This window comes from Prionailurus bengalensis, chromosome B1 (genome assembly GCF_016509475.1).
Source record: "Prionailurus bengalensis isolate Pbe53 chromosome B1, Fcat_Pben_1.1_paternal_pri, whole genome shotgun sequence".
In the NCBI taxonomy this organism is placed as follows: Eukaryota; Metazoa; Chordata; class Mammalia; order Carnivora; family Felidae; genus Prionailurus; species Prionailurus bengalensis.
The window spans coordinates 171,150,739-171,212,277 of record NC_057344.1 but is presented as its reverse complement, the minus strand read 5'-3'; the positions used below and the strand labels follow the sequence as shown (position 1 = coordinate 171,212,277).

The following is a 61,539-nucleotide window of genomic DNA, read 5'->3' as shown; positions in this document are numbered from 1 at the left end:
GGAATTTGGTTATGTGTAGTGTCGGCTCACCCTAGGGGTGTGATTATGCTATCGTAGCCACACCCACCCGTCATGCTTTATTTCTTAACTAATAAATCACTACAAATGATGTGATCTGTGCAGCCATATATCTCAGACCTCTCCTTGCACTTACAAACAGCCCCCTCCAGTGAAACCAGTGGAGAAAAGTGATGTTCTTCCAATCGATATTTCCCATCTTGCCCTTCGTGATAAAAATTCTAAAAACAAGAGTGTGTTTTAGACATGCCTACTTTTCCTTTCTTCTAGGAAGGCATTCAAAAGAGGCATTGACTCCCTCTTGCCATTTGAGATCCTATCAGATAAGGAAATCCCTGTGATCACCCCAGAAGAGTACCCAATCTGGTATTCGGTGGCCTTCTACTGGATTTAAACAACAGTATTTCCTCAGAATTCTGGGGGTGGTTTTGCGTGTGTGTGTGTGTGTGTGTGTGTGTGTGTGATCTTAGGGTGAGCAGGGGCAAGCCTGTGTCCCTGCTCTCCAGCAGGGCTTTGCTGAGACTGTGCCCTCACTTTTAAAGGCCTTGCAGTGGAATCAGTGTTTCCCCCATTGTGCTGTGTTCCTCCAGCCTCGGTTCCCTCCCTCGCCGTGTTCCATCTTCCTGAGTAAAAGCATTCACTTTCTTTAGCTTCACCTAGTCTAACTGACAGGATCCATTGTTGTCTGCCAAAAACTTTTGTTCTTTTTGTCTTTATCCCCCAAAATGGGAATGCAATGCCCATCTTTTTTTTTTTTTTTTCTTTAAGATTTCTTGGGCTGATTCCATACAAGGCAGCATTCTACGTTAAAGGCAATGGTTCACCCAGGACAGAGAAGCTTTCAGATCCCAGAAGCCAAGCTGGGGCTACACACCAACCAGAAAAAAGGACCGATGCATCTGAGGTCTGGCAAAGCTCAAGAAAATGTATCCAGGAGTTTACAGAGTGGAATTTTCTTGGGGTTTTGCAAGGGGATGAAAAATAACTTGTACTTTAGCCCTTGCAACAAATCTGAGAACTTGTTACCAAATCTGGGAGAGGAAGTCTGTTGAGGAGGGAGATTCTATCTCCAATGTCAGCCCTGAGAAGAAGCAGTAATGGCTCCAGCATTGGTGGCCAGAACATCTGGAGGATTTACCTCTCGCTATCCAGACTTGCCTTGTCAGTTCTGACCTGGGTTTCCAATCCCACTCTCTAGGCGGTGGTTCGGATCCCACTGCCCATAGGTGAGGTGACCGTTGCATTTGGGCACGAGGGAGAAGGAAGGGGCTTGGGAAATTGTTGCTGGAAGATCATGAAAAGGGACCTCCATATTTTATGATCACCTAGAGAAGCCGATCTTCACTTCTCAGGATTACTTGACATTAGTGACATGTCATTTTCCCGTAGGTGAATTTAGAGCTAAGGGGATATCCATTAGCTTGACTAGTAAAATGTTTTAGTTAATGGATTCTACAAGACATTCTAATTTAGATTTATTCCTCATTCCATATTACACCCTTATTAAGTACAAAAAAATTTTTTACAAAACCATTCTCGGCCTCAGAGGCACATATCTCTGTCCAATGGTAATTATCATCAAGGAAATTTTATCTGAGAGCTGCCTGCCATGCTGATTGATTTTGTTCTTCGGGGACACAATGTAACCAGGCAGTGCTCTGTGGGTCCGGTCTTTCTTGGCATTCCCTCAAAGGGGTGCTTCGTGCTGGAATAGTGCCCCCGTGTCTGGAAAAGTGAGCCAGCATGTGCATGCATATTGGTTCTCTGCAGTTTGACCCCTCCCCAGGTAACTTGCTTCCTACACTCTTCACACTTTCCTAACCATCCACCTCTTTGACCATCTTCCACCTTTTAATTTAAAGTCTTTACTTGTGCAGTCAGTGCCCAGTTGTAACCGTGGCCTCACCTCTTGAGACAGAGTTTCCGCATGTGGGAGCATCAACGGTTGGAGGAGTTGGCTTTGAGTTCCAGCTTCACACATTCTCACCATGGATAGAGAAGAGGAAGAAATCTCTTATGTGACACCCTGATTTAATTTGACTGGTTTCCAATCTGTGCTTCAGTACTTTTTACAACTCACCAGGCATTCTGGCGTGCAGCAAAGGTTAAAAATATCTGCTCATCGGGGTGCCTGGCTGGCTCAGTCCTTGGAGCTGGCATGTGATTCTTGATCTTGGGGTGGTGAGTTCAAGCCCCACGTTGGGTGTGGAGCCTACTTAAAAAAAATAGAATAAAAACCTCTGCTCGCACCTTAAACTTACACAGTGTTATATGTCAATTATATCTCAATAAAGCTGGAAGAAGAAGAAAAAGAACCTCTGCTCTATGCTGATGCATTGACAGAGTACTTGGGGTATATGAAGCCACAAGGCCAGGACCAGGAGGGTGGGAAGGCCAGTGGTGAATCATCTGACTTGGGCTCTCACTTTGTCATATTCTTAAAAAAAAAAAAAAAAAAAACCAAACCCTCTTTATGGTACCATTCATGTTTATTGTGAATAGTGTCTAGGAGCATGCACTAAAAGAGGAGAAAAGATGTGTGAGCTCAAATCCAGGCTCTGACATTTCAGTTTTGTGACCTTGGAGAAATCACTTTATCTCTCCTGGACCTCAGATTTTCGAAATCCAGCAATGGGAAGATGGTGACCTCTACTGCACAAGATTGTTGGAGAATCAAGTTATAATAATAACAGCTGCCATTCATTGTCTCTGTCCCTGGAGCTCAACAACCTCCGAGTACTTTGTGTGAAGTATCTCATTTATGTCTTCCAAGATCCCATCTGAAGAAAGTCTTATGGGGAGACAGTGCATTGTAAAGTGCTTTGTAATTGGAAAAGCTTTATGAATATATGGTATGATTATGTTGCACATGGTAGAAATACATATACGTCTGATTTGACTTTATTTCTTCCTTATGCCCTAAATTATTAGCCATTCACAGTTTTCCAAAACTCTCTTACATACATATTTCCCAAGGCTACATAACTGGAAAGTAGAGATACTAGAATTTGCATTTGACTCTTTTTTAACACTGAGATCATTGATCTTTCTGTTGTTATACCTGACTAGCTCCTGGTAAATTGCAAAGCATCACATGCTTGAACCCAACTGTCCCTTAATTGCTTGTTACACAAAGTGTGATTCCTGGACTTGCAGCTAGGATCTAAAATCCAGAGAAGTTTCAAAGTTTACAATGTTTTATTTCATTCTGTCACTAAATATGGTTTCTATATTCTGGCAGTGGTGCACATCTATTCTTTTTTTTTTTTTAATTTTTTTTTTCAACGTTTTTATTTATTTTTGGGACAGAGAGAGACAGAGCATGAACGGGGGAGGGGCAGAGAGAGAGGGAGACACAGAATCGGAAACAGGCTCCAGGCTCTGAGCCATCAGCCCAGAGCCCGACGCGGGGCTCGAACTCACGGACCGCGAGATCGTGACCTGGCTGAAGTCGGACGCTTAACCGACTGCGCCACCCAGGCGCCCCTATTCTAAGTGTAAATATCAATTTGGGGCATATGAAGCAGGACCATTTATCTGAATGTGAAGTCCTTCAGACTCGCCAAATTGTGTAGCAGTAATTCTGAATTTAGAGACGTATTTCTTCACCAAGAAGCTGAGAGTTGTTCTGTTTTCACAGCTACTCTTTCTCTCACATTTTATTTTTTATTTTATTTTTTTAATTTTTTTTAATGTTTATTTATCTTTGACAGAGACGGAGACAGGGGCAGAATGCGAGTGGGTTAGGGGGAGAGAGAGAGGGAGACACAGAAGCAGAAGCAGGCTCCAGGCTCTGAGCTGTCAGCACAGAGCCCGACGCAGGGCTCGAACTCACGAGCAGTGAGATCATGACCTGAGCCGAAGTTGGACGCTCAACCGACTGAGCCACCCAGGCGCCCCTCTCTCACCACATTTTAGAGGAGGCAGGAGATGGCACCTAGATGGCTCAGTTGGTTAAGTATCTGTCTTTGACTCAGGTCATGATCTCACAGTTTGTGGGTTTGAGCCCTGTATCAGGCCCTCTGCTGTCAGGGCAGAGCCTGCTTGGGATTTTCTGTCTTCCTCGCTCTCTGCCCCTCCCGACTCGTGTGTGTGTGTGTGTGTGTGTGTGTGTGTGTGTGTGCACATTCTCTCTCTCAAAAATAAACATTTAAAAAAAAAAACCACTCTTGGTTATTATGTATGTACTGTGTACTTAAAGCCTTAGTTGTCCCACTAATTATCACTAGCTTTCTTGCACTTAAATCCTGTTCTGTACAGTGAATTCCACCTTCGTCCATTTCACTTCCTGGGGTACACTGGCCCCACATGTATCTGCCTGGTTTTAAGGCTGGATTATGACTGATACTTCCTCTTGCTTTCTCCTGTCTCTTGATCCATCTATCAAAGACAAGGAACAAGAACCAGGATTGCTATGTGGTTGTAGCCCTGGTAAAAGATTTATTGAAACTGAAACTAATTTAAAAGGAGATTTCTTTTTAAATTACGAACTGTATTTGTTCTTATTTCTGTCCTTGGTTTTAATGAACGGACTGCCCCCTGGTGGACAAGAACAGTTAGCTCACTTGAAAACTAGTGCTTTTGCTATTTCAGATGTCTGAATTATTTTCCTTCAGTTAATATGAATTATGTTCACATAAACAGTGGGAATTGAATTAATAATATGTCAAATGCAATAAAATACAGAATTCTAAGATTCTTCTAGGTAGTCTTGGAACATCCTCGAGTACAAGGATGGGCTCTTAATCTTTCTATGGTAAATTTCCATTTTTCTGGAGTGACTGGGGAGTTGTGAATTCTAATTAGCAGGTTATCTCACAGCCCCTGTTATAGCTTTCATAGATTAACCATTTGCAAAACCTTGGTGCATAGTATGTTGTGGAATACATAGACTGCTAAATGACAATTTCAGTAGTGTTGCATGATGATACTTTGATAACTTAAACCAAGGGCTTTAGGTAAGCTCCTTTCCGATGGGACAGGTATGTGTGTTATCTCTTCCGTGCAAGTGAAGAAATGGAGCTGCCACATGGCTAGGAAGTGACAGAGCTGGGGTTTAAACCCTGGTAATCGGGCTCCAGAGAACATGCTCTTAAACCTGTGCCGAACGGCCTTGCTAACGAGTCACGGCACACTGCAAGGTGCCACGGGATCTCTCTTCTGAGCATTGTCGCTCATCAGACTGTGCTGTCACTGCAGACATTGTAGGAGATTAAAATCAGCCTGTGGCAGACCCATCCCTTTTCCCTTCCTGCACTTTCTACCACCTTCACCCCTGTGACACCTCTCAAAGCATCGTACACACTAAGGGGTCCAATAAATATCTCTTATCAGTGAGCTTAGATGATTCAAAGTCTTCTTTCAAAAATCTCAGCTCTTGGTTTGTCACTCGTTTCTCTTTCCCACAATCCTGGTGGATCCGACATAAACAAAACCTGGTCATTTGGCTGTCCAGTTCAGGATAACATATTAGATCCTTCACACATACTCGCAACACATACAGCACGCCCAGACCAAAACAGGCCTCATCTTAATTTGGCCAGGAAGTTTCATCCTTTCAAGGCAATTTCTCTTGTTCAAGTCAGTTGAACAGATCTACATTTTTATACGTAATACCTCAAAAGGGATCTTTGATGCATTTATTTATTGAAAATTACTGAACTCCCGTATGAGATCCGTACAACCAACTTTAGTATCCTGTGGGCTAAGCACCCTCCCAAGTGTTTCAGGCCTGAAGCACTCCTTTTCCGTGTGAGCCATGTTATTCCTGTTGAAATACTTGCTTCTGGCTTTGGGCTCTTACGGGCTTGCGTACCCACCTAGAGCATGGCGGCTGGGGCTACAGCTCTTTATCTCTTCCACGGACGGTTTCATGGCCTTGATCTTCCAAGAAGTCTGATGCCCCTTTTGTTGGTAGCAAGTGCCACTTCCTATTCAGAGAACTGAAAACATGTCCCCTTGCCCAGAAATGTGGACTTTTCCAATGCCACGCTGTTTAATCACTGTCATGTCTGTCATACTGACACCACTCGGTACGCAACAGGCATTGCTAAAGGATGTTGGCTGTTGCACATACCTGGGAGTACTCCACAAACCAATTGTGTTTCTACACAACCATTCTCCCTGGAATCAATGAGGCTCTTGGAAACTGCTTTAGGACCCTGTATATAATCATATTACTTGAAAGATACTTTCAAAGAAAGGAGGAGAAGAAGGCTACCTCAGTGGCTTAAGAAGAATAGATGGTTTCAAAACACGGTCTATTGTATCTACTAACACAGGCATGTTACTTTGTCTTTAAACTAAGTATTAAAGGAGCCAGAAAACTTCCTGCTTATCTCTGCTCCTGATAAAGCTTATTCTACATGGTATTTGGTTGGTTCGTAGTAAATCTAGAGAGAGAAAACACTCCACTAGGCAGTACAACTTTTAAACATTACATTTTATGCACATACAAAAAAAAAAAAGAAATTCTAATAACTGCCAAGCTTGAAGTATTGATATAATTAATATAGACTTTAATTAAGTTTCTTTTTTTCCCCCCTAAAGAAAATAAAACTTATCATCTGCATTCACCCAGAAGCACATTAGTGGTTGAAATCAGACTGTCTGGGTGTTTTGGACACAAAAGAAACCTTTGAAAACTCTGATTGGGGCATATGAGTGTTAAGAGCCTCCACAACAGAGCCAATCCAAAACGTGCCACAGTCTTTCCATTCAGAGGGCATCAATGTGCCTCTTTAATGGTGTTTCAGAATCCCAGGAAATTGTGATTACATGGCATTAGCTTTTCATTTTCTAAAGAATAGATGAAAAGCATGAAAGTCCTCTTAACAATGTGAAGAAAAGTATTTTTGGTTCTGGTAAACTTCTGCTGTTCTCCGATAAAAACTACACAGAAAATGCCTTTAAGATACCACACAATTATACGTACAATTGTAGCCCAGTGGTGTGGGTGCTGGAGAGACTACAACCGTATTCAGCCTGAAAAAGACCCCCAAATGGCTATTGTTCTCCCTCCACAGTTGCTTAGTCAAGGATGGTATTCATCCCGGCGGTATCATGCATTTATTTTCCCTTCTCTGTTAGATGCTCTTATTTTTCCATGGATTTGGGGGAGGAAATAGTGCCAAGTAAATCATAGGTTTTGGTGGAAATTGACTTCATCTAGCTGACTCTGTATTTGCTATAAAGAGCAGGAAATTACACGGTACTCCATTATGTGTACAGATTGTGGAAATAACATTGACCTGGCTATATTTTATATGTACTAGTAGTACTTACTGAATATCAAGAAAAAATACTTGGAATAGGACCAGATTGTCACTGGAGTCCAATGACATTTCCAGAAACTCCAATATTCCTTCAAGACCTGGGTAAGGAAACCAATGTCAAAATCACAGACTATTTTAGGGCAAGACAAGGACTGGGGCTACCATCACTCACATCGTTATCAGTTCATTGTATTGTGAGATCATCAGATGATACAAAGTCTTTTCAATGACCTCAAAGGTTCTACACTTGTGCTCCTTGAATTTTAATGTGAGTAACAATTTCCTGGGTGACATTCAGATGCTCAGGCCCCCCACAAAGATCATGACTCATTGTATCTGGGGTGGACCCCAGGAGCCAGCATTTGAGCCAACATCCCAGATGATTCCTCAGGTAGACTTAAAGAATTAGTATTTAACCCTTTTTTAGTCCACTTTTAATAGTCACGTAACCGGAACCTGCAGATTGTCCCCACCTGTTGAAGTGCTTTTACTCATCTTGTTATTAATTTGTCTCAAGGTTTAGATAAATATTTTTTTAATTTTCTTCCCACATAGTAATATAGTCATAAATGGCCACTCCACTGTCATCTGGTGGGGGAGGCTAAGAGGATACACCGAAATTCAACCACAGCCACATGTGCCTCAAAGCAATTCAAGTCAGAGTGGGTTTTCCTAGGCCTAGATGCCTGTTTAGATCAAGGAAAAAGATATATGCATTCCCCCCACCCCCCTTCATCCATGTTGTATATCCTTGCTACTGAAAGTGTGGTCCACGGATGTGCAGCATTGATTGGCGTCCCCTGGGAGTTAGGATCTTGTGTCCCATCCAGACCTGTGGAATTAAATTCTGCATTTGATCAAGATCCTCGGTGACCCCCGTGCACATGACAAGTGCCTATGATGAACACCCAGTTTTGGAAATGAATACATGGGCGGGTATGGATTTCATGGCAGCAAAATTAAGCATGCTCCAGAAAATGCCTTATCAGGATGACTAAGTAAGTTCTATGCACTAGGTGGACATTTTGCTTCTTCTTCCAGGATCACTTACTTGACATTATCGCAAACGGTCAACCTGACCTCCACCTCCCAACAGATTTTTATCACTGTGGCGGGATTTTACCACCCTGAGCTACTCTGCCTCGCTAGCCTCCCCGCAAAGCCCTCCAGAGCCTAGAAAGCACTTCAACGGACTCCACCAGCCTCTCCTATAAGCAAAGCCCTGGGAAAAGCAAAGCAAAGGGGCTGGGCAGAGGCGAATGCAAAGGAGAACCCGGAAAGCCTCTGCCTCTAGAAGACTTGCAAGTATTAACACAGTCTCCACACCACCCCGAGGAGTGTGTGGGAAGTCACTCGCCAAGTGCTGCACAACTAGGAAGACCACGCAGCTGGGAGGGGACTGAGGGCTGACTATGCAGACTGCTCCCTGAACTTCCACGCAAAGGAAAAGGCAACAGAGCTGAGAGGTGATTGCTGAGGAAATGAGGGGACACTGAGCTCCAGCAACACCCCCATCTTGGTAATGAAGTTGACAAAGTCTCCGTCTCATGTGAAGTGTAACGCAGATACTGCTCCAGCCTCCAAGCCCCCACCCCTGCTCTGACTTCTGCACTAACTCCTCCCGGAAGGAGGTTCCGGGGTTTCCACGGACCACGGGGTGCATTCACAAGCCAAAAAGTGCGAGGCGGGCAAGTGCCACAGAAGGTACAAGCAGAGCACTTGTGGGGGCCTTGGGAGCCAAGAGAGTAGCAGTGCCTGTGAGGCAGTTAGGGACAAACGAATCTCTTTTGCGAAGTAATTTCCAGGCTTCTTGGAGGAAGCAGCCCTTGAGGCAGGCCGTGTGGGTCCTGCCGATCGCTGAGGGGCAGAAGGCCTTCCGGGCAGTGGGCACAGCACGAGGAGGCAAGGGACTGGCCACTCTACGTCTCAGCTGAGGTGATGGCTTGTGCTTAGCTGCTTGGAGGGTCAAGGGCAGGGACCAGTTACCTTCTCAGGCTCCTTTTGCTGTGCCATGTAATAAAGAGAGCAAACGTCTCCAGCCCATTCCTAGCTCAGGTGCTTGTTTCCCTAGGGCGGTAAGTCAGTTTTCAGTTTAGCCAGGGAGGGAGATATTTACCACCACCCAGAAACCCCCTTGCTTGGTTGGAGGCCTCTCCTACATTTTGAGGAGGCAGCTACCCTGGAATCTGAAAATGTCAGTTACTCACTTTTGCAGCCTCTCTCACAGCTAGGCCGGGCATGCGATGGCCTGTCACTCCAGAAGCTGGTACCGAAAGCAGCAGAACCTGGGGAGAATCCTACAGAAGGTGTCACAGCACAGATGACAGATACCCGGGGCAGGGGGAGAAGAGCTGTGGTGTCTGCTTTTAGCACAAGTGTTCCGTGTTCTGTGTGGGAGGTGGGGGTGGTTCAAGGTTGTGGTATCTGGGCCCAGTATGGCAGCAGTGGTGGCTTCATGGGACCAGCTCCAGGACATGATCTGGGGCATTGTTCTAGCCGTGTGACCTCCAAGGCTTGTTCTTCAGGTGAACTGTTCAGTATCCTTTAATCAATTTCTTTTCTCCTTAAAAGAGCCACATTTGATTTCTCTTTCTCGCAGCTAAGAATCCTGACACTTTTGGTATGTTGGATGAAGAAGGGCATGACTCAAGAATTTCAGAACCGATGGGGCCCCTGGCTGGCTCAGAGGAGCATGTGACTCTTGATCTCAGAGTCATGAGGTCAAGCCCCACACTGGGGGTAGAGATTACTAAAAAAATAAATAGATTTGCAAAAAAAAAAAAGAATTTCAGAACTGAGTCTTTCCCTTTACGTAAAGACCAAGTTATCTTGCGTAGACTGAAAATTCAGTTATTACGTTGATTTCCCAAGTCATTTGATGACAATGTTTGGAGATTGAAGGGAGGGCATAGGGACCAAAGTTTGGGAACCTATGATAACAGCGGTAAGAAGAAATATACAGAAAATGAAGGGATCCCTATATGAAATGACTCAAATCCAACGTGTTTTCTCCCACGGCCTTTGATGGAACTGTACAAGGTAGACAAAGGGCCCAGACCCTTTTGTTCAGTTAAGGGAAAATTGATTGTTGAATTTTTGTATACATTTAGTACTTTTTTAAGCTCAAAATTTCTTTACATCAGCAGAATGGTATGGACTGGTGGGAACGAAAGAGGCACAAAACAAAAAGTTTGTGTTTACATTTGCTGGAGGTGGGAAGAACTTCAGTGTGACAACAAAGAATTCTCAAGAACATCCATGACTGTTTCTTTTAAGTTAAGCTGCCAATTGAACCACACCGGCAGGAAATACCACCCTGTTACTGCCATCATGATTCCAGAAGGGACAGACTCCAAAATATGGCTATAGATTTACAAACTGGATGAAACCATCGAATTCGCTTCCTCATGTGATGCAATTCATAACTTCAGTTGCAAAGGTGAAGTCTTCAAGCAACTTGACAGAACATATCTTAGAGCAACATATATTTACTTGTGTCCCCTCTACTGTAACGCAAGCTCCATGAAAGTAAGGTCTTTGAATTGTTTCAAAGCACATGTGTTCCCAGCACATGGTAGGCACTAGATCAAATTGTCCAGCAAGAAGAAAAGATCATACCCCGTTAGAATTTGTGAAGAAGAGGGGCACCTGGGTGGCTCAGTCGGTTAAGTGTCCGACTTCAGCTCAGGTCATGATCGCACAGTTTGTGAGGTCGAGCCCTGCATCGGGCTGTGTGCTGACAGCTCAGAGCCTAGAGCCTGCTTCGGATTCTGGTTCTCCCTTTCTCTCTGCCTTCCCCTGTCTCTCTCTGTCTCAAAAATAAATAAAAACATTTACAAAATTAAAAAAAAAATTTCTGAAGAAGAGAGACCATATGTGTATATTACATATCATTTATTATATTAACCATATCTTTGCAACATATTCTTGTTAATGAATATTTTTAGGGGATGAGGCGCTTTTTAAAAATTTTTTTTTTTAATATTTATTTATTTTTGAGACAGATAGAGACAGAGCATGAGCAGGGGAGGGTCAGAGAGAGAGGGAGACACAGAATCCGAAACAGGCTCCAGGCTCTGAGCTGTCAGCCCAGAGCCCGATGCGGGGCTTGAACTCACGGACAGCGAGATCATGACCTGAGCCGAAGTTGGATGCCCAACCGACTGAGCCCCCCGGCGCCCCGAGGCTTTTTTTTTAAGTTTATTTATTTTGAGAGAGAGAGAGAGAGAGAGAGAGCACATGCAAGTGGAGGAGGGGCAGAGAAAGAGGGAGAGAGAGAGATTCTGAAGTAGGCTCCGCACTGTTAGCTCAGAGCCCGATGTGGGGCTCAAACCAATGAACCATAAGATCATGACCTGAGTCAAAGTCAAGAGCCAGAGGTCCAAACAGCTGAGCACAGAAGTGCCCTGAGGATGAAGCATGTTACATTATAGTCTCTGTTCCCTTCCATTTCCTGGTAAATGAGTGCTAACCAATAAGTCATACCTCAGTTAGGTATTCCCTACTCTGTACATCACTTCTCCTTTTAGGACTTCCTGTTTTCGGTATTTTGTAATTTTTTTTTTTTTTTTTTTTTAAGTAATCTCTACACCCAACGCGGAGCTCAAATTTCCAACCCTGAGATCAAGAGTTGCCTGCTCCACCGACTGAGCCAGCCAGGTGCCCCCTGCCTGTTTTCAGTATTGAACAGAGAGGTTATTTGTACACAAAAGAACTTGACTTGGGCATTCTTGGATTTTCATAAACATCAGTAGAGGGCATATTCTATTTTATGACGTGACAGGATGTGAAGAAATGTTTTAACTTCAAAAATGATTCTGGTAAAGTATAAGGCCTTAGAAACCTCTATGAGTCTCCAATGTTCTCCCAGCGTTTGAAGCACGTGGTACTTCAAAGAAATCTCTTGGACTTTTCAGAGTGAGTGGTTTCCATCTAAACTGGCAACTCATTTGTGAGTCTGCAACCCTCCCTCTACTCTGCATAATTAATATTGTAAACAATGTTCATAACCTTCTTTGACATTGGAGTTGGGAATTAAATTTCATTTTAAATGTCTTAAATGAAAACAAAAATTTCATTTTAAATGTTTTCTGCGAATAATTTGATAGTTGATTCTGTAAATGTCATTTTTAATGTATGGATAGCTGTTTCCCCAACAACTGCTCTGGCAATAAGCCACTCCATGCAGCAAATATTCTCTTCATTTTCTTGGATTAAATAAAACAACGTATTTACTTTCTTCTTGGTTTGGTTTTTGCTCTCTGTGATGCACTTTGCTAGCTCTGAATTTTAAAAAGAAAGCATAAATTCTGATCACCTCCTGTTTTCTCACCGTATCTGGAAAAGAAAAAAAAAAGGATAAATACAAACTTAAAATAAGAAAATAAACGGCCTCTAACTAGTCTGTTAACAATTTCAGAAGACAGACCATTGTATTCATATTGCAGGGCTTTCGTAACAAAGTATTTCAAACTAGGTGGCTTAAAATGGCAGGCATTTACTGCCTCATACTTCTGGAAGCCAGTCTGAAATCCAGGCCAGACCATGCTTCCTCTAAATAGGAGAATACTTCTTCACCTCTTCCTAGCTTCTAGCAGTTTGGCAGATCTTTGGTGTCCCTTGGCTTACAGATGCATTTTTCCAATCTTCTGTCTTTACATGGCATTCTCCCTATGTTTGTGTTTTTTGCATTGTCATTTTCTTATAAGACCAGTCATGTTGGATTAGGGGTCCTCCCATTCAGTATGACCTTACCTAACTAATTACATCTGCACCAACCCTATTTCTAAATAAGGTCACATTCTGAAATACTGGGAGGTTAGGACTTCCATGTCTCTTTTTTGGGGTGGGGAACATAATCCAATCTATAATACTAAGTACTTTGCTATTAAAAATTCATGGATATTTGTATAGCTTCGTTAATGCCAATTTATTATTAAAAATATTTCTTAGAAGAAAATTTTGGTCTAGCAATTTGAGAGGAAAGCTTGCATACGGTTAAGCAAAATCCCAAGAAAAGTCAGTATCATGTTAGTCAAAATATATCAAGAAGAGTGAGGTTTAGGGAACAGGTGGATATAGTTCTCTCTTCTCTGTTCATGACCATGCCATCAGATACAAATATTTGGAAGAAAGAAAAATCTGGTACATGTGACTTTCCTGATTGCTACAGGCTGAATTTTGTCCTGCCCCAAAATTCATTAAGTTGAACCCTACCCACCCTGTGATAGTATTTTGAGATGGGGCCTTTGGGAGGTACTTAGGTTTAGATGAGATCCTGAGACCTCTTAATCACTCTGCTATGTTACCATATAGAAAAGTTGCATATTCAAGAATCAAACCACTAATCTCTAAGCAAAAATTCTTTTCCTCAGTAACATGGTTCTTTTTGGTAATGGTATAAACACACTCAATGTTGTAGCTAATAAATAAAAATAAAAATAAAAATAAAAAGAATGTGTCCACCTTACAGAGTCAGGGAGCACCGATGGCTTGGAAGGACTTTCTGGACAATGAGCTGTAAGATTACTGTCACATCACATTGTGAGACTGAAAGCTTGCCTCACCTTACTTCTCTTGTCCATAGTTGTCCCAGTTGTAAAAGGAAAGAGATTATGCTAGATGATGTTTGAGGACTCTTTTGTCTCTAGCATCCTGTGAATTTAAAAACTTTTAAAAATTTTATTTATTCTTGAGAGATAGAGACAGAGCACAAGCAGGGGAGGGGGAGAGAGAGGGAGACACAGAATCCCAAGCAGGCTCCAGGCTCCGAGCTGTCAGCACAGAGCCCAACGCAGGGCTCAAACTCACGAACCATGAGATCATGACCTGAGCCAAAGTCGGACACTCAACCGACTGAGCCACCCAGGCGCCCTATCTAGCATCCTGTGAATTTTAAACATTATTAACCATTGATGCTTTTCATGAGAGCAAGTGGTTGAATCCTAGCTCATTTTCTTTTTTTCTGTGTTGGGTTGTTTCAACCCTCTGAGATTTTGTAGTAGACCAGAAATATATTGGACTGTTTTTCCTGACATGGAGGAATGCAGCTGGTGGGGTAGTTTGTGTCCCTGCCAGAGATGTATATCAAGTATTTCACATTGTTGGGCTGCTTCTGAAGACATTAGGCATCTGAAAGAGATAGTACTAAAATCACTGCTAGGTCAAGACCAGACCGAGAGAAATTTCTTTTGAATCTGCACATAAAACACATAACGTTTTAACACTTAAGATTTTTTTTATTTTAAAGAGAGAGAGCACAAGGAAGGGAGAGGCGCAGAGGGAAAGGAGAGAATCCCAAGCACCCCAAGTGTGGAGCCCGATGTGGGGCTTGACCCCATGATCCTGGGATCAGGACCCGAGCTGAAATCAAGCTCGACTGAGTGACCCCTGAGCCCCTTCTGAAAGGTACTGAACCTACACTTCACAAAGAAGGATCTCTAGTTCTAAGGATCTGTCTAGCTACTAATCGGTCTGTTTCTATGAGAATAAATAGGTTAGGGGTTCCTGGGTGGCTCAGTCAGTAGGTGTCTGACTTCGGTTCAGGTCATGATCATATGGTTCGTGGGTTTGAACTCTGCATCAGGCTCTGTGCTGACAGCTCAGAGCCTGGAGCCTGCTTCGGATTCTGTGTCTCCCTCTCTCTCTCCCCTCCTCCACTCGTGCTCTGTCTCTCAAAAATAAACAAACAAAAAAAATTTTTTAAAAAACAAAAAACAGGTTGGATAGTATAGACATGTGCTATCTCATTTAGTAGTCACTATTATATGCATCTGGTGAACAATTAAAATGTGACTAGTACAAACTAAGCTGTGCTCTAGTATACATTGGAGTTTGAAGGTTTATATGAAAAAAATAACGTAAAATATCTGATTAAAATTTTGTAATATTGATTACACAATGAAATGATAGTGTTTTGGATATATTGGTTAGATAAATATGTTAAAATTAACTTCATGTGTTACATTTTACTTTGGTAGAAAATTTTAAATTCCATATACAGCTTGCATGTCTGTTGGACAACTCTGATTTATAACCTACTGTAAGGCACTTCAGTAAAAACAATACATTAAACAATAAAACTCTAACAATACATTAAACAATAAAAACTCTACATTATGTGCTTGTTTTTTTTGTTTTTGTTTTTGTTACATTATGTGCTTGTTTGTTTTCTAAAGATTTCATTTTTAAGTAATCCCCACATGGGGCTTGAACTTACAATCCCGAGATGAAGAGTCGCATGCTCTCTTGATTGGGGCAGCCAGGCGCCCCACATTATGTGTTCGTTAGGTTTTTTTAAAGTTTTTAATGTTTATTTATTTTTGAGAAAGAGAGAGAACATGAGCTGGGAAGGGGCAGAGAGCGAAGGGGACAGAAGATCTGAAGCAGGCTCTGCACTGACACCCTGATATGGGGCTTGAACTCACAAACTGTGAGACCTTGACCTGAGCCAAAGTCATATGCTTAACCCACTGTGCCACCCAGGCACCCTGTGTTTGTTAGCTTTAGTTTCACCCTACAAATGGATATTTGAAAGCCAATATTCTGCAGATGTATCTTACAAATATCCAAATATCTTTCCCTCTAATCAACCTGAGAGGGCTTATGAGTTAGACGGTATTATTATTCCAAATATGTACAGACATACTGTTTAATGGATGCAGAGTTTCATTTTGGGAAGGTGAAAAATTCCTAGAGATAGATGGTTACAGGACGATGTAAACGTACTTAATGTCACTGAACCATACACTTAGAAATGGTTAAAATGGTAAATTTTAGGTTACGTGTTTTTTGCCACAATACAAAAAAGTTTGACTAGACAGAATGGTGGAGATGTAGGGCCTTGGATCTAACCTCTCTGATTCACACCCCTCACCTTCAGGCAGAGTATAATGAAAATTATACTTTTAATTGAAGTGTAATTAACATACAACAGTTTAGTAGTTTCAGGGGTACATCATAGTGATTTACTATTTTTTTACATAAGAAAATGCTAAGTCTAGTTACCACCTCAGGTAGAGTACATCTGAGCAATTCTTAAAAACAAGGATTGGGGCGCCTGGGTAGCGCAGTCGGTTAAGCGTCCGACTTCAGCCAGGTCACTATCTCGCGGTCCATGAGTTCGAGCCCCGCGTCAGGCTCTGGGCTGATGGCTCAGAGCCTGGAGCCTATTTCCGATTCTGTCTCCCTCTCTCTCTGCCCCTCCCCCATTCATGCTCTGTCTCTCTCTGTCCCAAAAATAAATAAAACGTTGAAAAAAAAAATTTTTTTTTAAAAACAAAAAAAACCCCAAGGATTTATCAGGTTCATGAAAATTTGCTAGAAGTACCTCTGTTGACGTTGCTAACCCAAGACATTCTTTCACAGAGCTAACTTACATTCTTTCTAAATAGTTTTCTCTTCACTTTTCCTTTTCCTTCCTTTGCAAAAAGTATTTCCTGAGGAACTCTACTGTGTGTGGCACTATTTGGGAGATATCATGGAGAAAAAATGGCAGTATATACAGTAATTAAACATAAACGCTTGATGTAAATGCCAATTTTGTCCCCCTATTGTCTATGGGCGCATTAATTAACCTCTCTGTACCCTCAGTTTCCACACCTGCAACATGGGCACAGCAATACTACTCATTTTATACTATTCATGCTGAAGATTTTGTTTGTTCCTCCAGATCCACTGCTCTGCTCTGCTCTGTTCCCGGCTCTGGGAATCTGACCTTTACGGACTGTATCGATAAACTTCCTTGCTCTTCGGCTTCCATTTGGATTTTGCCAGTGGGGATCCCTGGAGGTTAGATCAGGGAGAAGATCCGAGGTAGGTAGGAAAAGAGAGTTTGGTTGTTTTGTTTTTGTTTTTGTTTTAATCCCCAGCTTCCTCCTCCTGTGGGTGCTGCAGAATGGCTGCTTCCCACAGCAAGCTGCCCTCTCCACAGGACTTCCTTTTTCTGAGAGACCACAAATATCCCTCCCTTTATAACAACAAGCCTAGGTGTTGTCACAGTCACATTAACCAGCTACCACTGAAGACATAGCACCAAGAGAGGGGCAGTGCCTTTTGAATAACCCAGCACACGGTTCTGATTCTTCAACATTAGCAGACAGAGCCCAGGGAACATTTTATAGCGTGCAAAAGAATTTGAAGATGATTGGGGCGCCTGGGTGACTCAGTCGGTTAAGTGTCCGACTTCGGCTTAGGTCATGATCTCACGGCCTGTGAGTTCAAGCCCTACATCGGGCTCTGTGCTGACAGCTCGGAGCTTGGAGCCTGCTTCAGATTCTGTGTCTCCCTTTCTCTCTGCCCTTCCTCTGCTTGCTTTCATTCTCTCTCTTTCTCTCTCCCTATCCCCCCGCCTCTTTCAAATATAAATAAACATTAAAAGAAAAAAAAGAATTTGAAGATGATCCCGTCAGCCCCAGAATGAATGCTATAAAATATTTCTTATTAACTATCCTCTCTCCAATGTCTAGTATCTAGTTAGTGCTCCTCCAATATTTAATGAATAAATGAACAAATACTGAAAAAACAGCTCTGAATAAAACCAAAGAGAATAGTGCTTAACACTGACTTCCATTTTATTTTGTATTATATGCTCGCTGTCTACTTTTACAAGTTGTTCTTACTAAGCTTGTGGTTAGTGATCAAAATGTTTATTGCTATATACTATGGATAACAATGATTTTGATGGAAAGGAAAATTTCTGATTGCCTTTAAAACTAGCTGGCCTTCTTGTGATCTGTATTGAGTTTTATGGGGTTTTTTTTAAGCTTCTACTGGAGAAATTTAAAGAACTGAATTCTGTATTTTGATGTTGTTAATATAACTATTGACTTTTGTTCTTACTAAACTTATATAAATTGCTTAATTAACAAGAAGCAGTAATAAAAAATTGAATAAATAAATTTGAAGCTACCATAAAAGACAAACCTTATCATAGACATAAAGATAACAAATATGCAAATGTCACTTAAACTACGGAATATCAAGCTGGTGAAAAATTACGTAGCCAAAAAATTATGTAACAATGACATAGGAATTGCTGATCATATTGAGTGAAAAGACAATATAAACATTTTATGTATGAAAGATTATTACAATGTAAGAAAAAAATCCAACAAAAACTTAGGCAGTAATAAAAGCCAATAGTAATCTGGATGGTTGTGTTGTAAATAACTTTTTTTCTTATTTTTAAAGTGTTTTTCCAGGGGCGCCTGTGTGGCTTGGTCAATTGAATGTCCGACTCTTTGTTTCAGCTTATGTAATGATCTCACAGCTTCATGAGTTTGAGCCCCAAGTGAGGCTCTGTGCTGTCTGCATGGAGCCTGATTGGGATTTCACTCTCTCTGCCCCTCCCCTGCTCATGCACACAGGATCTCTCTTGCTTTCTCTTTCTCTCAAAAAATAAATAAACATTAAAAAAATAAAATAATAAAATGTTTTTCCAAATTTTCTAATATAAGCATATATTATTTTTATAATGAAGAACATTAAAGTGTAGGAAATCTACCCTTTAAAATACAAATAATTTTGAAAGCTTATGAAAAAATTGAAGACACAAAAATATGGAAAAAGATTCCATGTTCCTGGGTGGGAAGAACAAATATTGTTAAAATGTCAATACTACCCAAAGCACTCTACATATTCAATGCAATCCCTATCAAAATAACACCAGCATTCTTCACAGAGCTAGAACACATAATCCTAAAATTTGTATGGAACCAGAAAAGACCCTGAACAGCCAAAGCAATCTTGAAAAAGAAAACCAAAGCAGGAGGCATCACAATCCCAGACTTCAAGCTATACTACAAAGCTGTAATCATCAAGACAGTATGGTACTGGCACAAAAACAGACACTCGGATCAATGGAACAGAATAGAGAACCCAGAAATGGACCTACAAACGTATGGCCAACTAATCTTTGACAAAGCAGGAAAGAATATCCAATGGATAAAAGACAGTCTCTTCAGCAAGTGGTGCTGGGAAAACTGGACAGCAACGTGCAGAAGAATGAACCTGGGCCACTTTCTTACACCATACACAAAAATAAATTCAAAATGGATGAAAGACCTCAATGTAAGACAGGAAACCATCAAAATCCTCGAGGAGATAGCAGGCAAAAACCTCTTTGATCTTGGCCGCAGCAACTTCTTACTCAACACATCTCCAGAGGCAAGGGAAACAAAAGTGAAAATGAACTACTGGGACCTCACCAAAATAAAAAGCTTCTTCACAGCTAAGGAAACAATCAGCAAAACTAAAAGGCAACTGACAGAATGGAAGAAGATATTTGCAAATGACATATCAGATAAAGGGTTAGTATACAAAATCTATAAAGAATTTATCAAACTCAACACCCAAAAAACAAATAATCCAGTGAAGAAATGGGCAAAAGACATGAATAGACACTTCTCCAAAGAAGACATCCAGATGGCCAATCGGCACATGAAAAAATGCTCAACATCACTCATCATCAGGGAAACACAAATCAAAACCACAATGAGATACCACCTTACACCTGTCAGAATTGCTAACATTAACAATTCAGGCAACAACAGATGTTGGCAAGGATGCGGAGAAAGAGGATCTCTTTTTCATTGTTGGTGGGAATGCAAGCTGGTGCAGCCACTCTGGAAAATAGTATGGAGGTTCCTCAAGAAACTAAAAATAGAACTTCCCTACGACCCAGCAATTTCACTACTAGGCATTTATCCACGGGATACAGGTGTGCTGTTTTGAAGGGACACATGCACCCCCATGTTTATAGCAGCATTATCAATAACAGCCAAAGTATGGAAAGAGCACAAATGTCCATTGATGGATGAATGGATAAAGAAGATGTGGTATATATATATACAATGGAGTATTACTCAGAAATCAAAAAGAATGAAATCTTGCCATTTGCAAGTACGTGGATGGAACTGGAGGGTATTATGCTAAGTGAAATTAGTCAGAGAAGGACAAAAATCATATAACTTCACTCATATGAGGACATTAAGAGACAAAACAGATGAACATAAGGGAAGGGAAACAAAAATAATATAAAAACAGGGAGGGGGACAAAACAGAAGAGACTCATAAATATGGAGAACACCCTGAGGGTTACTGGAGGGGTTGTGGGAGGGGGGATGGGCTAAATGGGTAAGGGGTACAAAGGAATCTACTCCTGAAATTGTTGTTGCACTATATGCTAATTAATTTGGATATACATTTTAAAAAATAAAAAAACTAAATTTAAAAAAAATATATAAAATATAAATAATTCTGGGGTGCTTTGCGGCTCAGTGAGTTAAACGTCTGACTTTGGCCTAGGTCATGATCTCACGGTTCTTGTGAGTTCGAGCCCCACATTGGGCTCTGTGTTGACAGCTCAGAGCCTAGAGCCTGCTTCAGATTCTGTGTTTCCCTCTCTCTCTGCCCCTCCTCTGCTCATGTTCTGTCTCTGTCCCTCTCTCTCTCTCAAAAATAAACATTAAAAAATTTTTAAAAATAAAATAAAATACAAATAATTTTCTTCACAAAAGGAAAAAAATATGTAGACCACAGACAAATAAATGTAAAATTACTCTTTAGGGCTTTGATCAAAAGGATAAATATAGGGATGCCTGTGTGTCTCAGTCAGTTAAGTGTCAGATTTTGGTTCAGCTCAGATCATGAACTCACAGTTTGTGAATTCAAGCCCTGAGTCAAGCTCTGAGCTGACAGCATGGAGCCTGCTTGGGATTCTCTCTCTCTCTCTCTCTCTCTCTCTCTCTCTCTCTCTCTCTCTTTCTCTATCTCTTGCCCACTTGCACACACGTGTGCACTCTCTCTCTCTCAAAATAAATAAATAAACTTAAAAAAAAAAGGATAAATATAGCACCCAAAACTGACTTTTTCAGGCTTCTAACGAGCTTACAAATCCCATTACATGAAAAATCCACAGTTAATGTTGTCCTCAGTGGGGAAAACCTGAAAACTTTTCCTCTATAGTCAGGAACAAGACAGGGATGTCCACTCTCACCACTGTTCATCATAGTGCTGGAAATCCTGGCCTCAGTAATCAGGCAACAAAAAGAAATAAAAGGTATTCAAACTGGCAAGGAAGTAGTCAAACTTTCACTATTTGCAGAAGACAGGATACTCTCTATATAGAAAACCCAAAACATTCTGGGGAGCCTGGGTGGCTCAGTCGGTTAAGCATTTGCCTTCGTCTCAGGTCATGATCTCATGGCTCATGAGTTTGAGCCCCCCTGTTTCCCTCTCTCTGCCTTCCCCCAGTAACACATGAACTCTCATTCTCTCTCTCTTGAAAATAAATAAACATTAAAAAAAAGAGAGAGAGAAAGAAAGAAAACCCAAAAGACTCCACCAAAAAACTGCTAGAACTGATACACAAAATAAGTAAAGTCACAGAGTGCAAAATCAACATACAGAAATCTATTGCATTTCTATACACCGATAATGAAGAAACAGAAGGAGAAATCAAGGAATCAATCCCATTCATAATTACACCAAACACATTAGATATCTACGAATAAACCTAACCAAAGAGGTAAAAGATCTGTACTCTAAAAAGTATAGAGCACGGATGAAAGAAATTGAAGAGGACACACAAAAAAAATGGAAAAACATTCCAGGCTTATGGACTAGAAGAAGAAATATTGTTAAAATGTCTATATTACCCAATGCAATCCCTACAAATCCCATTATTTATTTTATTATTATTCACATTTTTATTTTACTGCAATTTTATTATATTTAAAGCATAGCTGGATAGAACAATTTTGATCTATAGAGTTAGTGGCCAGCTACTCTGTGATGAAATAGCAAATGAAAAGGATTTGGATTTGTAATAAGGAAGCTTCTTGTCTTCTCTCTCTTTGTTTCTTCTAGACTACTGGAAATGTTGACCTTCTGGATTCAATAGGTAGGGTAACAAGTTTACCGGAAGCTGTTCTGTCAGAGCTGGTTGAGTGCCCCAAGGGAAAGGAAACAGAGCCAGGGTGGTTGCTGTATCAGACCAGAATACTCCAACTTCCCTGTGAAGATGAACCAGACGCTTTACGCTTTTAAGCAAAAATGCTTAACATTTTCACTTCATCTCGCAAAATCACTATTTGTGAGTCAATGACTGGAGGTAGGGGTTAGCTCATTGTTAACTTTCCTTTTAATTTTTACTTTTTTAAAAAAATTTTTAATGTTTTTATTATTTATTTTGAGAAAGAGTGGGGGGAGGGCCAGAGAGAGAGGGAGAGAGAGAATCCTAAGCTGAGAGAGAGGGAGAGAGAGAATCCCTGCTGTCAGCGCAGAGCCAGACTCCGGGCTTGATCTCAAGAACTGTGAGATTATGACCTGAGCCGAAATCAAGAGTTGGACGATCAACTGACTGAGCCACCCAGAAGCCCCAGCTTTCTTTTTAAAAAGTAGATTGTACAACTTCTGAAGTCCAGGTAGAGTAATGAACAGATGATCTTAGACAATTCCCTTGAATGGACTAGGATTCAAACTTGAGATTCAAATGTCAGAAGGAAGTAACCTGATCTCTGACTTTCAACCGGTAGCTATTGGAGTCCCAGCCAAGTCTATCTCCTGATCACGTTGAAATCTGTAAGAAGATGGAAGAGATTGAGGTATACCATCATTTCCTGAAGTCCTACGATGTATCTCTAGTGTATACATTTCTATTTTTTCAATCTCTAGTACCTAAGCCTCTGATAAATTTTCAAAATAAGGTACAATCATGACCTATAAATATTTATAAGCTAATAATTTATTTCATATGATGTATAAGATAAACACATGTCAAAGATTTTACGTAGCTCATTAAATAATGAGAGAACTGGGAAATCTGTTAAAATTGGTTCAAAGGTGAAGTCAAAGATCTACAACTTCCTATAGAGTAAAGGAATGTTGAAATGGAAGGAAAAGTGGATTTTGCTACAGGAGTGGGTGGGTAGAGATGTCAAAGCAATCTCCATTTGGCAGAATTTATTTGCATGTCTATAGACGGTGGAAGGCAGAATAATGCCTACTTCCCCCACCTCCAAAATGTCCCAGCCTAATCCTCAGAACCTCTCAATATGTTAGGGAGTGAAGGGGAATTGAGTCCATACAGAGGGAATTAAGATTGCTAGTCAGATGACCTAATTGTAGAGATTATCTTGGATTATCCAGGTGGGTTCAATGTAATCACAAGGGTCTTTAAACGTGGAAGAGGGTAAGCAGGAGAGAGTCAGAGGGAGCTGTGACTATGGAAGGATGGTCAGAAAGATGCAACATTGCTGATTTAGAAGATAGAGAAAGGGATCCAAGAGCTCAGGAATGGGGTGGCCTTTAAAAGCTAGAAAAGGCAAGCAAATATAATTCTCCCTACAGCCTCCAGAAAGTAATGGTGCTCTGCAGTTACCTTGATCTTAGCCCAGGGGAACCTGTGTGGGACTTCTAGTTTCCAGAACTGTAAGAAAGTAAATTTGTGTTGCTTTAAGATGCCAAATTCATGGCAGTTTTTAGAAACAGCAATAGAGGGGCACCTGGGTGGCTCAGTTGGTAGAGCATACAACTCTTGATCTCAGGGTCATAAGTTCAAGCCCCACTTTGGGCATGGAGCCTACTTAAAAAAATAATAAAAAAGGAAAAGAAAAGCAGCAATAGAAAACTAACAAAATAGACAAAAACTAGTTGCCTTGCTATCAGTTATCTACGATTTATGGAGTATAAAAATAGCTCGGTCAAAAACAAAGGAAAACACGCTTACATATACATTCATGCATAGTTAAGATCTCATAGTCATGCTATATCTGCAGAGCTTCAGGGGCTTACTTTTCAGGCAGCAAATAAAGGTAGGAATGTATTCTTAATGAGATGAATGACTCAGCACTTAGCAATTGCAAAGATGCCCTATCCAACCTCAGGATCATTAATCACTGATGGAAGCAGAAATGAGCAAATTGATGACTTGATGGTTCAGTAGAACCCCCCCCAAAACTGGGGAGAGCCAAATCATCAATAACTCCAGAATCAATTCTTGCTCCATCAGCCAATTTCTATCCAAAAGGAGTAATGGCCTTTTAGTAGCCAACTGCTTCAGCTTTCGGGGTGTGTTACAGCAAAATTTTCTTCCTTCAATTAAAATAAGCTGGATAACGGGAATTGATGTCCGCCCTGAGGTAACTCTTATCAAGTCAAAATTGATTGACAGACATTGGGGGAGGGGGAGAAGCAAAAATATAAAAAGCATTGGATAAAAAAGGATGATTGAAATGGAACTATATTGTTTTTGCTTTCCTGGCATCCATACCTTGTTCTTTTCATAGCAACAGGCATAGAGTTTCAGATGAGGCTGATCCCATACATCCTCCCCTTACTACTCCGTTCAGACAAGAGTGGGTGAATGACCTAAGCCTGGCCCATCTATCTTAACGATAGGTTAAGAATTTATGAGACCAGGGGTGCCTGGCTAGATCAACTGGGAGAGCATATGACTCTTGATCTTGGGGTCCTGAGGTCAAGCCCCACACTGGGGGTAGAGCTTACTTTAAAAATAAAATAGGGGCGCCTGGGTGGCTCAGTCAGTTAAGCGTCTGACTTCGGCTCAGGTCATGATCTTACAGTTTGTGGGTTTGAGCTCTGCATCAGGCTCTGTGCTGACAGCTCAGAGCCTGGAGCCTGCTTCAGATTCTGTCTCCCTCTCTCTCTCCCCCTCCCCCATTCATGCTCTGTCTTTCTCACTCTCAAAAATGAATAAATGTTTAAAAAAGTTTTTTTTTTTAATAAAAATAAATAAATAAATTAGGAGCACCTGGGTGATTCAGTTACTTAGGCATCCCACTCTTGGATTTCAGCTCAGGTCATGATCTCACAGTTCATGGGATCAAGCCTTGCATCAGGCTCTGTCCTGATAGTGCAGAACCTGCTTGGGATTCTCTCTCTCTCTCTCTCTCTCTCTCTCTCTCTCTCTCTCTCCCCCTCTCTCTGCCCCACCCCCACTTGCATGCACATGCATTCTCTCTCTCTCTCCCTCTCTCTCTCTCAAAATAAATAAACAAACATTAAAATAAAATAGAATTAAAAACCCTTCACATTCAAGCATGCTCTTTAAACAAAAAAAGAGGGAGCACCTGACTGGCTTAGTTGGTAGAGCATGCGATTCTTGATCTCTGGGGTTGCATAGATCTTACTTAAAAATAAATTAAAAAAAATAAGTGAATAAGTAAAAAATAATTTAGGGGACCAGACTGAACCCACTGAGAATCAAGCTTGGATTATTATGGTCCCTCTGGTCTTTTCAAAGTAGTTAATTACTTTGGCCCCATTTCCCCATAAGTCTGTTTGGGATTAATTTCTGTTACAGTCAAGAGAGTCCTGACTAAGACAAACATGTATATTTGGTAAGTTATCTCACTATTATTAAAGATAAAACTAAGACACATTAAAAATGTTAAGATCTTATTTGAGCAAAAATCAATTTGAATCAGGCAGTGCCAACCAAGCCAGAAGTGGTAACAAGTGCTCCACAATAGGAGCTAGGAGAAAGACTTTTATGGAGTAAAGGCAGAAGCAAAGCAAGGAAATTATTTTGATTGGCTATAGCTTAAATATTTGCCTTATTTGGAAAGTCCAGTTGGCTCTTTGCGATTGATTATCCTTAGATTTTGTTTTCTTAACCTTGAGGCATTTACAGGGTTCGGTTTTGGATTGCTCACTTAATGCTGATAAGGTACTAGAATCACCTTCAGTCTAGTGACCTCCTTTATTTAACACTAGCAAACACACTGATCAAGGAAGAAAGTAAAGATATACACCAGCAGGGAAAATTCCAATTGTTAAACAAAAAGAAAAGGAAGGGGTGTTAAATATCATCCGTATATAACGTAAAACATAAAATGTCCAAGGAAAACTAAAATACTAACTCAAAAAGATATATGCACCCCTATGCTCACTGCAGGATTATTTAGAATAGCCACAATACAAAAGCAACATAAGTGTCCATGAATGGATGAATGGATAAAGAGTAAGTCTCTCTCTCTCTCTCTCTGTCTCCATCTCCATCTCTCTCTCTCTCTCTCTCTCTCACACACACACACACACACACACACACACAGGAATACTATTCAGCCATTAAAAAAGGAAATCTTGCCATTTGCATCAACATGGATGTACCTTGTGGGTATTTGCTAAATGGAATCTAAAACAAAAACAAAAACAAAACAAAACAAAAAAGGCAAATGAACAAACAAAACAAAACTCACAAAGAAAACAGATTGGTGGTTGCCAAAGGGGAGGTGGTATGGGGGTAAGCAAAATGAGCGACGGGGATCAAGAAATATAAACTTCCAGATATAAAATAAATATGCAATGGGCATGTAATGTACAGCAATGGTGACTATAGTCAATACACTGGTATTGTATATTTGAAAGTTGCTAAGAGTAAATCTTAAAAGTTCTCATCATAAGAAAAACAAATTTGTAAATTTGTATGGTGACAGACAACTAGACTTATGGTGGTGATTATTTCCCAATGTATAGACGTATCAAATCAATGTTGTATACCTGAAAGTAATAGAGTGTCATATGTGAATAATAATAATAATAATAATAATAATAATAGACTATTCAAAAAAACATAAAATGGTTTATGATACCTTACAAAGGAGAAAATGATAGATGTCACTGCATTCAATAGTCAACACTAACCACTGGAAACTCCTCTATCTTGGCACAGTAGCTTCAGCTTCTTCCACTATGACTTCAGTATATTTTACACTGTCCCTAAGTTGCCTGAAACACTGTCCTGGAATCCACTTCAGGATCTATAGTTTCATTTGAAGCCCAAGAGAATAGCACAGGAGTGGAGAAAATATAGTCTTTGTGATGCTTCTGCTCTAGGGAGAAACAGCAGTAAAAGAAAATCTAGCAGTTACTAAAAGTGAGCATCATTTGTAAAAATAATCATAGTACAATCTGATAAGTTGTTACCTCCTTATTTTCATCCATTCAAAATAAATGATTTCTTCTTGGTAACATTTCTAGAACCTCCATTGTGTTCCATTTTAGTCTACCTTCAGCCTGTCTGAGAATGCACAAGAAGCAAAAAGCATGTAATGAAAGGAACTCGACTATTAGAATAAAACGATTATGTTGGTTCAGTCAGCAAAATGAAGTCAACCTACTAAAAAGAGTTTTAATGGGGAGTATCATCCTTCATAAATCAGGCAAGCAAACCATGAGCCATCTGGAAAGCAAGTTGGTTTGTGCTCTTTTCATTTATCTTAATTTCATAGCTTCATGGAGCCATGGCCAGGCAGTCTCTGGTTAAGCTTGGGGTCTAATGTTGTGGGACAGATCCTTCCTCCATATATTCACTTACTATTTTTATTTAGCTTTCAAAGGCAAAGGAAAAAATTTCAACACTATCAAAGGACTAGTATCAAAACATAATTTTAACATCTTAACATACTTTTTGAAAAACTCTAACAAGGGCGCCTGAGTGGCTCAGTCATTAAAATCTGACTTCAGTTCGGGTCATGATCTCATGGTTCCTGAGTTCAAGTCCCACATTGGGTGAGCTTGGGCCCCGCTTCAGGTGAACCCTGCTTGTCTCTCTCTCTGCGTCCTCTTTCCTCTCCAACAAAAATAAAAATAAATAAATAATTAAAAACTCTAACAAACTAATAATAGCAGATGGTATCAGAGACAAACAATCCAATAGAAAAAGGCAACTGAAGAGAAAACCTGAATGGCCAATAAAATTGCGAAAGAGTGCTCAAACTCACTGCTACTAAGGAAAATGTACATTAGAACAAATATGATATACCATTTTCATACACATAAGATTTGGTGGGAACTAAAAATAACAAATGTTGGCAGGGATTAGGGATATTTGCATACTCTAAGTGCACCCACTAGAAGTAAATTTGCAACTATTTTAATATGCAAAGTTGAAGATATTCTGGCCTAACTATTCCACATCTATTTTTATTTTTGTTATTATTATTTTTTAAGTAGGCTTTATGCCCAGCACGGAGTCCAAACTGGGGCCAGAACCCATGACCCCAAGATCAAGACCTGAGCTGAGATCAAGAGTTGGCCAGTTATCTGACTGAGCCACCCAGGTGCCCTATTATTATTTTGTGTGTAAGCTCTGTCCCCACCGTGGAATTCAAACACATATGACCCTGAGACCCAATGTCACATACTCCACTGACTGAGCCAGCCAGGCACCCCATATTCTGCTTCTAAATACTTATTCTAGATAAAATCTCATGCAAAGTTGTTCATTTCAGAATTGACTAAAAAACTTTTTTTTAATGTTTTTTATTTTTGAGAGAGAGAGAGACACACACACACACACACACACACACAGAACCCAAAGCTGGCTCCATGCTGTCAGCACAGAGCTAGAAGTGGGCCTCGAACTCAAGAACTGAACCACGAGATCATGACCTCAGCCGAAGTCAGATGCTTAACTGACTGAGCCACCCAGGTGCTCCCAGAATTGATTTCAAAGGTAAAAGACTAAATGTTCATGAAGATGCCAAACAAATTCATTTTGGTAATTCATAAATAGGATACCATAATGTAGCTAGAATAAATGAACTAAACCCAGGTGTAGTACCATGGTTACATCCTAAACACACTGTTGACTGAAAAAAGTAGATTCTAAGAGCATACATGAAGTATGGTACCATCTGTGAAAAATGTAAAAGGATAGAAAACTATACTGTATATTGCTTATTGCGCATGTACAGAGGTAATATAAATCTATGTAACAAAAGTATAAAAACATGAACAGTAAGAATACAGTGATTTCAGTGAAAAGGTAGCTCTGGATAGTTAGGATAATGGAATGGGGATGGGTTTCAACTGTATGTGCTGTTTGATAAAACAGAAAAATCTGAAATAAACATGGCGAAAAATTAACTTCTGTGATACATGTACCCCTGGAAGTACAAAAAAGATTTTCTTTGTTTTTTTTTTAAAAAGGTTTTATTTTTAAGTAATCTCTACACCCAACATGGGGCTCAAATGTACAACCCTGAGATTAAGAGTCACATGCTTTACCGACTGAGCCAGCCAGGTGCCCCACAAGAAAGATTTTCTGAAAGATGTACTGGCTTTAATATTTTTAATGAGATGAAACAGAGCGAAACTTCCATGTATCTGTTTTCCTAAAAAGTTATCTTTTGGGGAACTTGTCACACTGGTTTTCTCCACATTTTGAAAGACAACCCTTGCAATCTTCTAAATCTTAATAGCTGTTGATTTTTCCAGGGCACCAAACAAAGGAACAATTTGAAATATCAGGTTAGATGTTGAGAAAAAAATTACTCTCTGTAACAAATACTTCTGCAATTCATCTGACGTTTGTAGAGGAGGAAAAATTTCTTTTTTCCCTTTACCCATCTTAAGTTCATTGGCTGGTGCCCATGAAAATTAGACTGACAAAAGACAGATTAACAAGAGAAAAAGAAACAGAAGCTTATTAACATGTGAATGAAGCATACACAATGGGAATACCCAGAAAGGAGTAACTCAAAGAGATGGTTAGAACTTGGGCTTATGGAGTATCTTCCCAAAAGAACAGTAAATTTTTAGAGAAGTGACCAAACGAAGAGGACTTTGAGTTTATAGGGTGACAAATTGGGGGAAGGTGAATGTATGGGAGATCTAATGAAATATAAGGGCTATTTAGCAAAGTATGTTATGTAGATTCCTTGTTGCCATCTCTGCACTGATTAAGGTAACTTTTGTCCTTTCCAGTAGAGAGAGGAGGGGGAACAACTTCATAAATTTATGTCCTATTTTGGGCAATAGGAGTAATGCAGAGAGCTTTCCTTTTTATCTGCTTCTTCTCAGGGGCCTTCAGCTTAAAATAATCCTTATATCAGGGGTGCCTGGGTGGTTCAGTCGTTTAAGTGTCCGACTTTAGCTCGGGTCACAATCTCACAGTTTGCGGGTTCAAGCCCCACATTGGGTTCTGTGCTGACAGCTCAGAGCCTGAAGCCTGCTTTGGATTCTGTGTCTCCCTCTCTCCCTGCCCCTCCCCTGCTTGTGTTCTGTCTCTCTCTCTCTCAAAAATAAATAAACATTAAAAAATTTAAAAAACAATAATCTTTATATCAAAGTGCCATATTTTGCTCCCACTGATTTTTTCGTTGTTTCTAAAAATATTGGAGGACCAAATTGAATTTCCAATTGATCATTAAATATAATTTTAGGTAATAAGCCAAAAATCATATAGTAAAGATTTCAGATTTCTTTTATTACAGTTTTTCAATCTAGAATCCAGACAAACTAACATTTGGTTGTTTTAACTTTGTACGTTCTTTTAATTTGAAATAGCTCTACCATCTTTTATAATGATACTCATTTTTTTTAAGTTTATTTATTTTGAGAAAGAGAGAGAGTGCACGTGGGATAGGGGCAGAGAGAAAGGGAGAGAAAATTCCAAGCAAGCTCCACACTGTCAGCATAGAGCCCGATGCGGGGCTCTAATTCATGAATTGTGAGATCATGACCTAAGCTGAAATCAAGAGTTGAAATCAAGAGTTGGATGCTTAACCAACTGAACCACCCAGGGGCCCCGATACTTACTTTTTGAAGAGGCCAGACCAGTTGTTTTGTAGAAGGTCTCACATTTTATTTTTGTCTTACAATGTTGTTTAACTTGTTATTCTGTCTCCTTGAATTTCCTATAAAGTGAAAGTTAGGTCTAGAAGGGCTTGATTAGATTCAGAGTAAATATTCTGCCAAGAATTTCTTATAGGGAATGTTGTGAATATTGTATTGTATCATATCAAGAGACAGTGTAAGGATAACCCACTATATTTGTGATGCTAGATTTGATCTCCTAGCTTAGGTTTTAACTGCCAGGTTGCTCCTTGGCAAAGATTCATCTTTCCTCTTGTAATTGGTTAAAAAAAATCTCTAGTATAATGCTTTGGAAATGTGTCCCCTGTCAACATTTTACCCAATGGGTTCAGCATCCACTGATGAGTCTTACTATTGTTAGTATTATTTCCTGACCAGTTATTAATGTTTTCATTTTAAAAATGAATAGTTGTATACTATATTTTAGTTAAGAATATTTTTAAGATTATTGGGGTCCCTGAGTCAGTAGAGCATGAGACTCTTGATCTCAGGGCTGTAAGTCTGAGCCCCACGTTGGGTGTGGAGATTACTTAAAAATAAAACATTAAAAAAAAAAAAGGCTATTAACCAAAAGTCCTCAACCTTCTTCTATTCCTCATTGTTAAGTTTCTCACGTCTGCTTCCTTGAAACTTACGTCCTTTCAGAATGTAAAGTCATTGAATTATAAGAGAAGATTAAATAAATTCTCTAATAGAATAGGAATATATTTAGGGGTTTCAATGAGGGAATTTTCTGATGGGAAAAGGAGAGACTGGTGACAGTGGCACTGGGCAGTATGATTGAGTAGAATTGGAGTAGGCACATAGTGGTATGCTGGACCCAGCACATATTGGCTTGCAAGACCTGATTGTTAAATTTTTCAGAATTTCGTGAGCTGGTTGTTATGCACAGCCATTATTAAAAGTTAAAGTGTATAAATTTACAGTGAGTTATATTAAAAATAGATAACAGGGGCACATGGGTGGCTTAGTCAGTAGAGCATGCAACTCTGGATCTCATAGTTGTGAGTTCAAGTTCCACTTTGGGAGTAGAGATTACTTTTTTAAAAAGGTTAATAGGTGCGCCCCTGGGGGGGCTCAGTCGGTTAAGGGTCCGACTTCGGCTCGGCTGGGGTCATGATCTTGCAGTTTGTGAATTTGAGCCCCTTGCATCAGGCTCTGTGCTGACAGCTCAGAGCCTGGAGCCTGCTTCGGATTCTGTGTCTGCCTCTCTCTCTGCTCCTCCCTGCTCAGGCTCTGTCTCTCTCTGTCTCTCAAAAATAAATAAATGTTAAAAAATATTAAGAAAAAAATTTTTTTAACGTTTACTTATTTTGAGACAGAGAGAGACAGAGCATGAATGGGGGAGGGTCAGAGAGAGAGAGGGAGACACAGAATCCGAAACAGGCTCCAGGCTCTGAGCTGTCAGCACAGAGACCAACGTGGGGCTTGAACTCACAAACCACGAGATCATGACCTGAGCCAAAGTCCGACGCTTAACCGACTGAGCCACCCAGGCGCCCCAAAAAATATTTTTAAGAAAGGTAATAAACATTCAAAACTCGTAATTATTTTTACTACACTTTCCCATTATCTATGCCCTTGAGGTTATTTATGTCTATTGTATCTGCATTATGGAAATGTTATATGATAATGAGCTGTGCACATCTCTTTCCAGTTTCATGTTCAGTGACATTAGGCTAATAGTTTGAAATAGGTCATGGTGGCAGCATTTACAACATGGAAACACCAGCAAGCATGACAAATCAAGGCTATTTATTATTTTGTTGATTGTCTAGACTTAAAAGTTATGGTCAAGAATGGGGTGCCTATGTGGCTCAGTCTGTTAAGAATCCGACTCTTGGTTTCGGCTCAGCTCATGATCTTGTGGTTTGTGTGAGCAAGTCCTTGAATTGGGCTCTGTGCTGACAGTGCATGGAGCCTGCTTGGGATACTCTCTCTCCCTCTCTCCCTGCCCCTCCCCGTGCATATGTGTGTTCTCTCTCTCTCTCAAAATAAATAAACTTTAAAAAAAAGTTATGAAGAGCTTGTTAATACGGATGAAACTTAAAAGTGTGTTATGCCTGTAGCTGTTAACATTGTAAACAGCAGTAAAAATTGAGTAAATATTCTTTCAGTATTCAAAAACCATTATTCACTGCAGAAAAGAAGTTGATCACATCATTGTTGAAAGAGTGAAGTTTCAATATGTGTTAGTTGTTTCACTTTGATTTTATTCCTTAACAAAAATATCAAACAACATTCACAGAATTATGTTGGTTCATCAATAGCGACAACATGTTGCTCTGGATACAAAAGTTCAGTAAAAATCAACAAAAGTGCTTTGTGAGAATCAATTGTTATATGGAACTTAAGCAGAGAACATTTGAGGTTAATATTTTTTTAATAAGAGCATTTTTTTTAAGTAGGTTCCATGACCAATGTGGGGCTTGAACTCATGACCCCAAGCCCTGATACTGAGAGTCATATGTTCTACCCCATGAGCCAGCCAGGAGCCTCATCAGAGGAGTTTTTAAATCAATAAAACATATAGTCATATATATATGTTTTATATATGTTTATATATATGTATATACATATGTGTATATATGTTACATAAATATGCTTATAAATAATATATAATGTTTATCTATATATAATATATAATAATATAATATATAATATATATTTAATGTTTATATAATATATATGTTTATTTATATATATGTTTGTTTATATGTTTTATATGTTTATATACGTATATACATATGTGTATATACATATATATGTATATATATGTATATATGTTACATACATATGCTTATAAATAATATATATATATAATGTTTATTTTGAGGGAGAGGGAGAGAGAGAAAGGGATGGACGCTTGACCGACTAAGCCACCCAGGTGCTCCCAAACATATATATTGCTATGGACTAAAATTCATGTGTTGAACCTTAACCCCAATATGACTAGATTTGGAGATAACACCTTTAGTAGGTAATTAAGTGTAAATGAGGTATAAGGGTGTGGTCCTACCAATAAAACTGGGTGGCCTTATTAAAAACGGAAGCGAAATAAGTCAGAGAAAAACAGATATCATATGATTTCATTCATATGTAGAATTTAAGAAACTTGACAGATGAGAAAAATAAGATAAAAACTGAGAGGGAGGCAAACCATAAGAGACTCTTAAATATAGAGAACAAACTGAAGGTTGATGGGGGTGGGGAATGGGCTAAATGGGTGATGGGTATTAAGGAGGGCACTTGTTGGGATGAGCACTGGGTGTTGTAAGTAAGTGATGAATCACTGAGTTCTACTGAAGACAATACTACACTGTATGTTAACTACCTTGAGAATTAGATAAATAAATAACTAAAGGGAAGCAAGAGTTCTCTCCTTTCCCTCTCCTTACCAGGGAAAGGCCATGTGAGCACACAATGAAATGGCAGCCACTTACAAGTCAAGAAAAAAGGCTTCAGAATGAAACTTTCCTGCCAGCACCTTGGTCTTGGACTTTCCAGCCTCCAGAACTGTAAGAAATAAATTTCTTTTGTGTAAGCGTACAGTATTTTGTTATGGCAGCCCAAGCTTAGACAGACAGACAGACAGACGAACACACACACACACACACACACACACACACACACACACACACACACATACACACACACACTCCTGATAGGTACCTAAGTATTTGTAAGCACTGTTAGGGAATGATAAGTGCTACAAAAATATGGAGTAAATGATATATGAAGAGTGCAGTGAAGGTGGTGCTTTAGATAACCCAGGCTGTAGATCATGAGGACCTGAACTTGGGAAGTGACCTTAGAAAAACAGAAGTTTAGGGGCCTGGATGCCTCAGCTGGTTAAGTGTCCTACTCTTGGTTTTGGTTCAGGTCATGGTCTCATAGCTTCAAGGATTCGAGCCCCACATCTGTCTCTGTGCTGGCAGCGAAGAGCCTGCTTGGGATTCTCTCTCTCTCTCTCTCTCTCTCTCTCTCTCTCTCTCTCTCCCTCCCTTTGTCTCCCTTTCTCTCTGCCCCTTTTCCACTTGCACTGTCTGTCTCTCTCAAATAAATAAATAAACTTAAAAAAAAAGAAAAACAAGTTTACATGGCTTCAATAGGGCACCATTTGACTTGTCAGCTAACTGCCTAGCACCTGGACTGCCCATGGATATTGGCTATTTCTCCTGTAAGTATGTGAAACATTCCAACTAATCCTCTGAGTTTTAGTTTGCTCCTCTGATCATCCTCTATCCTATTGCCAGAGTGATGGTTCTAAATCTCATGATATCACTACTTCTGCTTAAAATTGTACCATGATTCCCTGGATTTCAAGGTCAAGTACAGATCCTCTCCTTAGCACATCTGCCTACCCCTCTATCCCAAATCTTTTACAATCCACCTCTCTCTGTCCCACCCCTCCCCCAACACATACATCCCTTCATTCTGGTCATACTGAACTAGTTCCTTGACTCTGTCCTGTTGCTTCATGAACTTTCTGTTGCTCTATCTGGAATTCCCTCCCCTGTTTAGCCAACTTCTCCTTGTCCTTCAAAATTTAGGGCCAGAATTACCTTTTCCAGGAAACCTTCCCAGACTCTTTCTGATTTAGGTACCCTCCACTGTGGCCTCTGTCCATATTACACAAGCACTATGCTGTGATTTCGGTTTGTCTTTCCCACAATCTGTGTCATATTCATTTTTTTACCCTCCATGCCAAGCATTGGGGCCTGTCACATAGCAGGTCTCATTAAGTACTTGTTGAAAATTTTTATAATTAGGACCACAGGGCTTAGCGAGCCTGCGGAGTTAAACAGCAAAGAAGACATTTCTACGGCTTCTGCATAAAAGAGCAGAGAGATTTTGGGGTTTGGACAGGGACAGAGAGGACCGTCTGGGAGCTGGAGAAGCGGGAAAAGTTGCTTCGCCACCCTCCCTTGTTAGCTTCCACAGCTAGAGTACAGGACAGGCGAAACTGAAATAAGAAAAACTACATTTCCCGTCATGCCTCAAGACACCGCTATCGGTTTCACCTCTTTGTCACCGCCTCTTCCCCACGGAAGTAAAAGGAGCACTTCCAGGTTCGGCAAGAACCTGGAGCCGGGGGTGTTAGATCGGCGCCGTTGGGTCTTGCTCCGAAGCTCCGCCTTCTCTCCGGTTTTTCTAGAAGCCCGGCTTTGCTCTTGGCAGTGTCGTACAGGTATTTTCCGGCCCCTTTGGGTGCTCCCAAAGCAGTTCGCTGCACCGGAGCGGGCGAAACTTTTCTTCTGTTGAGGTTCGGAGTTCCCCTAGGGCGCGGCGGGCTCGTTGCACGGTGCAGGGAAACCGGTTATCGGAGTCGTGGCCCCGTGCTTACATCCCTTTTCTTCCCTTACCGATTGCAGCGTCCGAGGCGCGTGTGAGAATCTCCCCATGGCAGAAACGGCCCCGAACGGCCCCCAAGGGGCGGGCGCAGTGGTAAGTGAGCGAGCAGGGTCTTCTGGGTTGGTTTATAAGAGTTAGAACGGAGCAGGAAGTGTTGCTCAGTTCCGAGGCGTTTCAGCTCATCGCTTAAAGGGCCTGGGCTTAGTGAGTGAGGTGGGGGTAGCGTAGAGAGAAGAGATCTTGAGAGCGAAGATGTGGAGGAAGCTACAAGTTTTTTGTTGGTAGCGACAGTGGGCTGGCCTGGAGCAGGTGACCCTCACCTGTATGCCAAGGAAATTGGGCCGCCTTGCCTCTTCCCCCCTCTCGGTCTCTAATTGTCCTAGGTTCCAAGGTTGAAGATGCCACCTGAGGTGGTGCCGTGACACAGGCCTCATTCTGCACAGGCGTGCTAGGAGAGAACGTCTCTCTGCCCGTTTTATGCCATTATATGGAAATTACGCAGTGAGGGGGGAGGGGTCTTTTTTTTTTTTCTTTTCGTCATTTTATCCGTACCTTTTTTTTTTTTTTAACGAAGAGAGCTATTAGGCTTCTGTAAATATTTTATTCTTAGCATGCAGATCTGCTTAATAGTTATTTGTATTGCTCTCTAATTTTAAACACTATGAATGTGTGAATTGAGCTTGTCTCTTTTTCCTTTTTAAGCATTTTGCAACATTTCCACTTACATACACAAATTTTCTTTTTTCTTGATTTTGCTGAGCCGTTTAAGAATTAGTTGCATACACAATGATGGCCAATTCATACATACTTAAGTATTCTTTTACATGACCACGATGCAGCCATTGTGGCAATGTTTGCAGTTAAATTTGAGAAATTTAACACTGATACGTGTTGTTACCTTATTTACAATCCATATTCAGATTTCCTCAGTTGTGTGTTAAAGTGTCTTCCTCCTCATCCAGGATTCAATCTAAAAGCATGCATGGCTTTTACTGGCCTTTAGTCTCTTTTCGTCCAGAATAGTTCCCTTGCCTTCTTCCTCTTGCCATTTTTGACTTTCAAGAGTCCAGACTTGTTCTGCAGAATGCTTCTCAAATTGAAGTTGTCTGGGTTTTTTTCCCCCTGGTCACTAGATTCAAGTTGAACATTTTGGCATGATTGTTGTTACATAAGTGATAGTCTGCCTTTTTCAGTGCACTGTATATATCAAGAAGCATTTTATGTTGATTTATTCCGTCATTGCAGATACTAAGTTTGATTATTTGGTTCAAGTGGTATCCACCAGATTCTCCACTGTAAAAATACTTTTTTTTCTTTTGTAGTTGAAAACTATTCTGTGGCATGATACTTTGAGACTGTGTGAATAGTTTTTCCACCTAAGTAGATTTGTTGACTATAACATGGTTAGATTGTTGCCTCTTAAAGTATAAACCAATACTTTTTTAAACCTTTTTTATTGTGTACTAAAAGAGAGATATATAAAGTATTCAAAATGAAACACAGAGACCGGTGATTTATTACAGAATAAACACCCTAAACAGTTTTGTTTTATTTTTTTTTTAAAGATTTTATTTTTAAGCAATCTCTATACTCAACAAGGGGCTTGAATCCACAACCTGGAGATCAAGAGTCGCATGCCCCATTGACTGAGCCAGATTTTATTTTTTTATTAAAAATTTTTTTTTGTTAATGTTTGTTTATTTTTGAGAGAGACAGGGACAGAGGTAGGCTGTAGAATCCGAGGTAGGCTCCAGGCTCTGAGCTGTCAGCACAGAGCCCGATGCGGGGCTTGAGCTCATGAACTGTGAGGTCATGACCTGAGCCGAAGTTGGACACCCAACCGACTGAGCCACCCAGGCACCCCTAGATTTTATTTTATTATTTTTTTAAGTTTTTTTTTTTTTTTTTTTTTTTTGAGACAGAGACAGAGCATGAATGGGGGAGGGTCAGAGAGAGGGAGACACAGAATCTGAAACAGGCTCCAGGCTCTGAGCTGTCAGCACAGAGCCCGACGCGGGGCTTGAACTCATGGACCGTGAGATCATGACCTGAGCCGAAGTCGGCCGCTTAACCGACTGAGCCACCCAGGCGCCCCATGCCCCTAGATTTTAAAGAACATGTTGTAAAATTAAGTTTCAGTCTGAATATTTGTGGAGAAACTGAGTACAGTAAGCTAGATTCGTTCTTCCACTTGGCTACTTGTGATCATTTAAATTTAGAGGAGTCACAATGTAGTAGGTTTGGCTAGAATAAAACAGACATCTTTCTTTTCTTCTTTATTTCTTTCCATTTCTCCCTCCTTCTTTCTCTTCCCTCTTTCTTTCGTAGGCTCCACACTCAACGTGGGGCTGGAACTCATGACCCTGAGATCAAGAGTCAGACACTACCAACTGAGCCAGCCAGGTGCCCCAAAACAGGGATTTTTCTGAAATTACCTGCATATTGTTATAAAGACATGCAGTAAAACATCTTTGGATTTTAAAATGTACTTGCATTTTTTTCAAAAGCTTTTTATATAGTATTTCAAAAGATAATTAAGTTAGATTGCTTAGAGTAGTGTTTTTAGACTCCACATTAAGATTCGTAAATGAATTGTGAAATCAGCATAGTGGAAACACTAAGTATTTCTTAAACATTAAATAGAATACAAAATACCAAAAGCCGTCACACATAGGAAGGATGATGTTTTGTGAAGCTTCTGTTTACTTGTATGTCCGTGTATGTTTGTGTCGAACCTTGATGTAAAAATTAACATAGATTCTATCAAAAAAATGTAAAAGCCACTTAAGAATTTGAATACAAGACACATTTTTAATGAGAAATCAGATTTTAAGTTATCCCATTAGTGATAATGGATACATCTTTGGCAAATGCAGCAAGGGCAAAGAAAGATTGAGAAAAAATGGAGAATAAAGTGGTATATGGGAGTTTAATCTAGGGCCATTGAAACTAGGGTAAGATGTATGGGGCGGTTTCCAGGGGATGAAGAAAGTCATAAAATTGGAGAGGCAGGTGCTATTTAACATTTGACAGCCACGTTTTGGACAGAGTATCTCAGGCCCTTCTTTATACGTAAGCAAATTATCCACAGGCCAGTAAGTTCAGTAGTGAGTGACTATTATCATGGTTTTACATTTCTCCTTTTGCAAGGTTCATTTAATTCAAAGTGGCTTTATGTAATGCCTTTTTACTCAAATCTTAAACCTACCTATTTGAATTTGAGATTTTTCTAAGAACAGACACTATGGTTCTCTTGAGAGCAATTAGTTCTTATTTAGCATTCTTTTAAAAGATGAAGCCAGTATTACAAGTGTTGAAGGAATACAGACAATTGTAGTTAAATTTCAGTTCAAAGGTTTCTCAACTAGTCTGTATTTTTTAAAATATCAATTATTTTTTTTTTCTATTTAAGTACTTTGGTGCTTTCTGCATCAAAGCCATAAGGTGTTTGGATGTGTTACTGAGCGTATATGTGAAACAGCTGCCTTAAGAGTTTTCATTTTGATTTTAAATAATTGCTACAGGGCTGTTAAGACATTTTGAATAGGAGTAAAACTGTAATCTTCATTCTTAGATAATTTGCAGGTTTAGTTCACTACAATATTTTTCTTTTTAAATTTAGCAATTCATGATGACCAATAAACTGGACACGGCCATGTGGCTTTCTCGATTGTTCACAGTTTACTGCTCTGCCTTGTTTGTTCTGCCACTTCTTGGGTATGTATTACACAGATTTCTGCCTTTGATACTCAGTTCAGTCGGTTTTTATGGACTACCTTTTATGTGGAAGACTTGTTAAACTGCAAGAGTTTCAAGGACAGATACAATGCAGGTCTCCTTTAGGCACTGATAACCCAATAGTAGTACCAACTGAAGGAATATTTTATATCGTGTGCTTTGTGAAAGTTGACATCAAGTTGAAAATCAGAAAGAAAATGGATGTGTGGGGATGAGAGGAGTTCATATTTTTTGCCTATTTGACACTTTAACTTAATAGGAGGAACGCCTGCTTTATAAAATTCAGTTGGGTATGTATATGAAGTGCTGCTTCTGAGAAGGTATAGTAGGTTCAAGTAATTTTTTTCTATTGACATGGAAGAGATTTAGGTGTTGTGCAATGATGATGCAATCCACAAAGGAGGAAGAGACATGGTAGTTGTTAAGTCTCATGATAACCTCTCCTCTGGTAATTTGCAGGTTGCACGAGGCTGCAAGCTTTTACCAGCGTGCTTTACTGGCAAATGCTCTTACTAGTGCTCTGAGACTGCACCAGAGATTACCACATTTCCAGTTAAGCAGAGCATTCCTGGCCCAGGCTTTATTGGAAGACAGCTGCCACTACCTGTTGTACTCACTCATCTTTGTCAATTCCTACCCGGTTACAAGTATCCTTTTTGTGCTTTCTTGATGAGGAAATCGCGTATGAAGCATATAGACGATTCTGATTATTTTTTGCAGTAGGGAAGGTTCGACAGTAAGGGGTTCCATGAAGCCTGGGTTGGTTGGTTTGTTGGCACTTAATTTGAATGAAGATACATTTAGTGTAAGAATTTCTGACTCTAAAATGTAAAGTCTAAATTTGAAGAGCTGGTGTGGGGATTTTAAATTTTGTGTCTTTGTTCCTGCCTCTTGTAAGCCTCTCTGTTGGCAATGGATAGTGTGAAGTTCAGATTAAAAGCACAGGACTGTGGAGGACTTATTTTAATATTTAAGGTTTTTTTATTTGATTCAATCTTCTTTGGGAAAGTGCCCATATATCTTGCTGTAAAAAAGAATCCTCGGCTCTTTCAACTCCGTGTGAGCTAGAAACAAATGGAAATTCATTAAGAAATAACCTATTTAAGAGAGAATTGGATAATTAATACAATAAAAATACTAGTATTTACTGTGGATAGAGGAGAAAATAAGGACACATGGATATCTGTTGAGCTAATGAGGATTAAAGAACTCCTTTGGAATTGTATGTTTACACATTTCAAAAGTGTGTTGGGTGATAAGTGGTTTTCTAAAAACATGGGGGAGGGTTGGGGAGGAGGACTTTAGTATGTTTGAGAAGCACTGGATCAAACGGCCTTCAGTAGGTTTCTTTACCATAGGACCTTTGATCTACTAATGTTCATTGTGAGGCGAAAGAGTTGGGGGAAGGGCAGAGAGAGAGAGAGACAGAGAGAGAGAGAGAATCCTAAGTACGCTCTATGCTGTTACCACAGAGTCCAGTGCAGGACTCAGACACATGAACTGTGAGATCATGAACTAAGCTGAAATCGAGTCAGATGCTTAACTTACTGAGCCATCCAGGTGCCCCAATACTAATCTGAATTAAAAAAAATTTTTTTTTCAATGTTTATTTATTTTTGAGACACAGAGGTGAGTAGGGGAGGGGCAGAGAAAGAGGGAGACAAAGAATCCGAAGCAGACTCCAGGCTCTGAGCTGTCAGCACAGATAACTCCTGAACCCCGAGATCATGGCCTGAGCTGAAGTCAGATGTTTAACCGACTGAGCCACCCAGGCACCCCAATACTAATCTGATTCTTAAAAGTAGTTGGGTATTATGTTAGTAAATAAAGATGAGCCCAAAGTCGTATTACACAGTTGTGTTCTGATCTTTGCATTTACATGGGTGATGCTGTCCTTGATGTCTAGCCATGATAGGTACTTGTAGACTTTTCACCCTTTTTATTTTCTGAATAGTTTAAAAGTTACATTTAAAGCTAAGATTATGAATCTCTTCTAAGGATTTGTGAATTATAGAATGTTAGAAGTAAAAACTTGTTAGAAATCTGTAGCTTTGAGGCACCTGGGTGGCTCGGTTGAGCATCTGACTCTTGATTTTGGCTCAAGTCATGATCCCAGGGTCGTGGGACGGAGCCCGTGTTGGGCTCTGCACTGGGCATGGAGTCTGCTTAAGATTCTCTCTCTCCCCCTGCCCCGCTCACATGCACTGCCTGTTTCTCTCTTAAAATAAAAAATAAAAAAATCTGTAGCTTTGATGACACTTGACCTAGGAAGTGAAGTTAGTGTCAGAGCCATGATTAAAACCAACATGTCTTGATTCCCTTCAGGGTTCTGTTTTCATTACTTGCACTGCTTCTGCAGAATCAGGCTTTAAGTTAGGATATGTGTCAGAGTTTAAATTTAACTATTTAAGAAGCAACAAGATTTTACAGTAGCCTTAGAGAAGAGAGTTGTAGCTTTCATCAGTTCCAAAGTGATCTATGATTGATTAACAAGTGTAAAGCTATATTGGGGCGCCTGGGTGGCTCAGTCGGTTAAGCGTCCGACTTCAGCTCAGGTCACGATCTCGTGGTCTGTGAGTTCGAGCCCCCTGTCGGGCTCTGGGCTGATGGCTCAGAGCCTGGAGCCTGCTTCCGATTCTGTGTCTCCCTCTCTCTCTGCCCCTCCCCCGTTCATGCACTGTCTCTCTCTGTCTCAAAAATAAATAAACGTTAAAAAAAATAATAAAGTATAAAGCTATATATACATGATCTCTACTGAGGAAGTTGGCATTTTACTTAATTCTTGTGTGTGTTGGGGAAGAATTGGTTAGGATGTTAATTTGGAGAACTACTAGATGAGAGGTAGGATTTTTGTAAACCTTGGGTGTAGATCACTGTCATCTTTGCCAGTTGGAAATTAGGGACCTTTGGATCTAATGAGTTTTAATGAATGAATTTGGTACTCTTTGTGTTACAGTAATCACAATTTCCCATCACACCAAGCTTTCAGTTAATGTAGAAAAATATAATGGTTCATTTCCTAGAAACTGCAAATAATTTTTTTAAATAAGGGTAATTTAAAAATTTTTTTGATTTTTTTTTTTTTTTTTTTTTTTTAAAGTAAACTACCCCAACGTGGGACTTGAACTCATGACCCTGAGATCAAGTCACATGCTGTGCTAAGCCAGTCAGGCATCCCAGAAACTGCAGATACTTTTAGGCTGAGTATTTTTTTTTTTTTTTAATTTTTTTTTTCAACGTTTATTTATTTTTGGGACAGAGAGAGACAGAGCATGAACAGGGGAGGGGCAGAGAGAGAGAGCGAGACACAGAATCGGAAACAGGCTCCAGGCTCTGAGCTGTCAGCACAGAGCCTGATGCGGGGCTCGAACTCACGGACCGCGAGATCGTGACCCGGCTGAAGTCGGACGCTTAACCGACTGCGCCACCCAGGCGCCCCAAGGCTGAGTATTTTTGCCCTTCATGATGGATGAACAGTCTCTGTCATTTTAGGAAAATACTTGACAGTGTTTTTGCTCTCGTTTTTCTTGACCTGGCAGAAATTGGGGTAATAGATAGGATCTTTTGAGCAATTTTCATTTTTCAAAAAGCTGAATGAAAGTTGTATATTTATCCATGACATAAAGGCAAACAATTGAACTTAAATATGTTTGTAATTAAACTGATGAGACTTTGAATTAACTGTACACAACCCCAAATACACACGTTTTATTCAGTAAAGGTTGAGAACACATGGCTGTACAAGCTTCATAGGTACGGTATCTTGAAATAATAGGGATCTTGTAGGAAAGAGATAATGGGGATCTTATAGGAAAGAGATAATGCAAGATCTTTAGTTGAGGAAAATTGGTGAGTCCTTTTTTAAAGTTTTATTTTTCATTTTTATTTTACGTGAACTCTACCCCCAACGTGGGGTTCAAACTTAGTGCCCCGAGATCAAGTTGCATGTTGTACAGACTGAGCCAGCCAGGCACTCCTGGGGAAGTACATTTTAAACTGTTCCCCACACTCTTTCCTAAGCAGTTGTGATGAGGAAAGCAGTACAGAAGACTGTCTTTGAATTTGAAGGCAAATTCTTTTGTCCAGGATGGCCTTGTGGAGTTAAAAGCTGTCATACTTAAGGCTTTGAGGTGGCCTAGATTTCAATGTAATTGTTTACAATATTTTATTATCTAATAGAAAAGGAAACTTTTATCACTTTAATTTTTTTCATAAAAAAACTGAGCTTTAGAAAGTGAAATTGTTTACAGATTAAAAGCTTCATTTGGTTGCAAAGTGTATCAGTAAAACAAAAGCCACCGCTGAAGTCATTTTTGCAGGTGCCATTTCAGATCTATATTGGGCATAATACCAAAGTACTTAATAAACATTAAATTTTTTCCTTAATTGTTTTCTTCAGTGAGTATTTTTCCTGTGTTGTTATTCTCCTTGCTTCATGCTGCCACATATACGAAAAAGGTCCTTGATGTAAGTAAAGCTGTGGTGTTTTTTTGACTTCTGGATTGCAGACTGTTGGCATGAATTTGAGTTCTAAGACGTTTTGGCATTTGTCATAAAAGTTTCCTCCATTCCCTACAAACTTGTAAATTATTAGTGATTTGAAAGTTTTAAGTTTGAAATTTTGTATTTAAGTTTCACAAAATGGATTTTGTAGGTAAAGGATTGTATTGCAGATTACCCCCTAGTTTCCAGAGGAATTTCTGAAGTTTGAAATAGACCTTTTTGTTTAAAAAAAAAAAAAAAAATCTATGTTTTAGGTTTGGTAAGTCGTCAGAGATCTCCTCTTCTGTCATTGTTTAATTTTAACATACCGGGTAAGTAGAGTGTGTTGAATTTCTTTTATGTTAATATTCAGAACTAAAATATTCCTAAAATATTTTCTTATTCCTGGATTGGAACATTAAGCCCAAGTTAAGTGTGCCAGGCAGATTGACTGCATATGCACTGACATTTGAATTAAAACATACAAATGTTTGCCTTGTGTTGACAGTTTTCTTTTCTTTCTAAAAAAAATTTTTAATGGTTTTTATTTGTTATTTTTGAGAGAGAGAGACAGTGTGAGGGGCAGAAAAAGAGGGAGACACGGGATCTGAACCAGGCTCCAGGCTCTGAGCTGTCAGCACAGAGCCCGATGTGGGGCTTGATGAATTGTGAGATCATGACCTGAGCCGAAGTCGGACACTTAACCGACTGAGCCACTCCAGGCATCCCAGCTGTCTTCTTTATTCCTGTAGTTCTTTGGTCATAGTGGTAATTGGGCTCTGTAATTTCTGCCTTTATTTAGCTAAGGAGTCACAAATACCTTAACTGTATTACTAAGTAGTCAGTTTTTGTTAGACTGGTTAGATAGAAATAACCACCATTTTTGTGTGTGTGCAATAATCTAGTCTTTTTTACAAAAAATAAGGCATGAAAATGACTTACTACTGAAGTTGTCTTTGTAATTTTTCAAATACACAAAATACAGCAATGCAGGAAAATACACTAACTTTTACCTTATTTTGCAAACTTTCATATTACCATTTCCAAATAATTTTCTTTTAGTTGTTTTGCCTGTTGGCTATACTGTTTATCTGAAGAAAGAAAATAACTGAATAATCAAAAATGCTGTGAGGGGTGCATGGGTGACTAGGCCGGTTGAGCATCCGACTTCGGCTCAGGTTATGATCTTGCGGTTTGTGGGTTTGAGTCTCGCGTCGGGTTCTGTGCTGACAGCTCAGAAGCTGGAGCCTGCTTCAGATTCTGGGTATCCTCTCTTTCTCTGCCCTTCCCCTGCTCACGCTCTGTGTGTGTCTCTCTCTCAGAAATAAACATTAAAAAAAATTTTTTTTACATAAAAAAATGCTTCATTATTTCTAATGTTTGTTTTCTTATGTTTTAGGCGAAGGGTTCAAATAGTTTACCTTTGCTGAGATCTATCTTGGATAAACTAAGCGCTAATCAACAGAATATTCTGAAATTCATTGCTTGTAATGAAATATTCTTGATGCCTGCTACAGTTTTTATGCTTTTTAGGTAAGAATAAAAATACATTGGTTTTGGGAGGCAGATGACTAAGTGATCATAATAAATATAATAACTCAAATTTTATCCTGCTTAAATCTGTTCAAGATTAATATTAGCAACCATTTTTCTCATTTTATTATAGAGAATCTGAGACATTATGGTAAACTTGGGAACTTGTCTTATCGTTCCTTGTGATTTACCACTTAACACTTTGAAAATGAATTTAAGAACCACTGTCTTTGAAAGAGTCTTGGGAAGCCTAGATTAGTGCATTCTGCCATTATTTAGATGATTTTTCTTCTAGAAAGATTGCAGAAAAATTAGTCTGGTAGTAATAGTAGCCTAATGTCACTTCTGTGTTTTGTTTGTATTTTAATTATACAAGTAATGCATGAATAAAGAAAGTTGTCCTGTTAAAAATTAGAAGATCAGACTGATACTAACCCTTCCTATCAAGATTCTTGCATTTAAGTTTTAAAACTACATTTCTGGGGAGATGGGTGGGGGAATGGGTAAAGTAGATGGGATTTGAGGAGTGCACTTGTGATGAGCACCGGCTAATCACAATAATAAATAAATAATGAATGAATGAATGGGAGGATAAGTTTGGATGACATAAACTTTGGTTACCAAGTCAAAAGTTTTTCTCTGTCTCTGTAATGTGTTTTTCTTTGTTGTGGAAAAAAGTGACTAGTTTCAAAGCCGAATTGGGAAAAAAATAATTTGAATTGGGGAAAAAAATGAAACTACATTTCTGCCTGGATTGTTGCTTTTTCAATTTTTAGTTTCTCTAGTAGTAGGACATGATAGATAAATGCTAAAATATCATTTGACTGTGAATCCTTGTTGCAGTTCTGTACTCTCCTTCTGGTATGTGTATATGCATGTAGTACTTTTAAATGTTTCTACAGATACATAGAAAATGCATATTATGGGGGTGGGGTTTAGTTTTTATTTTACACCAGAAGTGCCATAATGCCTCATTTGTCTGCATCTTGCTTTTTTCGTGACCTTTATGTTGACGGATACAGTTCTGGTTTGTTCCATTTAATGGCTTTGTAGCGTTTGGTCATATTAATAAACTGCATTTTATTACCTGTTTCCCCTATTAATGGGGAAACATTTGTTTCCAAATACTTGCTTTTCCAGATATTGATGCAGTAAACTTACTTTTTTTTTTTTTAATTTTTATTTATTTAAGTAGTCTCTACCCCCAACATGGGGCTCAAATTGATGATGCTGAGATCAAGAGTCACATGCTCCTACAACTGAGCCAGCCAGGCGCCCCTCTTTTTTACTGTTCTACTTACACTTTTGTGCCAGTGTTTTCTCTAAACCAGAAATGATTTTGTTGAGGCTGCACTAAGTGCATTTTATATTTATTAGACCATGCCAGATTGTCATCTAAGATGTCTGTATTATGTTTTCCATAATCTTACTAACTTGAAAAAACTTATTTTTGTTTATGAGATACTTCATTTTAGCGTTCATTGCCTTTAACTGGTGAGATTTTTGCATGTCTGGTTTTTTTAGCAATCTATAAGCTAGAAACAAAGTTTTACAGGTTTCTTCATAAATACATCTGTTCTTTTAAGTAATGTTTTTCTCTGGAAACTCCAGGATCCCACATGTTGCTCAGGTTATAGGGTCACAAGCTAGATAATATAATCTAAGTAAAGTCTGGAATAGCACAGGGGAAGACTTCTTATTGAGTGTTGGGGATTTGGACTCTAATTGATATAATCATTAACTTAGCCTTTTGAGCATTGATTTTACACATATAAAAAACTTAAATTTTAGGGGTGCCTGGGTGGCTCAGTTAGTTAAGTTTCTGACTCTTGATTTCGGCTCAGGTCATCATGATCTCATGGTTTGTGAGATCAAGCCCAGTGTCAGCACAGAGCATGCTTGGGATTCTCTCTCTCCTCTCTGTCTGCCCTGCCTCGTGCTTGCACATGTGCATGCCCTTTCTGTCTCTCAAAATAAATAAACAAACTTGGGGCACCTGGGTGGCTCAGTCAGTTAAGCATCTGACTTCAGTTCAGGTCATGATCTCGTGGTCCATGGGTTCGAGCCCCGCGTCGGGCTCTGTGCTGAGAGCTCAGAGCCTGGAACCTGCTTAGGATTCTGCATCTCCTCTCTCTGCCCCTCCTCCATTTGCACTGTCTCTCTCTCTTTCTCAAAAGTAAATAAACATTAAAAAAAATTTTTTTAAATAAACTTAAAATTTTAACAACATTTAAATTTTAAAACAAAATGATTTTAATTTTTCAAGATTGTTGTAAAAGAGATGAGAATTTACCAGAAATATTAGAGGAATCACTTTGTTTTTCTAAAAAATTAAAGTAGGTTATACGGTTTTATTCAGTCACTAGTAGCGAAAGCTAGTGATGCTCTAAGTATGTCACTTGCATTTAACACAAACTATGAAATTAAAAATAATTTAAAATCATTATTCCTTAGATGACCCCTTCATGATAGAAGCACAATCTAAATATTAGAAGGCTTCATTAAGTTGCTTTTTTCACAGTATTGCTTCAAGCTTTGTATTTAAAAATGAATGTAAAAAGTCTGTGAGTTTACCTCATGTACACAAATATGCGTGTAAAGAAAGATAAAAGGAAGGTCCTTGTAGCTTTATTTATTTGTTAGTAGAGAGTTTGTTACATTGTAGTAATGCATAAGATGAACTGCTTGAATCTGTAAAAAGAATGAGGTAAATTTATGTGTTATGAAAGGGGATGGTCTCCAAGATATAATAAGTTAAAAGTTTGTTAGGAATTGTGTAGGGTGTTCCCCTTTTTATATTTTGGGGGGTGTGTATTTAAGGGCATATGTGTATATTTTTTCTGCTTCACTTTCTTCATCTTTAAAATGGGAATGATAATGTCACTTCCATATTACAGTAAAGTGGATTCAGTGAATTGTAAACTGAGCACTGTATTAGTGTTGGCATTATACACACTTGTGCATGGAAATTTCTGGAAGGATATTTTAGAGACTGAGCTGTAACTCTGAGGAAGAAGCTAACTTGGATGATGGAACATTTGTTTTTCATTGAATTTTATTTTCTGTATTTTTTATAGTATGTGTTTATTTCAATTTGAAGAGTTAAAGATTTGTCACGGGATTTATTGGGGAAAATGGATGTAACACATTTAGTTTAGTGCTTAGTTTGTAATCACGTAAATTTGTATTATGAAAGTAATATCACAATTTAGAAGAAAAGACAAAAATTAACTTTAAAAAGCCACGTTTAGCATCTTTAATGTATTTCCTCAAAAAATGTTTTAAAATACCATTGTAATAATACGTATAGTTTTATACTCTGCAGTCTTCAAAGTTGCTGTATTGTTCTCGTAATCAAGATTTTAGGTAGTTGCATCCTAACTCCATCAAGTAAAGATGATATACTTAGCTTTGCTACCTAACTACCCACATTAGGTTGTTGATACATTTAATTTGTAGTTATTTGCAGTGAATGTCTTAATTCAGATAGTTTTTCCTGGGAAAAAAATTCTTGATTTAGAATTTCATAAATAAGTATATGGCTCTTGGGTATTGTAATTGTGCTTTTTAACCAAGAAAAATAGTTAGAATAGGCTATGTAAATTTACTAGAGGCCTGTATAATTACAGGTTTTTTTGTTTTGTTTTGTTTGTATAAAATGAACCACTTTTCATTTACTATGTCATAAAGTTTCACAGTTTGATGATCAATTATTAGTGGTAATTATGGAAGCATACATTTTCTGATTTAATAGCTTTTAAACTTTTTAAAAGTAATACATAAATACATGTTTGTAAAAATTTAAACAATAACATTTTACTTTTTACCAATCATTTACATTCTTGTATTTCCTTTTTTTTTTTTTAAAGTAAGCTCTGTGCCCAACCTGGGGCTTGAACTCACACCTTCAAGATCAAGAGTTGTATCCTCTACTGACTGAGCTAGCCAGGCGCCATTCTTTTATTTCCTTTTTAAGAATAACTTTGATTTAGACCTGATAGATATTATCTTGACCATTTAATGAACGAAGACACATTCCTCAATTAAATTGCCTTTAAGTTTTGAAAGTATATGTATGAATTGATCATGTATATTTCTTACCCTTGTATTTGTTTATTTCAGTGGTCAAGGGAGTTTGCTCCAGCCTTTTATCTACTATAGATTTCTTACTCTTCGGTATTCCTCTCGAAGAAATCCATATTGTCGGTAAGCTGGTGATTAGTTTAAATGTTTTATTTGTTGAGAGTACTGTGAAATATAGTATGTATAATTTTTAAGAGTTGTTTAGCTTTTATGTTTAGAAGCAAGTGTTATTTTGGTAAATTCAAGTTCCAGGCCTTAGTAGGGTTGGTAAGTAGACCAGATTTACCTTGACCTCCACTAAAATAGTATTCAAGTTTAAGGAATTTGAAGATGTTTAAGACATGAGTCCCAGTCTCAAGGAACTTCCCTAATTGAAGAAGCAAAAGCATGCATCAGATAATAAGGAAACAATAGTTCAGGATACAGTGTTCACAAACCATTGTGATGAATTGTTACGTTTGCTTTGTCATATCAATAGTATAGTCCAAGGTAAGGAGAAATCAATGAGCCAGAAGATAAAACAGCCCATCAAAGTTTCACAAAACAGAGATTTTAATGTGTTAAAGAAGAATTAAAACCTTTGAATAGTCATAATAGGTAAACGCATTTTAGGTAGGAAGAGAGTAAGAGCACAAGTTCAGAGACAAGAAAGAACAAGCCATGTTTAAGGGGCATTGAATAGAACTGTTGGACTATAATGGAGATTCTGAATGGTGAGTGGTTGCAGCTAAGATTAAAAAGGTATAAAAAGAAAAAAAGGGAGGGGTGCCCAGGTGGCTCAGTTGGGTGAGCGTCCGACTTCGGCTCAGGTCATGATTTGCAGCTCATGGGTTCGAGCCCCGCATCGGGCTCTGTGCTGACAGCTCAGAGCCTAGAGCCTGCCTCGGATTCTGTGTCTCCCTCTCTCTCTGCCCCTAATCCACTCACATTCTGTCTCTGTCTCTCTCAAAAATAAACAAACATTAAAAAAAAAAAAGGTATATTGGAGCTATATCATAAAACTTCTTGGATTTCAGGATAACAAGTTTGGAATTTATCTTTTAGATGTATGGGAATGATGGTTTGGGCATGATCATATTCTTCTGATAGCTTTGTGCAAAATAGTTTAGAGTGGAAAAATTGAGGAGGCAGGGAAATATTTTAATGAATCACTGTAATGTTCAGGAATGGAGATGTAAATGATACAGTTATGCATGATGATCTCAGAAATTAGAGTTAATCTGAAATGAATAGCTGTCTTCAGTAGTTGCTTAGATCTGTTACTGAGAGACTAATGTTAACATAGTTTTTGTTTTTAAATTTAAAGTAAATTTATTGTGTGGGGTGCCTGGGTGGCTCAGTCAGTTAAGCCTCCAACTTTGGCTCAGGGCGTGATCTCACAGTTCGTGGGTTTGAGCCCCACGTCAGGCTCTGTGCTGACAGCTCAGAGCGTGGAGCCTGCTTCTGATTCTGTGTCTCCTTCTCTCTCTGTCCCTCCCCACTCACACTCCGGCTCTCTCTCTCTTTCTCCTCTCTCTCTCTCTCTCTCCTCTCTCTCTCTCAAAAATAACATTAAAAAATAAAATCATTGTGTAGTAGAATTCGTCAGAAATACAATGAGTGTATTAGCACAATCCCTATTGTATTTTCACAAGCAAAGTAAAAAGAACTGAAATTGAATGCTGGTCTCCATCATTCTCCAGGTGTGTAACTTTAGGCAAGTTATTTAAATTTTAATTTCTTCATTGGTAGAGAAGAACAGCTCCTGGGGGTGAAATGAAGTAATGTTTTAAAAGAGCTTAGATTCTGTTATATATAGTTTTTTAATTTTTTAATTTTATTTAAATCCAAGCTAGGTAACATATAGTGTAGTAATGGTTTCAGGAAGATTGTTATGTTCTTAATACATAGTTTATTTTCCTTTTTCTGTGATTCTGATAGTCCTTTGAGGGGCTTTTATGCTCTGTTAGTGTCTTACAGTACTTCCTAAAATAGAGCTTACTTCAGACACAGATTCTTTTTTTTTTTTTTTTTAAGTTTATTTCTTTATTTTGAGAGAGAGAGAGAGAGAGAGAGAGGGCATGAGTTGGGGAAGGGTGGGTAGAGAGAAGGAGACAGACCATCCCAAGCAGGCTCAGTGCTCAGTGTGGAGCCCAGTGTGGAGATTGATCTTACAAGTGCGAGATCACAACTGCAAGATCACGACCTGAGCAGATATCAGGAGTCGGATGCTTAACCGACTGAGCCACCCAGGTGCCCACAGACGTAGATTCTTAATGAGTCCCTAGTCACCAGTAAACCTTCAGTTTTACTTGATTCCATGAGTGTTTGTCCTTTTTCTTTCTGGTTCATGTGTTCATTTCGGATATTATCTTCGAGTTCCCTGCCCTAATATCCACTTTCCATCAGCAGATCTTTCTCTGCTTCTTTATACCCTCTTCATCTCCCATTTTCTCCACATAGCCTTAAATTGGATTAACACACAGATTTAGAAGTGTCCCGTGGGATAAAAAAGGAACGGATAGCAGAGGATCCAGGTAACGCAAATATGTGTTAGTAAACATTTTCAAAGATCTCCCATAAGCATGTAAAACAAATCAAAACAGTAGAAAGGTAATGGGAAATATTTGAGCTTATAAACATTGATAAACATCCTATCAAACTATATTTTCTATGCTACACTTTTTTTTGTTAGGGATTTTGAGACTATATTTGCCAGTTGTACCATATTCACTTACGATATTCATTCTCAAGTTAGTGGTTTCAGTCCTTTGTAGATTGGCCAGCCACCAGCCACATCTGACTGTATGAATACAAATTAATTAAAACCCATAAAATTTATAACTCTGTTCCTGAGTCATATTAACCAGTTTCACGTGCTTGAAAGCCAGTGTGGCTGATGGTCACTGTATTGGACAGCACAGATGGACATTTCATCATCGCTGACACTTCTGTTGTCAGTGCTGCTCCAAAGGAGCTCTGTGACTTGGTATAGATTATGCCAGAGATAGAGCCAGGAGTGAAAGAACTTGCCTTGTGACTAGAACAAGCCATGACCTCTTTAGGCCTCATCTGTAATCTGAGAGATTTGACTAGAGTATTTTCAAGGTGCCTTCTAGTTTTATTTGAGTCATTTATTCAGAAGACAGTGATTGTGTGTTGGTGATAACTTTATGTAGGATTAAAGTACCTGCTTTGTAGAGACTTGGAGCTGAGTGAATTATACAGCTGAGTAGGTCAATGTGATGATGACGGCTCTGTGAAAGCTCAGAAAACTGAGGGAGGCAGATGAGAATTCACTGAAGAGGTGATAACAGAAGTCAGGTCTTTTGAAGTCTGAGTTCTGGTACGTGGGTCCCTGAGAGGGCATGTTGCTTGAATTAAGAAGTGTATAGGGGAGTCATGAAGATCTGTGCCTAGAAGGGTAAGACAGGGACTAGAGCATGAAAGGGTTTGGATTTTATTCCAAGAGAGGAAGAGCATTTGAAGTTCATATTGTGGAGAGTTTGGGAACATGATACAATCTGATTTAGAAATATTCCAGAAGATGTATTACAGGCTCCCCAAGAAGACAAAAGGACTGATTTGGAGACTGTGATTAGTCCAGAGCCTGAACTAATTCCGTGGTAAAATAAAAAGGGGATACATTTGAAAGATATTTAGGAGGTAGGAAGTTAGGGGTTAGGGAAGAAGACCAAGATAAGGAAGCCCTCAAGTTTATGGCCCGGGAACCTAGGAGAGTTGTGTGTAATGGGTCTGTCCCAAAGATAGACACAAGAAGGGCAGGTGTTTGGATAAATGTGCGTCTTTCCAAATTTTCTTCCTGCTTTTGTGTAAGAGCATGTTACATCCTATTTTAAAACGATTTTTACTTTTTCCTAACCAGCAAAATAACCCTGAAGATACAGAAAGGTAGAACACAATTGTCTTTATGTAGAATGAGTCAGCACATAAGTGAAAATTCAAAAATGAATAGTCAAGAATTACTTGTGATGATTCAGAATCTCTTAAAAATTACGGTTCAGCCAACATACATGATTTTGTGTCTGCTAGCGTGTACAATACGTGTGTGATGTGTACAGTATGTGATAAGGGGTCCTCTGGAGGCAGCAAGCACAGTTTAAAGTCCACAACCTCTTTGGAAATAAATGTACAACATAACTGGGATATAGGAGTCATGGCAGAGAGTGGGAGGAGACGAAGCAGAAATTTCAATTAAGACCAGGAGGGCGGGGGTACCTGAGTGGCTTAGTTGGGTAAGTGTCCAACTTCAGCTCAGGTCATGATGTCATAGTTTGCGGATTCAAGTGCTGCACTGGGCTCTGTGCTGACAGCCCGGAACTTGGAGTCCGCTTCAGATTCTGTGTCTCCCTCTCTCTCTGCCCCTCCCCCGCTTGCACGTGTGTGTGTGTGTGTGTGTGTGTGTGTGTGTGTGTGCGCGCGCGCGCGCGCACGCGCGCGCTCTCTCTCTCTGTCTCTCTCAAAAATAAACGTTAAGACTAGGAGGGCATTAGATATTAAGGAGTTGGACTTCAGTCTGAAGGTAAATAAGCTGGTTTGATGAGTGGAGTGATCCAACTGGGAAATGGCCTTCATTGAACATCTTCTGTGTTGTCTCATTTAAATAATCACACCATGACTGACTTCAGGAAGTACATATTCCTATTTTATAGATGGGAAAGCTCTGAGAGGCATTACGTGTAAGGCAGTAATTTAAGGAAAATGGTAGGTGGGATTGCCCATGGTATATAATTTTCACTTCCTTGCTCTCTTTTTTTAGAACTAGTTGAGTTTACCTAAGGTAATATGAAGATGATGTGACTCTATTAAGAAGATATAAATCACTCCTAATCCCAGCCCTCAGAGGTCACCATTTATTTATTAGGTGCTTTTGTTAAATAAACTCCCTCAACCCCCCTCCCCCATACACACAAACAAAAGACACAAATGTTGATTTTCAGAATTTTATTTTGTGTATTTCCTACACATTGTAGTTAATTCTTTTACCTCGGATTTTTTTTTTAATGTTTTATTTATTTTTGAGACAGAGCATGAATGGGGGAGGGTCAGAGAGAGAGAGGGAGACACAGAATTGGAAGCAGGCTCTAGGCTCTGAGCTGTCAGCACAGAGCCTGAGGCGGGGCTCGAACTCACGGACCACGAGATCATGACCTGAGCCTGAGCCACCCAGGCGCCCCTACCTCAGATTCTTTAATGGCTGTGGGAAATGCCTTCATCAGCATTTGCTTTGTATTCTTTTTCCTTTGGTTTCTGAAAGAAAACTATTTTATCTTGCAGGACCTTGTTCAATGAACTGAGGATTGTTGTTGAACATGTGATAATGAAACCTGCTTGCCCACTGTTTGTGAGAAGACTTTGTCTCCAGAGTATTGCTTTTATAAGCAGACTGGCACCAACAGTTGCGTAGTCTAACATCCAGCTAAGTTATATATAATATAAATAAGCATTATTAGCAGTTGGTACTTCTGCTAGGGGTTGTTAATTCCAGGTGTAAAACTGACCTCAGTCCAATTTACATAATTTACATAAATGCATATCAATGGAAAAGTAATCATTTTTCTGGCTTGTTAAATCAAGCCTTTGAAAAAAATTCCCCGAGAAAATTTTACTCTTCTGTGTTGTTAATGATTAAGGAAGTTTCTATCGTGTGATAAATGTATCAAAAAATTTTTTAAATGCTGCTGTGCCTTTATCATGAAGTACATTTATTTCTCTTGTAAAAGTAGCTTTAAAATTTCTTTCAACCTAATGGGTACCCTGAATTTATATCTGGCATGATTTCATCATGGTAATATTAACATACATGAATTCATTATATTTTGAGACAGTATTCTTTTGCCATTCAGTAATTTTGGTTGATGATTTTAAAAGAAGCATTTACCACTGTATTTAATTTCAAATTGTTACTGATTGATTTTGTGCTGCTTTGTTAGGGTTTATTTTGGATGTACCATTATGAGAGAAATTCTGCATGCATCTTACGCTCTGACCTTCCAGAATTTTATTTCCATAATTACTTAATGTGGCTTTGAATATTTTTTAGAAAGGCTGAACTGTTAAGCTTATTAGCCAACTGGGTAAATATCTGGGGTCACAACTGTTTTACATTGGAAAGCAGTAGTTCCACAGCTTTCCTTGCAGAGATCCGTCAAGTCACCTTTCTCAAATAGGAAACACTTTTACAAATGTGGACATGTAGAATATTAGCATCAATATAGTTTCTAGAATTACCTAGATGAGACTCTTGACTGCCAGTTCTCTTGGTTTCTTAGGCTTGAATTTAACAGGCAGTGGCAGCAGTTCAGATGTGTTTTGAAAGGAATGTAACTGGAGATTGAATATATGCCTGTGCCTGGTGTCTGTTCTGAAATAATAATGAAGATTATCCTGTAGACTACATACTTACCCATGAAATCTGATTTAAAAGGTTAGATGGAGAGGTTTATAGGTAAGATAATTGGTTGGGGATGGGGCTGGAGAGGACTTGGGGGGGGGGGGAAACTGTGTATTTTAATTTCATAACGCATAGGTAAAATTGGGAGTATAATATGTTAAATCCTGTTTGTTGAGCTGCCGTCAACTTCTTTATAAAATTCATTCTGATCTTTATTACTGTTGCATGATTGGGAATGTTTAAAACACTGCAAAAATTTTAGTACACAGTAATGTAATGGTTTTTGTAACCAGTTTTCTTCTGTCTGCACGTAATTGGATTTCTCAGATAAATTCATTAGTAACTTGTCAGTACCAGTTTTCAGTTTATTCAACTTTCCCATCTCTGGAAATGTGAGATCTACTTGATAGCTCAACTGTAGCCAACTTTTTTGTATTTTTGTAATATTTATCTACTAAGTTAGAAAAGCAGCCTCATGAAATACAGTTGATTGAGTGGATGGGTGGGTGGGTGTGTGGCTAGCCTCGTTATCATTATATATATAATCTGATGGTTTTAAGAACTAATTTTCTAGAGCAATAAAGTGGCTGTAATGTTAAGTAAACAGTATATTATGATTTCTAATGATGTCTTTAAAAATTAAGTCTTGAATTATATCAAGAAATTTTGGCAGCTGAAGGTATATTTATTTTTAAGTTACTAGTTTTTTGTCTACAATTTTTTTTTAATCTGGAGATAATTTTAGATTTATAGAAGAGTTAAAAAAATAGTACAGAGAGTTCTTGTCTACCTTTTACTCAGCTTCCCCTTATCCTAAATCTTACAACATTTATCAGAACTAAGAAATTAGCCTTGGAGCAATACTATTAAAGTATAGAACTCATCAGATTTCACTATTTTTTCCATTTATTAATTTTCTTTTAATGAGCTGTTTTTACTCTGATTGTCTTTTACTTTTAATGACCAATAAGTATGCCTTTGAGTTTTTCCTCTTCAGTTTGGAAATTACTGTTGGTGAAAAAGATTTATCTAAAGGAAATGATTTCATGTTGGTCTTAACAAAAAGAATTTTAACAGTAAAACTTATAATTTAGAACATTCTGTGCTTTAAAAGGTGAGCCTTTTAATCACATAACAGGATTCTATTTCTGCTATGCTCATATTGGACTGTTCTTTAAAGGAAGGCTTGATTTTTAAATAAAATACTCAACTCATGAAAAAGTAAATTTTACAATTTGAGCATTACTAGATGTTTAGTTTGCATGAGCTTGTAGCTAGGAATTCTGCAATATGAATATGTAGAACCAACTGATTTGGCATCTGAAATTACAGCATAATATGTACACCTATCAAATTAAAATTAAGGAAATAAAGTAGCAGTATATGGAATGAATGAAGTAGGAGAAACTGTAGCATAGGTGAACCTATTTTTACTTCCAGGTTTGAAAAAGTTGCGTTAACATCCAGGATATCTAATTCTTTAGGAAGTGGTGTGGTGCTGTTGTCCTTCTAGCACTTTTTGAATTGGAACCCTCTTGGACAGGTGGAAGCCTAACACAAAACCTACTTTTGTTAGAACAAGAATTCTGTGTTCTTTTTGTATATTTGATTCCTCATGAATTTAAACTCTGTTTCGTAATCAGTCCAAAGAGAAATTTCTTAAATTGTAGTTTGTATTTAAATTTTCTTGCAATACAATTCACCAAAGTAGATGCTCCTGGAAGTAAGTAAGTAATTAAATTTAGATATTTAGAAACTTCCCTTACAGGGAAAATCAAGGCATGCTGATACTATACCAGAAGTTAGGAAAGACTTAGGAGGTCTATTTTATACTCTGAATTGTAAAGCTATCTGAATACTCTTTCTAAAAATCACGATGAAAAATTCTGAGTAGGCTTGTATGTTTAGTATATGAATATTAATCATTTTGGAAAGGAAAATGAGTGTATATGTAGTAAGATAAGTGGAACCGGGAGACTTAGGTTTTTGTTTTTTTTTTTAAATTTTGTTTTTTTCAACGTTTATTTATTTTTGGGACAGAGAGAGACAGAGCATGAACGGGGGAGGGGCAGAGAGAGAGGGAGACACAGAATCGGAAACAGGCTGCAGGCTCTGAGCCATCAGCCCAGAGCCCGACGTGGGGCTCGAACTCATGGACCGCGAGATCGTGACCTGGCTGAAGTCGGACGCTTAACCGACTGCGCCACCCAGGCGCCCCAGACTTAGGTTTTTTTTAAAGTTTGAGATCAGAGTGAATGAAATTAGCTTTGAGGGATTGTGGTTAAAGACTCCTATCCAATCCTGAGGAATTTATTTTGATTAATATAGTGATTCTGAAACACATCTCCCACTCATGCCCACCCAAGTCCCCCTAGGATCTGCGAGCCTCAAAGCTACCCAAATTTAGACTAATTTTGATTCTTAATTCTGTAATGAAAACGTCAAAGGAGAAAGTAACCACCGACAGTTATGTATATATATGATCAGTAGGTGGCACTCTTTCCTCAAGTAGCCCCGCCCCCACAGTTGTTTCACAGCCCCTGTTGGAAGGTTAAATGCCACCCAAAGTGGCCTGTAAAACTAAGGACCCGAATTCCATGGCCCTTTTTAATACGTAATTACCCAGAACTCAACAAATATTTTCCAAATATGAGTACATTTAAAAAATAATTGAGATGTTGAAAAGCTGGAAGTAGTACCCTGTTAATGTTTGCTTTCTGGCTAAATGATAATATAGGCCACAATTGGGAGTGGCCTTATTCAGGTCATGGGCTCTGTTTTGTTTTTTTCTTTACAAAGAGTGCCTAAATCAACCTAAATACACCAGTTATAAAATTGTTCTTTTTGTTCGTTCACCTTCATTGTCAGGTGTGTAGAAGAATGGTACTTAAAATTTTTCCGTGGTCATTTTGTAGGTGTACAAGGTATATCCAGTTCAGCTTCTTAAAATTTAGAGTTTTCACAGTAATATAAAAGCATATTGAGAATTTGGGTTATCGTATCAACAGTGGTACCTAGATTTGTAAATTGAGTTGCAGAGACAACTGGTTTCTCTGTAAACCTTATTGGAATTTCTCTAGGATTAGGAGAAATCTGCACAGGCTAAATGACAGTGTAGTTCAGTAGATAGTATACCAAAGGCATGTGTTTATAAATCCAGGAGGTCCTTTCCAGGGTTTGTTTTAATGAGCAGTCCTCTTCTAATATTCAGAGAGGAAAGTTGTTACTGGATCTGGTATTAAGGATAAGAAAGGAGCTGCTAAAAGTTTGGAAGGATTCTTGGTAGTGATTATTCTAGGACATGTGTATCTTCTAAGGTGGTATTCAGGTGGATTCTTAGAAGGAACCCCGTTTTTCCTGTGTGAGGGATTAGCTCTGGAGTGCTCTTTCTCTGGTGCAGTGCAAATAGGACAACTGACTGCATTGAGTTTGAGCTGATGTGACAGGAGATAAAGTACAGTATTTTTAAAATCTGAAGGAGATTGTTTCTTAGAAAAGTGATAAGAAAATTGAAAGATACTTCTGCTGGAATCTAAAAATGAACTCCTGTTAGAGGAGAAGAAAAGGCTCAAGAGTTGGTTCACATTTTCCTTTATAGACTTCTTAAAGCCAACTTTTTGATAGGCTCAGTCCTTTTAAACTAACTCTTTGTTTTTCTTGGTTCATGACAGTTGGATTCCAAATTTTCTTTTGTACCTTTAAAATAGAACAATTGCTTTTGACAGGAATTTTTGCTTACATATAAGTTTGTAAGTTGAGACCAAATGGGCAAAGTGTTGGGCAGGTAACATTTGTAATGTGTTTATATTGGAACAAATGTAAAAGGGTTACAAAGATTAGAAAGAGTCATAAAGAACTGCTTGATTTATAAATGCAGTAGTTCTGGTGCTTCATATAATGGGATATATTGAACTAAAACATTTGTATATATAGTATGTCAGCATTTCTTAGTTACTTCTCTTGAATCCATTTTTAATATCTGATACTGTACAGGTTGGGGAGTTCTACTCTTCAGGCCAATACTGTCCAGACTGTGTAAATTTATAAAATAAATTGAAAAATTCATCATTCTCCTATATTCAAGACCAGTGCACATAAATGCTAATGTAGGGCTCAGAGGGGAAATATATTTCTCCTGAATATTTGAGAAAATGTGAAGTCCTTTCAAGAAAATCTAATAAACATAATAATCATAGCCTGCTGACACTAAGGAAAAAGGACCTCATTCGCTCTTTCTTTTATGCAGCGATTTACTGGTCCCTACTGATTTCCAAATTGGATCACTGTAGTAAATTATCTATGCTGGTACCTGTGAAAGTAAGCCCTGGGATCCATATTTGTTTTGTGTTCTGCTTAAATCAGCAAGAATGATAAATTTGATGGTGTGAAATTGGAAGTGTCAAGGGCTTTCTTTGGTGATTGAGCAAAACGATGTCTCCACTTTAATTTATTGTGACCCTTTTTCACTCTATGTGCTTTGTATATCTAATATTTATTTCAATACAAATTAAATTCTTGTTCCTTCATCTGTATTGTTATATATCTAAGATTTTATTGATGTAAAAAATCAAATTGTGTAATAAAAATCTCTCTGGATTTAAGCAGATTTGAAAACGTTATGTTGCAAAAAAACATTTACAGTTAGAATTCAGCTTTCCATTGCGCTTCATTGCCTTATTGTTAGAGTAAGGTGAATTTGAACATTTCTTTTGTCCTCAGCTCATCACAAATAATAGAAATGCTGTAATTTTGTGGTCTAAGGTAAAACTGGAAAAAAAAAAAAAGAAAAATTGTAGTGGGTCTCTCAACTGTTTGTTTCTGCACTTTTTTGTGTAGTGAAATTTATAGCCTAGTGGGTAAATTATTTATATAACCCTAACATTATGTACAGTATACAACATAGCCAAAGTTCTAAATCAACACATGATAACATAGAAGAATGTATTTTCCTTCTAGGTGTGTAGAATTGGCAGGTATTTTTTGTGGCAATTTAAACTACTTGCACTAAGCAAAACACTGTACAAGTCACTAGTTTAT

The 61,539-nt window shown here is 38.9% G+C and overlaps 1 protein-coding gene and 1 long non-coding RNA gene across 4 annotated transcripts; one reads left to right on the top strand and one right to left on the bottom strand.

Moving 5' to 3' along the window:
• Nucleotides 1–12,404: 12,404 nt before the first annotated feature.
• LOC122478945 lies at nt 12,405–36,055 on the bottom strand. The gene is made up of 3 exons (XR_006296196.1): nt 35,942–36,055; nt 27,243–27,336; nt 12,405–12,629 (listed from the first exon to the last, which is right to left on the bottom strand). It is a non-coding gene; the product is annotated as an uncharacterized LOC122478945 (long non-coding RNA).
• TMEM33 (transmembrane protein 33) lies at nt 35,970–61,103 on the top strand. 3 transcript variants are annotated; one of them, XM_043572762.1, is made up of 9 exons: nt 35,970–36,108; nt 36,293–36,365; nt 39,895–39,989; nt 40,470–40,657; nt 44,410–44,477; nt 45,892–46,025; nt 50,148–50,231; nt 55,386–58,484; nt 58,729–61,103. In XM_043572762.1, the coding sequence occupies exons 2-8, from the start codon at nt 36,321–36,323 to the stop codon at nt 55,513–55,515; spliced, it is 744 nt and encodes a 247-aa protein (XP_043428697.1). In that variant the 5' UTR covers nt 35,970–36,108; nt 36,293–36,320; the 3' UTR covers nt 55,516–58,484; nt 58,729–61,103. The 3 variants fall into 3 exon arrangements, with proteins under 3 accessions (XP_043428697.1, XP_043428698.1, XP_043428699.1); XM_043572763.1 differs by having other exon boundaries at nt 36,010–36,183; XM_043572764.1 differs by lacking the exons at nt 35,970–36,108; nt 36,293–36,365 and adding an exon at nt 38,674–38,757.
• The last annotated feature ends 436 nt before the right edge of the window (nt 61,104–61,539 follow it).

Bases quoted from the DNA above. Each gene is read 5' to 3' on its own strand.
- TMEM33 (XM_043572762.1), top strand. From the start codon at position 36,321: ATGGCAGAAACGGCCCCGAACGGCCCCCAAGGGGCGGGCGCAGTG. The intron at 39,990-40,469 runs GTATGTATTACA...GGTAATTTGCAG, and splicing joins TTTGTTCTGCCACTTCTTGG to GTTGCACGAGGCTGCAAGCT. The intron at 44,478-45,891 runs GTAAGTAAAGCT...CTTATGTTTTAG, and splicing joins ATACGAAAAAGGTCCTTGAT to GCGAAGGGTTCAAATAGTTT.